The 72,089-nt window shown below is 36.4% G+C and overlaps 2 protein-coding genes and 1 long non-coding RNA gene across 3 annotated transcripts; 1 reads left to right on the top strand and 2 right to left on the bottom strand.

Moving 5' to 3' along the window:
• Window positions 1–8,250: 8,250 nt before the first annotated feature.
• LOC107952195 (uncharacterized) lies at window positions 8,251–12,263 on the bottom strand. The gene is made up of 8 exons (XM_016887474.1): window positions 11,952–12,263; window positions 11,660–11,858; window positions 11,102–11,386; window positions 10,357–10,697; window positions 10,083–10,211; window positions 8,972–9,212; window positions 8,691–8,874; window positions 8,251–8,254 (listed from the first exon to the last, which is right to left on the bottom strand). The coding sequence occupies exons 1-8, from the start codon at window positions 12,261–12,263 to the stop codon at window positions 8,251–8,253; spliced, it is 1,695 nt and encodes a 564-aa protein (XP_016742963.1).
• Window positions 12,264–38,397: 26,134 nt separating this feature from the next.
• LOC121212703 (uncharacterized) lies at window positions 38,398–39,948 on the top strand. The gene is made up of 3 exons (XR_005908008.1): window positions 38,398–38,456; window positions 38,571–38,613; window positions 39,805–39,948. It is a non-coding gene; the product is annotated as an uncharacterized lncRNA (long non-coding RNA).
• A 24,255-nt stretch (window positions 39,949–64,203) lies between these two features.
• LOC107951102 (DNA repair RAD52-like protein 1, mitochondrial) lies at window positions 64,204–68,378 on the bottom strand. The gene is made up of 4 exons (XM_016886033.2): window positions 67,957–68,378; window positions 67,101–67,138; window positions 66,905–66,999; window positions 64,204–64,597 (listed from the first exon to the last, which is right to left on the bottom strand). Exons 1-4 carry the CDS (start codon window positions 68,202–68,204, stop codon window positions 64,454–64,456), a joined length of 525 nt encoding a protein of 174 aa, XP_016741522.1. The 5' UTR covers window positions 68,205–68,378; the 3' UTR covers window positions 64,204–64,453.
• Window positions 68,379–72,089: the final 3,711 nt, after the last annotated feature.

Genomic DNA, 72,089 nt, shown 5'->3' with positions numbered 1-72,089 from the left:
GTTCAACGACGGCAGAGATCTTACTTGGATCAACTCGGATGCCATCACTCGAAACAATATGACCTAAGAACCCTACTTCTTGGAGCTAAAATTCACTATTGCTAAATTTAGCATACAATTGTTTTTCTCGTAAAGTCTGCCACACAGTTCTCAGATGCTTCGCATGCTCTATCTCATCCTTGGAATAAATCAAAATGTCGTCATTGAACACGATGACGAACTTGTCCAGGTATGGCCAAAATATCCTATTCATTAGGTCCATAAATATGGCCGGTGCATTCGTTCACCCAAATGGCATGACAAGGAATTCATAGTGACCATACCTCATTCTGAAAGATGTTTTAAGATCATCCAATTCCTTAACTCGCAACTGATAGTTGTGGGATCTCAGGTCTATCTTAGAGAATACAGTGGCTACCCTCAACTGGTCTAACAAATCATCAATCCTTGGCAAAGGATACTTATTCTTAATAGTCACCTTGTTCAGTTGCCGATAATCTATGCATAGCCTCATCGAACCATCCTTCTTTACAAACAATACGGGAGCACCCCAAGGCGAAAAGCTCGGCCTTGCAAAATATTTATCTGTCACTTCTTGCAACTGTGCTTTAAACTCTTTCAACTCGATTGGTGCCATCCTGTACGGAGCAATAGAAATAGGAGCTATTCCTGGCACTAGTTCAATACCAAACACTATCTCTCTATTAGGAGGTAGTCAGGGTAATTCTTCCGGGAACACGTCTGGATATTCACATACTATTAGTACGGACTCATTCTTCAACTCCGTTTCCTTAGTATTCAATACAAAAGCAAGGTAGGCTTCGTGCCCCTTTCTCATATGTCTTTGAGCAGCTATTGATGTAATTACAACCGGCAGAGTATCCAACTCTCTTGAATCAACCCATAGAATCTAACCATCTGGGCACTTCGGTTCAATATACTTAGTACCACAGTTTACAATTACATCATGCAGGGCTAACCAATCCATACCAAGTATTACATCAAACTCATCAAATGGCAATAACATAAGGTTAGCCGAAAAGCAATGACCCTGAATCGTCAAAGGACAATTCTTACAAACTTTATCAATCAGGACTGACTTGCCTAATGGGTTCGACACTCTGATTATAAATTTCATAGGTTCAATGTATATATTCATGCTAGACACCAATCTAATGCAAATATATGAATCCATCGACCCCGGATCAATTAAGGCAACAACACAAGTATTTAATAGAGAAAACGTACCTGTGATAACATCAAAAGGAGAGGCTTCCTCGAGCGCGTATTGCATACGTTCCTGCCAGGGCTCAAGCCTCTGATTTTGTAGTGTCTTTGGCCATAGCTCGACTGCCACTAGCACTTCCAGGATATCTCGGAGGTCTACCTCGTGAAATAGGAGCACTCGATTTAGAGGGTACTTCCACCTCTTTATCGGTTCGCTCTGGGCAGTCTTTGAGGAAGTGGTCAAGAAAACCACATCTATAGCACGCACTACTCTTCATCCGACACTCTCCAAAGTGAAATTTATTGTAGCTTTTACACTTCGGCTTTTGGTCATCTACACTCCCCACACTAGTCACCATCGGGGAGGAAGACTTCTGATTACATCTTTTGGAGCCTCTCGCTCTACCCGAATATCGTACCGATAAAGTGGAGCGTTCATGTTGGCTCCTTGATTTCTTTGTGAGAAATGAGAGCGTCTTACCGCTGGACCTCTTGCTCGCAACTCAAGCTTCTCTCTTAGCTTACCTCCTTTCATTATCGAGTTCCTCGGCCTTCTTGGCCCAATCAGCTAATGCAGCAAACTCTCGTATCTCAAGAATCCCAATCAATAGCTTAATTTCCTCATTCTGACCTTCCTCGAAGCGTTTACACATTTCTGACTCTGTTTGAACCCATTTAGTTGCATACTGACTTAGCCTTACAAACTCCCTTTCGTATTCCGCTACAGTATTATTTCCTTGTTTGAGTTCCAGGAACTCCTTTCGCTTTAAGTCTAAGAACCTTTAACTGATGTATTTCTTCTTAAACTCCACTTGAAAAAATTCCCAAGTAATGTTTTCCTTTGGTACCACTGAAGATACGGTCTTCCACCAGTGGCATGCAGTATCCTTTAGGAGAGATACATCACACTTTAAACACTCCTCAGGTGTGCACGATAATTCATCAATGCTCGTGTAGTATTCTCGAGCCAGAACTCGGCTCGTTCAGCACCATCATCAATCTTAGCTCTAAATTCTTCAGCAGCATACTTTCTAAGCTTGTCCACCGAGGCTTTACCAACTCTTACAGGTACCATACCTCATGGCACTTCCTCATCAGGTCGGTTAAGGGGCGGGGAAGGTCGTGGTATATTAGGGCGATTCCTCAAATAATCCCCAAACCATTCATCCATCATGTCAAAGAAAGCGGCTCTGGCCTCTTCCCGGCCTTCAGACATAGGCCTTCTACTACTACTAGAAACAGGTCGTTGTACGGAAGCTAGAGCATGGCTCTCGACTCCCTCAGACTCATCTTGCGCTTGATTGGAAGATATTTACTATATCCAAAGACAATTAAATAGTTAGAAGATATCACACTATCAACGTTCGTATAATGGCATGTATAACTAAACTCGATACACTCTATGGTAGTCCTAGAACCGACTAAATCGTAGTGCTGATACCACTAAATGTAACACCCCTTAACCATACCTAAGACCGGGTCCAAGTACGAGGCGTTACCAGACATGTACTCGAACATTTTTGAGAAATACAGGTTATAAAATTTCGTTCCAATTTGAACCCTATCAAACAACATCATAGTGTCCCTATTATGGGCCTACGGGGCCCAAAACATACATTGAGAATTGTCCAAGACTAAACCGACGACCTGAGAAAGTTCTTGAAAAATTTTCTAAGTTAAGCCTCACATGCCCGTGTAAAGGCAATTCACACGCTCGTGTGCTTTCAGACACGCCCGTATCCCCGAGCCGTGTGGAAGTAATTGAATTTATTTTCTATTTTGAACCTATAGGGGTTTTCACACGCCCGTGTCCCTAGCCCGTGTCCTTTACACGGCCTAGACACGCCCGTGTGGTTGCTCGTGTCCAAAAAATTGAGCATTTTGTTTATGACATCAGCATGCATTTAGGGGCACACGGCCAAAACACACGACCGTGTGCTAGGCTGTACCCTCCACACAGTTGAGACACACGATCGTGTCTCTACCCATATGTTTACTACCATGCATTATGACTTAATATTTTTAGATGCAGGGGACATACGGACATTTCACACGCCCATGGGGTGGTCCGTGTGTCACACACAGCCTAGACACACGCCCGTGTGTCCACCCGTGTGGACCTTGTTAGGCTATTTTCCAAGCTTTTGGTCACCCTCTAATATGCATATCCACTTATAGTTTTCAATAACACTTGACATGGTCTAATTATACTCTTAAATGACTTTAATATGCTTCATTGCATGTAAACCTCATCTCATCAGTTTTTATACATACTAGGTTATCACCTTTATATTAAGGATTTCCAGGACTTGTAACTCAATTAACCTTTGCTCGTTATCTTAACTCATTGCCAAACTGTGGCCTAACCATCCTATGTGATTTGGTCATATTATATATGACTAATTGTATCACACCATATTTAATCATCACAAGAACATTGGAACATAACATGCACAATTTGGTAGGTCATAACCTACACCAAAATGAGCCAATTTCCATGGCCATATACAAGTGAATATGTATACTTTTATAAGCCTTCATATTGGCTAATCAATTGACATATATAACAAAATAACAAAAGCCCTATACATGCTATTGAACAAAATAAGAGTATCTATATACCAAAGCTAGACAAGATGATAGTGTGTTGACTTTCCAACCGTCTCCCAAACTTCGCGACTCCATGAGCTCTGTAAGACAGAGAAAAGAGAGGGGTAAGCATTTACATGCTTAGTAAGTCCGAATAATTGGAAAGTAAACTTATCGATTAATTACATTGTATCCATATTAGGCAATAAAACCAACAAGCATTAAATAGTTTCCCTATCACATGCACTCAAACCGACAAGTTAGTTCCATAACAATACACCATGTAATTTGTCTTAGATGATCTCATCATTCAACATTTTCATTTTCATATCTCATGTTGATCCCGTTCAGTTTCTCAGAAATCTCGATGGATTATCCATTTACTGTCAAGTCATAAGAGCGACCATCTCAAGTGCACACTCCCGCGAACCTCACATCATAAGGCGGGATTACCAGTCCATGCTAAATCCCCCGTAGTGTAAACTCATAGGGTGATGTCGGGATTACCAGTCCAGACTAAATCCCTTGTAGCGACAAACACCAGTAATGAGCTTGAATCTGAATTACCAGTCCAGGCTAAATTTAGACCCTAGTCGGATTACCCGTCCGGGCTAAAGCCACAATGCACACATATTCTTCGGGAGGCTCGATCACTCAAGGAACACCAGCCGGGGCTAGATCCTTCCTATATTCGAGATCAACAGATTACCCGCTTGGGCTAAATCCTTTTCTGCAACACATGCAGGATCTCAAGTCATGTAAGCCATGGATTATCCATCGAATTTCCCTTTTTGACTTCAACCGGGACATTTATTACCATTTCATTATTATTAACACATTTCATAGATTTTCATGCCATCATTATAACCAATTATCATACATTCATAATACATGTAATTAGGCATATTAATAGTTTACTTAAAGTTATTCAAACTTACCTGGTATCCATTTCGATTTTGTGTCTCGGTTATTCTGAAACCTTTCATTTTTCTCGATCGACCTCCAGAATTTGTTCCTCGGGGTCTATAATAATAAAATGAATCATTAATATCTCACATTATTCTTTTCGAGTCTAAATTTCACCCCCGAACAAAATGATCGTTTTGCCCCTAACCTTTCACATTATTTACGATTTAGTCCCTAAGCTCGTATGATGAAATGCATGAATTTTCTATATTACCCAAGCCTAGCCGAATGTTCTTTTCTCTTATGGCAGCCCACATTTTTCCATTTTTTCACATTTCTACCACATATTTTACACCTTTTGCAAAATGGTCCTTTTATGGGTTTTTCATGAAAATCACCTAGAAAAAATGTTTAACACACATCCAAATTTCGTATTCCTCCATAAATCATCAAAGAATAAACATGTCACACATAGGTCACTTTACAGACATGAACCCTAAATCAAAATATGGGTAGAAATGGAGAGAGTAAGTTACCGGGATTTCAAAAATACGAAGAACATTAAAAACGGGGCTTGGGAGCACTTACTATTGAGCTTGAAAAGTGAAGAAACCCTAGCTATGGTGGCTCTCAAATTTTGGTAGCAAGGTGGAGAAGATGAGCTGATTTTTGGCTTATTTTCACATTTTATTTCGTTAATTAGCCAAATGACCAACATGCCCTTAAGCCCTTTCTTTCGAATTTTATCCATACACGCCCATTTTTGTCCAAAAACTCAAGAATTGAGCAAATTGCTTCTAGAATCCAAGTTTTTCACTTTATTCAATTTGGTCCTCATTTTCCAATTAGACACCTTACTCATAGAATTTCTTCATGAAACTTTAACACATGCATATCTCATATTCTAGACCTCATAATAATCATAAAATAAATATTTCAACATCGAATTTGTGGTCCCTAAACCACTGTTTCGACTAGGCCCTATTTCGGGATGTTACAAAGTCCCATGCAAATAGTGAGTAACTATAGGCTACCATAAGGTATCGTACTCCCAACATATCTCAATTTTCCCATGAAATAAGGATTCATAAACACTAATTTCTCATATTTGTTTCTCACGAATCATACAACATTGGTTTGAATTCACATTTCATAATTCGTGTAAAATACACAAGTAGTCATATGCATAACTTACTCACTTTCCTCATTTACTAAACATACAACGTAAATGAAGCTCGTATGTCGTAATTCTCATTTAGGTACCTATACCACTCAACACATGGTCATAAGTTCTCTCATTTTGATAAATACGATAAATCTCCCTTTGAACCATTTGGAATACTATAGGATATTCAATAGCCCCAAACATGGGACAAGGTGCCGACGCCATGTCCCAGACATGGTCTTGCCATGTCCTAGACATGGTCTTGCCATGTCCCAAACGTGGTCTTACACTGGCTAACACATCAAAATCGATGCCACGTCCCAGATAGGTCTTACACTGACTTTTGTATATCGAGGCTGATGTCGTGTCCCAGACAGGTCTTACAATGGCTCTCATCTATCGGTGTCAATGCCATGTCCCAGACAGGTCTTACACTGGCACACAACAAGCTGACACCATGTCCTAGACAGGTCTTACACCAGCTTATATATCTCGAGGCTGATGCATGTCCCAGACATGTCTTACACTAGCTCTCGTCTTAATGCCGACACATGTCCCAGACATGTCTTACACTGGCTTGTATATCTCGAGGCCGTTGCATGTCCCAGACATGTCTTACACTGGCTCTCATAATGTGGCTGATGCATGTGCCAGACATGTCTTACACTAGCACACATATCACCCAATGTCATGGCATGAATATCCAATTCTATTCCTAATGTTCAACCGGGAGTCTTTATTACATTAATCTCTTAACATGCATACTCATATTCACAATCAAAACAATTTATGCAATATCAATTCAATCATAAATCATAAAAATATAGTTGCATTATTAACATACAACTTACCTCGAATTACAAAATGTAGGTGACTAGTCGATTTAATCTATTTGTTTGGCTTTCCCCCGGTTCAGGTTTGGATTTTGTATTTCTTGATCTAATATAATACAAATTCACTCATTTAATCACTAAATAAATTTAGACAATCAAAATTCATATTTTTGGCAAAATGACCATTTTGCTCCTAGACTTTGACAAAATCACCATTTTACCCCTAGGCTCAAAAATCGATTTTTATTGAATTTCTTCATGCCTTAAACCTAGTCGAACCCTTTTAATCATATAGCAACCCAAAATTTTCATTATTTCACCACATTACTATCCATTTTACAATCTTTACAAAATGGTCCTATTAAGGTTTTCATGAGAAGTTCTTTCACAAAAGTTGTTTATTTCACAACTATAACTCACATTCTTCCATAAAATTTCGGTTAACAACATATATGCTTTCATGGAAAAACCCTAGACTCTCAACCATTTTGGAAAATAGTCCCCTCATTAGTTAGGCTACAAGGGTTCCAAAAGTACCAAAATCATCAAAAATAACTATCTAAATCACTTACTTGAGAGAGGAATAAGTGGCTGAAAGTTTCAAGCTTCCAAAAGCCTTAATTTGTTGGTATTTTCGGTGGAGAAAAAGGTGATAAAAAAATATGATAGCTTTTCTCTTTATTTTGTTTATTTTATCAATTAAGTCACCAACACCCACCTAACCTTGACAATTTGGTCAAATCTTGTCCCTATGGCCGACCAAGCTTCTTTTAAGGGTCTAATTGCACTTTAAAGACCTCCAACTATGGCTCTCTAGCTATTTAACACATTTTTCTAGAAAATCACAACTTTTTCCCTTTATGCAATTTAGTCCTTTTTCGCAATTAAGCTCACAACGCTAAAATTAATTCACCAAAATTTTCATACACTCATATAATCATACTATGACACCAAAATCATAATAAAAATAATTTCTTGACTTCAGATTTATGGTCTCAAAACCACTATTCTGCCTAAGCCCAAAATCGGGCTGTTACAATTCTCCCCCTTAGGGATTTTTATCCCCGAAAATCTTACTTCGGGTATTGATCTCTCATGGTCTCCTCGGGTGCCCATGTGGCTTCCTCGACTCCATGTCTATGCCACAAAACTTTCACAAGTGCTATACTCTTATTCCTCAATTGTTTAATCTCTCGAGCCAAAATCTTAACCGGCACTTCGCCATAAGTCATGTTCGGCTGAATCTCAACCGTAGTTGGCGCGATCACATGTGAAGGATCCGATCTATATCGACGTAACATTGACACATGAAACACGTCATGAATCTTTTCCAACTCTGAGGACAAGGCCAATCGGTAGGCAACAGGCCCTACTCTCTCTGTAATCTCATAAGGTCCTATAAAACGAGGGCTCAGGTTGCCTTTTCTACCGAATCTAAGGATTTTCCTCCACGAGGATACTTTCAAAAACACCCTATCACTGACTTGAAACTCAATTTCATTTCATTTCAAATCTGCATAGGATTTTTGTCTATCTGAAGCGACCATTAAACAGTCACAGATCACCTTAACTTTCTCTTCAGTTTCTTTGACTAAATCAACCCCGTGAATCTAATTTTCTCTAAGTTCGGTCCAATATAAGGGCGTCCGACACTTTCGTCCATATAAACCTCATAAGGCGCCATTTTCAAACTTCACTGATAACTATTATTGTAGGCAAACTCTACCAACAGTAAGTACTTTTCCCAACTGCCTTGAAACTCGAGAACACAACATCGCAACATGTCTTCTAATGTCTAAATCACTCTTTCTGATTGACCATTAGATTGAGGGTGAAATACCGTGCTAAAATTCAATTTTGTTCTCAATACCTCTTGTAGCTTTTTACAAAATTGCGAGGTAAATCTCAGATCTCTATCCGAAATAATCGAAAAGGGTACTCCATGAAGTCTCACGACCTCAGAAACATACAATTTAGCCAAATTTTCAACGGAAAAGTCAGTACGCACTGGTATAAAATGTGCCGACTTGGTAAGCCTATCATTAACAACCAAAACGGAATCCTTTTTCCTTGGTGTCAAAGGCAACCCTGACACAAAATCCACAGTTACACGATCCCATTTCCAGTCGGGAACTATTACGGGTTGAAGTAAACCTGAAGGTACTTGGTGTTCAGCCTTCATTTGTTGACAAATTAGACACTTAGAAACAAATTATACATTTCACACTATTCGAATGGATAGACAAGCAACCACTATGTGCTTCTCGTAGAATCCTCTGAATAAGTTCATCGTCCTTGGGTACACAAACCCTATCTTTGAACATTATACACCCATCAGTACCAATCTGAAAGTCTAATTCACAATCTCTCTTGATCTGAGTCACCTTGCCTTGCAATTCCTTATGACCCTTTTGAGCTTCATAGATCTCTTGAGAGAACATCGGTCTAACTCTTAGTTCTGCTAGAACCGAACCATCATTGGCCATATACAACTGAGTGTTCATGGCCTCAAGGCGAATAATGACTTTCTACTCAGTGTGTCGGTGACTACATTTTCCTTTCCTGGGTGGTAGTTGATTATCAACTCATAGTCTTTGATCAACTCCAACCATCTCTGTTGTCATAGGTTCAACTCCTTCTGAGTCATCCAATACTCGAGGCTTTTATGGTCGGAGAACACTTGGCATTTCTCGCCATACAAATGATGCCTCCAACTTTTCAACGTGAACACGATGGCAGCCAACTCTAAATCATGCGCCGGGTAGTTTTTCTCATGTGGCTTCAGTTGTCTCGAAGCATAAGCTATGACCTTACCTTCTTGCATGAGTATGCACCCCAATCCATTCAAGGAAGTGTCGATATACACTACAAACTCTTTTCCCGGTTCTGACTGCACTAAAACTGGGGCTTCAATCAATAAAGCCTTTAATGTCTCAAAACTCTGTTAGCACTCATCATTCCACTCGAACTTGACCTCTTTTTCTAACTGCCTAGTCATCGGAGTAGCTATCATGGAGAACCCTTTAACAAACCGTCTGTAGTAGCCTGCTAGGCCCAAAACACTTCTAATCCCTGACACATTTCTCGACAATTTCCACTCAAGAATGGTCAATGTCCTACTAGGGTCAACTCTAATTCCATCACCTAACACGAAGTGTCCTAAGAATCTGACCTCTCGGAGCCAAAACTCACTTTTACTAAACTTGGCATACAACTGCTTATCCCTCAAGGTTTGCAAAATAGTTCTCAAGTGCTCCGCGTGTTCACTCGCATCTCGATAATAAATCAATATATCATTGATAAATACCACCACAAACTTATCCAAATACAGCTAAAAATGCAGTTCATCAAATCCATAATACCGCAGGGGCACTTGTGAAACTGAAGGGCATGACAAGGAACTCATAGTACCCATATCTTGTCCTAAATGCGGTTTTCAGTACATCTTGTTCCTTTACTCTGAGCTGGTAATAACCAGACCTCAAGTCTACCTTGGAAAACATGGTGGCTCCTTTCAATTGGTCAAACAGATTGTCTATCCTTGGAAAGGGATACTTGTTTTTTACAGTCACCTTGTTAAGTTGTTTAATCTATACATAACCTCATCAACTCGTCTTTCTTTTTCACAAAAAGTACCGAAGCACCCCGTGGAGAAAATCTCGGTCTCGCAAAGCCTTTATCCGTTAACTTTTGTAGTTGGACTTTCAACTCCTTTAACTCCGTCGGAGCCATCCTATACAGAGCAGTCAAGATGGGTGCTGTGCCAGAGACTAATTCAATTCCAAATTCAACTTTCCTCACCGGAGGCAATCTGGGTAATTCCTTCAGAAACACATCTGAGAACTCACATACCACTAGTACTGACTCGATCTTCAATTCAGATGTTTGAGTATTCAACACAAAGGCGAGGAAAGCTTCGCACCCTTTTCTCAAATATCTCTCCGCAGTCACAGACGATATTACTACAGGTGAATTGTCTAATTCATCGTTTCAAACCGAAAAACATCCTCGCTCCCACATTTCGACTCGATAAATTTTCCTCCACAGTCCACTACAACACCATGAGAAGTTAATGAATTCATCCCAAGGATTACATCAAATTCATTAAACGGCAATAACATTAAGTTAGCCGGAAAACAATGACCCCTAATCATCAAGAGACAATTTTTATACACTCGGTCAACCAACACATATTTGCCTAAAAGGTTGGACACTTTTACCACAAATTCAGTGGACTCGACTATCACATTCATACGGGGTATCAATTTCATACAAATATAGGAATGGGCAGGCCCCGAGTCAATCAAGGCAACGACAGATATATCATGGATAGAAAAGGTACCCGTAATCACATCGGGAGACTCTGCCTCATCGCGAGCACGTATAGCATAAGTCCTTGTAGGCGCTCTACCCTCAGACCTCACAACAGCATCTCTAGGCACACCTCTACTGCTAACCCCACTTTTTAGATTCTTATGTGATCTACCCCTTGAAGGAGCGTTACTCGATCTCACACTTTGATCCTTATCTTTCTCGACCATCTCGGGACAGCTACGAATAAAATGGTCCAACGACCCATATTTAAAGCAGCCTCTTTCATTACCTCGGCACTCATTGAAATCACGCCTACCGTACTGATGAACATTCTGTCCTATTTGGTTGGGCACTACCAACACATGCAATAGAGGTGGTTTAAGCTTTAGACACTACATGTTGTTTGCTCTTTTTTTGCTCGACAATCGTACTGACGCATGTGATCGAGCAGGAAAATCTATCGATCTCTTAGATGAAGTCTGGGGTGATTTCCCCATCTGTCTTTTCTTTGAGTCACGAGACTGGATGTCAGGTTTTCTCTTCTCTTTGGCCAATTCGTCAGCCTTGCAAGCTCTCTCAACAAGTACTACAAACTCCTTCAACTCTAAAATGCCAACCAATAGACGGATGTCTTCGTTCAACCTATCTTTAAACCTTTTACACATCGTGGCATCTGTGGATGCGCACTCCCGTGCATACTTGCTAAGTCTCACAAACTCGCTTTCATACTCCGTCACAGTCATACGGCCTTGCTTCAGTTCGAGCAATTCTTTCCTCTTTTGGTCGATGAACCATTGGCTAATGTACTTCTTTCGAAACTCTACCTGAAAGAATTCTCACGTTATCTGCTCTCTCGGTATGACCGACATAAAAGTATTCCACCATTGGTAGGCCGAGTCTCGCAAGAGTGACACTACATACTTCATGCACTCCTCAGGTGTGCATGATAGCTCATTAAAGACCCTAATGGTATTCTCCAACGAAAACTCTGCTATCTCTGGGTCATCATCTATGTTTGCCCGAAATTCCTTGGCCCCGTGCTTTCTAATTTTATCCACTAGAGGTTTGTCTCTTCTATCCATTTCTGCTCCTTGAAGAGCTATATGAATGGGTTGAGGAATTGGGGGAGGTGGGGGAGGTGGAGTATTCAGATTCTCACGAATAAACTCTGAGTACCATGCATCCATCATGTAGAGGTAAGCTTCTCTAGCCCCTTCGCCCTGACTCATTTTTAGGGCCCACTGTCTACCGGCACGGTCCCTTCAGCGGGAGCCAGCGCATTACTTTCCATATCATCCGTCGTAGCCACATCAAGATCCATCTACTATATATAAAAACACAATTTATTTCATCATGAGTCGTCACACTATCAATATACAATTATGGCATGTATAGCTAGACTCGTACTCACACTAGGTTAGTCCTAGAATCGACTAAATCATAGCTCTGATACCACTAAATTTAACACCCCTTATTAGAGTCTGAGGCCGGGACTGGGCACGAGGCATTACCTGACCTAAACGTATGCATACGATCATTTTCAAGTTATAAAACTAGATCAAATTTAAAACTTCTCGCTCTTAATCTAAAAATTCTCAATAAGGGCCTACAACGACCAAATCATCCTTGGGAAACCATCCGGGATTAAACCAAACATCTTTAAAGAAATTGAAAAGAATGTAACTTAAGATAGGGGCACACGCCCATGTGGAAAGATGACATGCTCGTGTGGCCATTTTGACCTGGCCGTGGTAAAGGCCCATGTGGTTCACACAGCCTAAGCATACGGGGACACGCCCGTACCCCGAGCCTTGTGAATTAAATACCAAATTTTAACCAACAAGGGTTTTCACACAGCCGAGCACACGCTCGTGTCTACAGCCCGTGTTCCCCACACAGCCATGACACGCTTGTGTTGAAACCAGTATGTAAAAACCTTGACATTTTGTTTTTTGACGTTAGTAACAAATTAAAGGCACACGGCCAAGGCACACACCCGTGGCCAAAGGCTGTGACCTCCACACGGCCGTGTCTCTGCTCGTGTGTTTACTACCATGCATGCTGACTAGAAAATTTGAGGAGCAGGGGACACACGGTCGAACAACACGCCCATGAGGCTGATTGTGTGTCACACATAGCCTCGGCACACGCCCATATGTCTAGCCGTGTGGACAAAAATAGGCTATCTACCAAGCCTTTTTGTGACTCTTACTTACACCTACCTATAAAACAATACATACCACTAATTCACAGGGCAACACAAAGCCAATTCAACCACAACAAGATATCTAATACAACCACATTACACTTTAACAATCTAATAAGAACTTGATTAGTCATGCGATTTACTCATCTATGAGATCATCATCATTTGCATTTATCAATAACACATATTAGCCACCATCCATGGCATTATACAAAATGACTGAAGAGCTATGACAAGCCATTTGTTTAGCCCAAAACAATGCGACCATTACATAAACTCTAGTTCCTATACATGCCATAATCAAAATGATAAAACTAGCTACACCAAATGCTTCAAGGATAGTGTGACTGGCTTTTCCGATGTAAGGCGATGATCCACGAGCTACTTTGGCGGCACTATATGTAACACCCCTCACCTGTACCCAATGCCGGGACAAGGTTAGAAGCATTACCGGGCTTACACATTCACAAACACACTAAATCGGGTCACCTAATTGCACCCAAAATTAAAACTTCTCAAACACATGCATATCGTCCCTTATATAGGCCTTCGAGACCTAAAACATACATCGAGGCTGTTCGGGACAAAACCAAGAACATTCGATAAACTTTGGGCAACTTGTTAAATTTCCTTGCTTTTGTGAGTCACGCGCCCGTATGGATGGGGCCGTGTGGTTGCACACGCCCATGTGGCTTGGGACACGCCCGTGCCCTCAGCCCATGTAACTCTTTGTTTATGACGTCATCATACATGTAGGGGCACATGGCCAAGACACACGCCCGTGCTCGACACTGACTTAAAATTTTAGGTGCAGAGGAAGCACGGCCATACCACACGCCCTTAAGGGCAATCTGTGTGTCACACACGGCCTAGACACACGCCCGTGTGTCTACCTATGTAGACCTTGTTAGGCTGTTTTTTAGGCCTTTGGTCACCCTCTATCAAGCTGTCACACTTATAGGTTACCTTAATACATAATAAGGCCAGATTATATACTTACATATATCCTTGATAAACCTCATTACATGTAAACCTCATATCATCGGTTTTATACATGCTAGGTTATTTCCTTTGTATTAAGGATTTTCCATGCCTCATTAACACCTTTAGGATTGGCTCATTATTGTAACTCATTGCCAATTATGGGCAAGCCACTACTTGTAAACATAAACATGCATCGATTTTTAGGTCATCGCGTACTTCAAAATAAGCCAATTTGCATGGCCAAATACAAGAAGATATGTAAACTTTTACAAGCTTTCATATGGGCAATTCAAATGAACATATCACAAAATGAACCAAAGCCCTATACATGCCATTGAACAAAATAAGAGTATCTATATACCAAATTTGGACTAATTGATAGTGTGATGATTCTCCAACCGTCTTCCAATCTTTACGAGTCCTCGAGCTCAGTAAGACAAGGAAAAGAGAGGGGTAAGCATTTACATGCTTAGTAAGCCCGAATAACTAGAAACTAAACTTACCAAGTAATTAGCATACAACCATATTTAGTAAATATACCAATTAGAATGAAATGGTTTCCCTATCACATGCACTCAATCAACAAGTTAGTCACAATAACAATAGACCATGTAATTTGTCTTAGATGAGCTCATCATCCAATATTTTCTTTTTTGGATCTCATGTTAATCCCGTTGAGTTTCTTGGAAACCTCAATGGATTATCCATTTACCGTCAAGTTATAAGAGCGATCATCTCATGTATGCACTCCTACAAACCTTACATCTTACGGCGGGATTACCAGTCCAGGCTAAATCCCCCGTATTTAAACTCATAAGGTGATGTTGGGATTACCATTCCAGGCTAAATTCATTATAGCGACAAACACCCTTAATGAACTTGGATCTGAAATACCAGTCCAGGCTAAATTCAGACCTTAATCGGATTACCCGTCCAGGCTAAATCCAAAATGCACACATATTCTTCGAGAGGCTCGATCACTCAAGGAACACGCGTCCGAGCTAGATCCTTTTTATATTTGAGATCAACAGATTACCTGCCCGAGCTAAATCCTTTCTGCAACACATGTAGGATCTCAAGTCATGTAAGCCATGGTTTATCCATCAGATTCCCTTTCCAACCTCAACCGGGACATTTATCAACATGTCATTATTAAGGATGTAATTCGTAGATTTTCATGCCATCAAAAAATGCAATTACCATACATTCATAGATCATGCAATTAAGCATATTATGTGTTTACTTTAAGTTATCCGAACTTACCTGGTATCCGTCTCGGAATCGTGTTTCGGTTATTCTGAAAATTTTCGTTTTCCTCGATCGACCTCCGAAATTTGTTCCTCAGGGTCTATAATAATAAAATTAAATTATTAACACCTCACATTATACCTTTTCAAGTCTAAATTTCACCCCCGATCCAAATGACCGTTTTGCCCCTAACCTTTCACATTTTTACGTTTTAGTCCCTAGGCTCGTATAATGAAATGCATGCTACTTCTACCTTACCCAAGCCTAGCCGAACACTTTTCCCTCTTATGGAAGCTCGCATTTTTCAATTATTTCACATTTCTACTTCATACTTTACACCTTTTGCAAAAAGGTCCTTTTAGGAGTTTTTCATGAAAATTACCTAGGAAAAGATGTTTAACACACATCCAACTTTCATATTCCTCCATAAAACATCAAAATAAAAGTAACTCATGCATGGGTAAATTTCTAAACATGAACCCTAGCATGAAATATGGGTAGAAATAGAGAGAGTAAATTACTGGGATTTTAAAAATACGAAGAACATTAAAAACGGGGCTTGGGAGCACTTACTATTGAGCTTGAAAAGCTTGAAAACCCTAGCTATGGAGAACCCAAAATTTTCGATAGCAACTTGAAAAAAATGAGCTGATTTTTGGCTTATTTTCCCATTATTTCATTAAAATGCCAAATGACCAAAATGCCCTTAAGCCCTTTCTTTAAAATTTCATCAATAAAAGCCCATTTTTGTCCAAAAACTTAGAAATTGGGTAAACTACACTCTAAGGACCTCTAATTAATAATCTAAAGCAATTTCATACAACTTGCTTCTAGAATCCAAGTTTTGCAATTTATTCAATTTAGTCCCTAATTTCCAATTGGACACTTTACTCAAAGAATTTCTTCATGAAACTTTAACACATGCATATTCTCATATTCTAGACCTCATAATAATCATAAAATAAATATTTTAATGTCGGATTTGTGGTCCCAAAACCACTATTTCGACTAGGCTCTATTTCGGGATGTTACATTTCTCCCCCTTAGGGACTTTCGTCCTCGAAAGTCTTACCAGTAAACAGGTTTGGATATTGACTTCTCATGATTTCATCCAGCTCCCATGTAGCCTCTTCCACACCATGTCGATGCCATAAAACCTTTACCAAATCCACGTCTTTATTTATCAACTGTTTAATCTCACGGGCCAAAATCTTGACCGGTTCCTCACCATAAGTTATGTCCGGTTGAATTTCAATCTCAGTCGGTGAAATCACATGAGAGGGGTCTGATCGATATCGTCTTAACATAGATACATGGAACATGTCATGAATCTTTTCCAATTCGGGTGGCAATGCCAAACGATAGGCTAATGGTCCAACTCTTTCGATGATCTCATACGGTCAAAAAAATCACGGATTCAGTTTGCCTTTCCGACCAAACCTCAATACCTTTTCCCATGGAGATACTTTCAAGAATACTCTATCTCTAACTTGGAACTCGATTTCTTTTCTTATTAGATTAGCATTTGACTTTTTCCTATCCGATGCCGCTTTTAAATAATCTCGTATCACTTTAACTTTTTCTTCAGTTTGCTTGATCAGATCAACTTCGTGAATCTAACTTTCCTTGAGTTCTATCCAGTACAATGAAATTCAACACTTTCTGCCATACAAGGCCTCATAAAGTTCCATCTTCAAACTTGTTTGAGAACTGTTGTTGTAGGTAAATTTTACCAAAGGCAAGTATTTTTCCTAGCTACCCTAAAATTTGAGGATGTAACATCGCAACATATCTTCAAGAATCTGAATCATCCACTCAGACTGACCATCAGTTTGAAGATGAAAAGCCGTACTAAAACCCAATTTTGTACCCAAAGCTTCTTGTAACTTCTTTCAGAACCTCGAAGTGAACCTCGGATCTCTGTCTGGAATAATCAACAATGGTACCCCGTGTAATCTTACAATTTTAGATATATACAAGTCGGCCAATCTATCAAAAGAGTATTCTGTTCTTACTAGAATGAAATGAGCCGACTTCTTCAACTTGTCCACCACAACCCATATAGCATCTTTCTTTTTCAGGGTTAATGGCAATCCTGTCACAAAATCCATAGTAACTCTGTCCCACTTTCATTCGGGGACCATCATAGCCTGTAACAACCCTAAAGGTACTTGATGTTCAGCTTTGACTTGCTGACATATCATGCATTTTGATACAAATTTGGAGATGTCTCTTTTCATGTCGTTCCACCAGTACTTTTTCTTCAAATCATTGTACATCTTGGTAATTCTCGGATGAATAGACAAATGGCTATCATGTGCTTCTTGAAAAATTTTCTGAATAAGCTCATCATCTTTGGTTACCCAAACCCTATCTTTGAACATCAAACATCTATCAGGACCAATCCAAAAATCTAATTTAGTCCCTGACTCACATTGAATTCTTTTAGCTTGTAAGTCATTGTCATTAGTTTGAGCATCATAAATTTCCTGCAGAAATGTTGGCCTAGCTTCTAGCTCTGCCAAAACTGAACCATCATCAAGCAACGCCATTTGAGTGTCCATGGCTCTCAGTGCAAACAAGGATTTTCTGCTTAACACATCGGCGACCACATTCATCTTTCTCGGGTGATAGTCAATGATCAGCTCATAATCTTTAATTAATTCTAACCATCTCCGCTATCTCAGATTCAATTCTTTTTGAGTCATCAAATACTTCAAACTCTTGTGGTTGGTAAATATACGACAAGTCTCACCATATAAATAATGCCTCCAAATTTTCAAGGTAAAAACAATGGCGACAAGCTCTAGATCGTGCGTCGGACAGTTCTTCTTGTGTGGCTTCAACTGTCGTGAAGCATAGGCTATCACCTTTCCATCTTGCATAAGTACACAACCTAATCCATTTAAGGATCCATCACTATAGACCACAAACTCTTTTCCCGACTTAGGTAATACTAAAACAGGAGCTTCAGTCAGCAATGTCTTTAACCTCTCGAAACTCTGCTAACACTTTTCTGTCCTTCAAACTTAATGTCTTTTTGTAGTAACCTCGTCATTGGAGTTGCTATCATGGAGAATCCTTTTACAAATCTTCGGTAGTAACTGGCTAAACCCAAAAAGCTTCTAACCTTGGTTACGTTTTTAGGTGATTTTCATTCAACAATGGCAGAGATCTTACTTGGATCAACTCGGATGCCTTCACCCAAAACAATATGACCCAAAAACCCAACTTCTTGGAGCCAAAACTCACTTTTGTCAAACTTACCATACAGTTTTTTTCCCATAAGGTCTACAACACAGTTCTCATATGCTTCGCATGCTCTGTCTCATCTTTGGAATAAATCAAAATGTCATCAATGAACACAATGACGAACTTATCCAAATATGGCTAAAAGATTCTATTCATTAGCTCCATGAATACGGCCGGTGCATTCGTTAACACAAATGGCATAACAAGGAATTCATAGTGGACATACCTCGTTCTGAAAGCTGTCTTAGGCACGTCCGATTCCTTAACTCACAACTGATAGTAGCCAGACCTCAAGTCTATCATAGAAAACACAGTGGCTCCTCTCAACTGGTCGAACAAGTCATCGATCATTTTCAAATAATGAGTAACTATAGGCTACCATAAGGGATCATACTCCCAACATATCTCAATTTTCCCATGAAAGGATTCATAAACACTACTTGCTCATATTTGTTTCTCACAAATCATAGAACATTGGTTTGAATTCACATTTTATAATTTGTGTAAAATACGCAAGTTGTCATATGCATAACTTACTCACTTTTCTCCTTTACTAAACATGCAATGTAAATGAAGCTTGTATGTCGTAATTCTCATTTAGGTACCTATACCACTCACCACATGGTCATAAGTTCTCTCATTTCGATATAAACCATAAATCTTCCATTGATCCATTTAGAATACTAAAGGATATTCAATAGCCCAAAACATGGGATAAGGTGCTGACGCCATGTCCCAGACATGGTCTTATACTGGCTAGCACATCAAAGTCGATGCCACGTCCCAGATAGGTCTTACACTAACTTTCGTATATCGAGATCGATGCCATGTCCCAGATAGGTCTTACACTGGCTCTCATCTATTGGTGTCGATGCCATGTCCCAGACAGGTCTTACACTGGCACACAACAAGCTGAAGCCATGTCCTAGACAGGTCTTACACTAGCTTGTATATCTCAAGGCTGATGCATGTCCCAGACATGTCTTACACTAGCTCTCGTCTCAATGCCGACGCATGTCTCAGACATATCTTACGCTGGCTTGTATATCTCGAGGCTGTTGCATGTCCCAGACATGTCTTACACTGGCTCTCATAATGTGGCCGATGCATGTCCCAGACATGTTTTACACTAGCAAACATATCACCAAATGTCATGGCATGAATATGCAATTATATTCCTAATGTTCAACCGAGAGTCTTTATTACATTAATCTCTTAACATGCATACTCATATTCAAAATCAAAACAATTTATGCAATATCAATTCAATCATAAATCATAGTAATATAGTTGCATTATTAACATACAACTTACCTCGGATTACAAAATGTAGGTGACTAGTCGATTTGATCTACTTGCTTGGCTTTCCCCCAATTTAGGTTCGGATTTTGTATTTCTTGATCTAATTGATCTAAAATAATACAAATTCACTCATTTAATCACTAAATAAAGTTAGACAATCAAAATTCACATTTTTGGCAAAACGACCATTTTGCCTCTAGACCATTTTGCCTCTAGACTTTGATAAAATGACCATTTTACCCCTAGGCTCAAAAATTGATTTTTATCAAATTTCTTCATGCCTTAAGCCTAGCATAACCCTTTTTAATCTTATAGCAACCCAAAATTTCCATTATTTCACCACATTACTATCTATTTTACATTCTTTACAAAATGGTCCTATTAGGGTTTTCATGAGAAGTTCTTTCACAAAAGTTGTTTATTTCACAACCATAATCATATTCTTCCATAAAATTTTAGTTAACAACATATATGTTTTCATGGAAAAATCCTAGACTCTCAACCATTTTGCAAAATAGTCCCCTCATTAGTTAGCTCACGCTACAAGGGTTCCAAAAGTACCAAAATCATCAAAAATAACTATCTAAATCACTTACTTGAGAAAGGAATAAACGGCTGAAAGTTTCAAGCTTCCAAAACCCTTAATTTTCTGGTATTTTTGGTGGATAAGAAGGTGATAAAAAAATATGATAGGTTTTCTCTTTATTTTATTTATTTTATCAATTAAGTCACCAACACCCATCTAACCTTGACAATTTGGTCAAATCTTGTCCCTATAGCCGGCCAAGCTTCTTTTAAGGGTCTAATTGCACTTCAAAGGCCTCTAATTATGGCTCTCTATCTATTTAACACCTTTGGCTAGCAAATCACAACTTTTTCCCTTTTGCGATTTAGTCCTTTTTCGCAATTAGGCTTACAACGCTAAAATTAATTCACCATAATTTTCATATACTCATATAATCATACTATGACACCAAAATAATAATAAAAATAATTTTTTGACTTCGTATTTTTGGTCCCAAAACCACTGTTCCAACTAAGCCCAAAATCGGGCTGTTACAGATAGTGTGATATAGCTCCGACAAGCTTCCAACCCCAAGAAGCTTCCTAAACACTATAAAACACGGAAAATAACACAGAGTAAGCATTTAATCTTAGTAAGTTCGTATAATTTAGAATTAAGCATTTAATCTTCGTAAGTTCGTATAATTTAGAATTTAACTTACCATTTTAAATCACAATTAAGGTAAGCTAACATAGAATATCCAAACCAATTCGGCCAATACCTTTAGCTAATAGAACATCACTTTTGCACTTTACGCGATTTAGTCCTTTTTATCAAATTAAGCATTCAAACAATAAAATTTCTTAACGAAAATTTCACCCAAACATACTATCATGTTGTAGACATTAAAATAATAATAGAATAATTATTCTAACCTTGAATTTGTGGTCCCAAAACCACTGTTCCAATTTGACTAAAAACGAGCTGTTACAACTCTCCCCCTTTAGGAACTTTAGTCCCCGAAAATCTTACCAAAAAAGAGGTTAGGGTACTTTTTTCTCATAGCTTCCTCAAGTTTGGCTTCTTCAACCCCGTGAAGTTGCCACAACACTTTCACCAAAGCTATGCATTTATTTCTCAGTTCTTTAACCTCTTGAGCTAAAATTCTAATCAGTTTTTCGCTATGCGCCATATCAGGTTGAATTTCTATCTCAGTCGAAGAAATGATATGCGACGGGTTTGATCGATACCTTCGTAACATCAACACATGAAATACATTGTGGATCTTTTCTAACTCTGATGATAACGCTAGCCGATATGCCACTGGCCCTATTTTTTTCAATAATCTCATATGGCCCAATAAATCATGGACTCAATTTGCCTTTACAACCAAATCGAAGAAGTTTCTTCCACAGAGATACTTTCAGAAATACTCTTGTCCCCGATTTGAAATTCAATGTCTTTACGTTTCAAATCCGCATGCGATTTCTATCGATCTAAAGTTACTTTTAAACTATCACAAATTACTTTCACTTTCTCTTATCAAATCAACCCTATGAATCTTTTTCTCACTAAGCTCAGTCCAATACAATAGAGTTTTCCATTTGTGACCATACAATGCTTCATACAGTGGCATTTTTATGCTCGATTGAAAGCTGTTATTATACACGAATTCAACCAATGGCAAATTAGTTACCTTCAAACTCTAAACACAACAACGAAGTATATCTTTGAGAATCTGAATTACTCTCTCAGACTGACCGTCGGTTTGTAGATGAAATGCGGTACTAAAGCTCAACCTCATACCCTGAGCTTATTGCAATTTCTTCCAAAATCGTGACATAAACCTCGGATCTCTATCTAAAATAATAGAAACTGGTCCTCCGTGCAATCTACTAATCCTTAAAATGTACAACTCAGCCAATTTATCAAGTGAATAGTCGTATGTACTCGAATAAAATATGTTGATTTCGTCAGTAGATTAACGATAACCCAAATAGCATCTTTCTTTTTTAGAGACAGAGGGAAACCCAATACGAAATCCATTGTAACTCTATCCCATTTCCACTCCGATTCATCACTGGTTGTAGCAAACCCGAAGGTAGCTGATATTCAGCTTTAACTTGTTGACAAACCAAACATCTCGACACAAATTCTGAAATGTCTCATTTCATTCCTGACCACCAGTATAATTGTTTCAAGTCATTATACATTTTTGTACTCCTCGAATGTACGGATAAACAACCATTATGTGCTTCATGTAGAATTTTCTAAATAAGCTCAGAATTCTTTGGTATACAAATTCTATCTCAGAACATTAAACAATCATTGGATCTGATTTGATAGTCTGAATTACTAGTCGACTTACATTACACTCTTTTAGCTTGCAATTCATTATCACACCTCTGAGCTTCACAAATTTGTTGAAGAATTACCTGTTTAACTTTTAATTCAACCAAAATTGAGCCATCAGTAGACAAGGTTAGCTGTACGTTCATCTCTCGCAAAGCAAATAAAGATTTTCTACTCAAAGCATCCGCGATTATGTTCGCTTTTCCAGGATAATAATCAATCACTAACTCATAATTTTTCAGCAACTCTATCCATATTCGTTGTCACAAATTCAAATCTTTCTGAGTCATGATATACTTCAAGCTTTTATGATCAGTAAAGATATAACACTTTTCACCATATAAATGATGTCGCCAAATTTTCAATGCAAATACAATAGCGGCCAACTCTAAATTGTGCATCAGATAATTCTTTTCATGTGGTTTCAATTGTCTGGAGGCATAGGCTATCACTTTACCCTCTTGCATCAGTACACAACCCCAACCATTCAATGACGCGTCGCTAAAAATCACAAACTCTTTACCCGACTTAAGTTGAACCAAAACTGGTGCCTCAGTTAATAATGTTTTCAACTGATCAAAACTCTGTTGACATTTTTCGTACAACTCGAATTTTATATCTTTTTGTAACAATCTAGTCATCGGTATAGCAATCATCGAGAATCCTTTAAAAATGCCAATAATAACAACCTAACCTCAGAAAGCTTCTGACTTTGGATACATTTCTTGGTGGTTTCCAATCAAAAATGGTTGAAATCTTGCTCAGATCAACTCGTATACCTTCCACTGAAACAATATGTCCCAAAAATTTGACTTCTCAGAGCCAAAACTCGCATTTCCTAAATTTAGCGAACAGTTTCTTATCTCTCGAAGTTTGAAGCACAATCCTTAAATGCCCAGAATGCTTAAACTCATATCGTGAATAGATTAGGATGTCGTCAATAAATACAACAATAAATTTATATAAATACTGTCTAAAAATTTGATTCTTTAAGTCCATAAAAACTATAGGAGCATTGTTAATCCAAAAGGCATAACAAGAAATTCATAATGCCCATACCTTATTCTGAATGCAGTTTTCGGTACGTCCAAATCTTTACCTCACAACTGATACTAACCAAATCTTAGATCAATCTTCGAAAACACGGTTGCACCCTTCAACTGATTGAACAAATCATCGATTCATGGTAAAGGATACTTGTTCTTTATCGTAACCTTGTTGAGCTGACGATAATCAATACAAAATCTCATTGATCTGTCTTTCTTCTTTACGAATAACACTAGTGCACCCTATGGTGAAACACTAGGTTGTACAAAACCTTTATCTGTTAACTCTTGCAACTGAGCTTTCAAGTCTTTCAATTCTGTCAGAGCCATTTTATACAGAGCTATCAATATCAGTGATGTTCCCGGTACTAACTCAATAGAAAACTCGACCTTTCTGATCTGTGGCAAACCTGGTAACTCTTTTGGAAACATATTCAGATACTCATAGACTATTGGTACTAATTCAATCTTCGATTCAGACACTTTTGTATCTAATACATAAGAAAAATAAGCTTCGCAACTTTTCCTCACATATTTCTGAGCTGACATAGATGAAATCGCAACAGGCAATCCAATCAATTTATCTGATTCAATTCAAAGGATTTCACTATTCTAACATTTCAATTCAATATCCTTTCGTCTACAATTTATAATAGCATCATGCAGAAATAACCAATCCATACCCAATATCACACCGAATTCATCAAATGGCAAAAGCATCAAATCAACCAGAAAATAGTAACCCCGAATCATTAAAGGACAGTTCTTGCAAACTTTATCAACTAGAACATATTTGCCTAAGGGGTTCGACACTTTAACCACAAACTTGGAACACTCAACAGGAAAACTCTTACTAGACACTAAATTCATACATATATATGAATGGGTCGATCCAAGATCAATCAAAGTAATTACACTAGTGTCATAGAGAGAAAATGTACTGGTGATGACACATCTTCGCGAACGCGAATAGCGTAAGCTTTGGTAGGTACTCTAGCCTCTGATCTCACAGCTAAATCTTTTGTCACACCTTTATTACTAGTTACATGCCCCATATTTCTAAGTGGCCTCCCTTTAGTAGCTATGTTGATCGGTCTTGCATTCTGGAATTTATCTTTCTTAGCTAATTCCGGGCAATCTCAAATGAAATGATCTTGCAAGCCACATTTAAAACAACCCCTATTATTCATCTAGCACTCACCATAATGTCGTCTACCACACTGTTGACACTCGGGTTTATTATTTCTTACACTGCCAACATCGATACTAATGTAGCTTGAGTTTTAGAACTTAAGTTTTGCTTTCCTCGATCTCTGTTTGGATATCCAATTGAAGCATTTGGACGAGTGTACGAATCCTGTGATTTCTTTGACGCTGACTGATACGATTTATTCATCGATATTTTTCTCGAACCTCTAGCCTCGAAATCCACCTTTCCCTTTTCTTTTCCAAGTTCTTCAGCTTTACAAGCTCTGTCAACTAGCACCACGAATTCTTTCTGCTCTAGAATCCCAACTAGCAATCTGATGCCTTCATTCAATCCATCTTCAAATCATTTACACATAATTGTTTTGGTTGAAACATACTCCCGAGCATACTTTCTGAGTCTCACAAACTCTCGCTCATACACAGTCACAGACATACGGCCCTATTTTAGCTCCAAAAACTCTTTGTGTTTTTGATCGATAAACTGTTGACTGATGTATTTCTTTCTTAACTCAGCTTGAAAGAATTCCCAGGTGACCCTTTCTCTCGGAACCACTGATACTAGAGTATTCCACCACTAATAAGTTGTGTCCCTCAGAAGTGATACGGCACATTTTAAACACTCAGCTAGTGTGCAAGAAAGCTCATTAAATACTCGAATCGTATTTTCAAGCCAAAACTCAGCTCTTTCAGGATCGTCGTCAATAGTAGCTCTAAACTCTTCAGCCCCATATTTTCGAATCTTATCAACTGCCAGCTTATTTAATCTTAAAATTCCACACCTTGAGGAGCTATGAGACCTGGTTAGGGATTAGGTGGGGCTGGAGGTTGCTGAGCAGCTGGATTAGTTCAGACGTACTTAGTAAACCACTCATTCATCATCTGGAAGAAGGCTTCCTTAGCCTCTCCTACCTGAGTACCCAATACGAGTCTCGATTCTAATTACGCTACTCCATGAACGGAGGCTGGCACATTACTTTTAACATCAACAGCTATAGCTCGATTGGGAACCATTTAATATATGAAAACATGATTGAAACTGTTAGGAGATATCACACTATTGTAACAGCCCGATTTTGATCTAATCGAAATAGTGGTTTTGGGACCACAAATTCGACGTGATAAATGCTATATTATTGAAAATGAAATGTGAATGCTATTGAGTACGATACTACGGAAATGACCGACAGAGATTCGATACAACGAAAGTCCCGGTTGAACCTTAGGAATAGATAGGATACAAATGTCATGACATTAGGATTACCGAGATTACGTATAAGACCATATCTGGCATATGGCATCGATATGAGACTTCGTGTAAGACCATAGTTGGGCTATTGGCATCGATACGAGATTACATGTAAGACCATATCTGGGATATGGCATTGGTACTGTATTGTGTGTACGAGATTTCTGAGTATCCTTTAGTATTCCAAGTGGTTCAACAGGAAATTCAATGGGTATGTCAAAAAAGAGAAAGAGCATGTAAGTATTGCGAATTAGTACAGGTATGTACATGAAGTTTATAAGCATTGAATTTATGATATTGTGAATTCATGGTTTCCATAAGAATGTTTTTGTGAAAGCCTTGTGATTATTGGTCTATACTTGTGATGTATGAAATACATGGTAAATTCGGTTGGCGATTGTGTAATTGGTTTTCAGGCCAAATTGAGTTATGATATAGCATGTTTTATTCACACGAATTGTGATCTGTCAGGTATGAGAAAAAGGAGCGTTTGGTATAGTTGCCTATTAAAATGTTTATGGAATTATGAGAAGATATGAACTTGGAATAATTGAAAGATGTTAAAATATATGCTTGAAATGTGAATATTCATAATTAATGGGCATGTTATTATGAGATTTGAAATCATTGGTTGATTTTGGTAATCGATTATAATGAAGAGATTACGGTTGTTAGGCTAAAGTCAAGTCATGTTAAATTATGCTTGCAAATCAATATACAAACAATGTGACTGAATAAGTTATAACTATGAGGTTTATTGGAAATTATATTATATTATTTTTTGTTTATATTGTTGGACTTGGTAAATGATTGGTAAGAGTTGCTTATTATGTTCATACGGACTTACTAAGCTATATAGCTTACCCCCTTCCTTTCCCATGTTTTATAGTGTCGTTAAGCCGAAGATCCTATCACACTATCAAGTTATCATTTGGGTATTAATGAATTCAAGTATTTTGAGTTTATGGCATGTATAGGGACTTGGTCATTTTGTTATATACGTCATATGATTTTAGCCAATGTAATGGCTTGTAATCGTCAAAGGCTCATTTTAGGAATGATGTGCTTGATTATTAAAAAGTTTTAAATTTGGATGGAAGTTTACGTCTCAGTTTTGTATGATTGCTCGTATATAAGTCCGGTCATGTCTCCTACCATATTCCGGCGTTGGATACGGGTAAGGGGTGTTACAACTATCCTAGGTTATATATGTCATGTATAGCTAGACTCTCACATACGCTATGTTAGTCTGAGAATCGACTAAACTATAGCCCTGATACTAATAAATGTAACACCCCTCACCCGTATTCAACGCCGAAATAGGGTTACAGAGCATTTCCAGACTTATAAAACAATTAAACATTTATTTCACATACATTTTCAAATTTCAAGTAATCATCATTCAATATCATCCACCACGTCTCTAATATGAGCTTACGAGGCCTAAAACATGCTTAAGGTGTGGTTAGGGACTAAATTGGTAACTCAAGAAATTTATACAAAACTTAGACAATTTTCCAAATTATAGGGGACACACGCCCATGTGCCAAGCTGTGTGCTAGGTCGTATCAAACCTATAGGGTATACTGACTTAAGCCACACAGCCAAGTCACACGCCCGTATGCTAAGCCTGTGGAGTATACTGACTTGATTTTTAATTCAACACCAGAGGAAACACAGCCGTGTAACCTGATCGTGTGTCACACACGGCTAAGGCACACGCCCGTGTCTCTGCCCATGTGGAAAAAAAAAGCTATTTACCAAGCCATTTTGCCACCCTAACTTTCTTACACCGACATTAACCCAATTGGCACAAAAACATGGCAAAATTAGGCATTCAACCAACCTCAATCAAGCATAATTCATACCATTTCAATACAAACCAATACAAAACACATCAATACCACAATGTGCCATTCAATTTCATACCAAAACTCATAATCTCAAATCAACAATATAATCACTTTCAAACATGCATCATTTAGCCTAATCTCACAACATACCAAATTCAATTCTCAAACATTTAGTACCTCTAATAACCAATTACCAACTAGTATCACATATCCATCAATGAACTCACAACACAAGCCATATGCACATATATATATACACAACCAAACCAACCAAATTGAGCCAACTCTCATGGCTATATACAAAACCAAACTCTTAATATTTACAAGTCATTTCAAATGACCAAATTCATTAACAACATATATACCAACATGACCAAAGTCCCTATACATGATGTATACTCAAAATACTTAAATTCAAAAGTACCAAAATGATAGTTGGATAATGTGATGCAGTATCCGATGATTCTCGAATCCAAGCTAGCTTTGATTTCACTATAAAACACGAAAAATAAACACAGTAAGCTATAAAGCTTAGTAAGTTCGTATAACCATAAACTTAACTTATCAAATAAGCACAACATAAGCAATTTAAACATATCAAAACATTCTCATTTTAAACCATCAATCTACCACAATTTTTATTCTCAAGGTTAGATTATATATTTCACAAGTTTCTTTGATTCAATACTTGTACAGTTTATATATATACATGTGCCATATAGAATCAAATACATACTCATCCACATCATTCATTTACCCATTGAACCATTCGGAATACTATTGGATACCTGGGAATCTCACTCCCTAAGTGCCACATATATATATAGCCAAAGCTATCTCAATCTCGTATCACATATGATGCTCACTCTCGAGCTATCAACGGGTCTGCTCACACAAGCTGACGGTCATCACGAAGCTACCTGGTGCTGCTCATTCAAGCTGACGAGTATCTGCAACATATGCCAGACGACTCAGCCACCGGTAGAACATGTCCGTAGAGTCGTATTCACAATTTATGCAATATTATAGCATTTAAAATACAATTATAACAAAGCTTATTACATACGAACTTACCTCGAATGCAAAAACAAAAAAATAAGTCAATTAGTCCGATATTTTGTTCTTTCCCTGATCTAAATCTGAATTTCACTTTTCTTGATCTAATCGTAAACAAAATTAACTTATTTAATAATCTCTCTATTCAATTTAATCCAAACCACACATTAAGGCAATTTTATATTTTTTCCCCTAACATTTCAACATTTTTACAATTTAGTCATTATTTCATAAAATTACAAATTCATGCAATTCAACCAAAACCCATGCTAGCCGAATTTCAATTAGGTCCCTATCAGTCCATATTTTTTTATTTATTTCACAACTTACCCACAAAATTTACACATTTCACAATTTAATCCCTAATTGGACATTTTACTAAAAATCACTTAACAAATGTTAATGACATGTCATTCGTATCCTAATCTATTCCTAAGGTTCAACCGAGATTTCACACTTGCCGAATTGTCGTAGAACATGCCCATAGAGTCATATTCACAATTTATGCAATATTATTGCATTTAAAATACAATTATAACAAAGCTTATTACATACGAATTTACCTCGAATGCAAAAACAACAAAATAAGTCGATTAGTCTGATATTTTGTTATTTCCTTTATCTAAATCTGAATTTCACTTTTCTAGATCTAACCGTAATCAAAATTAACTTATTTAATAATCTCTCTATTCAATTTAATCCAAACCACACATTAAGGTAATTTTATATTTTTTCCCCTAACATTTCAACATTTTTACAATTTAGTCATTATTTCATAAAATTACAAATTCATGCAATTCAACCAAAACCCATGCTAGCCGAATTTCAATTAGGTCCCTATCAGTCCATATTTTTTATTTATTTTACAATTTACCCACAAAATTTACACATTTCACAATTTAATCCCTAATTGGACATTTTACTAAAAATCACTTAAAAATGTTAATGACATGTCATTCGTATCCTAATCTATTCCTAAGGTTCAACTGAGATTTCACACTTGTCGAATTGTCATAGAACATGTCCGTAGAGTCGTATTCATAATTTATACAATATTATAACATTTAAAATACAATTATAACAAAGCTTATTACATACGAACTTACCTCGAATGCAAAAACAACAAAATAAGTCGATTAGTCCGATATTTTGTTCTTTCCCTGATCTAAATCTGAATTTCACTTTTCTTGATCTAACCGTAATCAAAATTAACTTATTTAATAATCTCTCTATTCAATTTAATCCAAACCACACATTAAGGCAATTTTATATTTTTGCCCCTAACATTTCAACATTTTTACAATTTAGTCATTATTTCATAAAATTACAAATCCATGCAATTCAACCAAAACCCATGCTAGCCGAATTTCAATTAGGTCTCTATTAGTCCATATTTTTATTTATTTCACAATTTACCCACAAAATTTACACATTTCACAATTTAATCCCTAATTGGACATTTTACTAAAAATCACTTAACAAATGTTGTTTATCTAACAACAAGCATGCATTTTCTACTATTAAACTATAACACCCCACACCCGTATCCCACGCTGGGACGGAATACGAGGTGTTACCCACCTTGAACACATGCATTCCTACTTTTTTGAATCATCAAGACCTGGTTAAATTTAAAACTTTGTCTAAACTTCTTCAATATGGCCTACGAGACTCCAAACATTCATTTAAAAACTAATCGGGGCCAATTCGGGTCCTTCATCGAACTCTGAAAAATAACACTAGACACAGGGGCACATGCCCGTGTGGGAGAGGCAACATGCCCATATGACTATTTCAACATGGTCAAGTTGTTGGCCCGTATGGCTCACACGGCCTAAGCATACAGGGACACACACGTGTCCCTTACCCGTGTAGAATTAATTTCAATTTTGAACCTATAGGGATTTTCACACGGCTTGGCACACGCCCGTGTCCATAGCTCGTGTCCCTCACATGGCCATGGCACGCCTGTGCTTTAGCCCGTGTGCAAAAACCTAGACATTATGTTTTTGACGTCAGCAGTTCTCAGGGGCCACACGGCCAAGGCACACGCCCGTGTACTAGGCCGTGTCCTTCATACGTCTGAGACACACGGCCGTGTCTCTGCCCATGTGTTTACTACCATGCATACTGACTTGCAATTTTTACGTTCAGGGGACACATGGCCGGATCGCACGCCCGTGGGGCATACCGTGTGTCACACACAGTCTAGACACACACTCGTGTGTCTACTCGTGTGGGCAAAAATAAGGCTATCTACCAAGCCTCTTTGTCACCCTTACTCACATAACCTTCATAAAATCAATCAACACCAATACAAGAATGATCCACATAACTAAAATAGCCACACTAGACAGCATTCCACATATGCAATATACTCATCCATGAAAATAACATTTTTTATGTATATATAACAAAATGAATATTAGCCCTCATTCAAGGCTTTATACAAAATAAAGGTTTTTAGCCCAAGCCTACACATTTGGCCAATTCTCAATTACACAAAACATTAAAGCCTAAGCCCTATACATGCCATACTCAAAACAAGTAATCTAACTATACCGAGTGCTTCGGCTGATAGTGTGATCATTGGCTCTGACGTTCGTTGGTCCTCGAGCTATTTAGGCGGCACTAAAAGAAAATGGAAAGGAGAGGAAGTAAGCACAAAGCTTAGTAAGTGGCATGCAAATAAATATAACAATTCTACCATTCATCAATATGCTCATAACACAAGAGAAGGCATAAGCACAACTTACTCATCACTATCTATTACAAATCATATAGCATATTTTGAGCTCACATCTCATACATACTAAATCGATACCTGTACCACTCACAGCAAGGTTATACTTCTCTTATTAACTTAAACCATAACTCTCACAGTTGAACCATTTGGAACACTATCGGATAATCAATAAGCCTCAAACCTGGGGTAGAATGCCGATGCCATGTCCCAAACATGGTCTTATACTCGCTCATATCTCAAGTCAATGCCATGTCCCAAACATGGTCTTACACTGACTAACGTCATCGAGGCTGACACCATGTCCCAGACATGGTTTTACACTAGCTCTCACATATTTGTGCCGAAGCCATGTCCCAGACATGGTCTTACACTGACACATCTCATAGCCGATGCATGTCTCAGACATGTCTTACACTGGCTTACGTCTCGAGGCCGATACATTTCCCAGACATGTCTCACACTAGCTCTCATCTCAATTCCGATGTCATGTCTTAGACATGGTCTTACACTGGCTCATAATAACCCACACGTCATGGCATGAATATCTGATTTATTTCCTATGGTTCAAAGGGGAGATTCTACTATCTCAATTATCATTATGCATTCTCAATTCCACAATCAAGCAATTCATGCTATAGCAATCCAAAAACATATAATAACAATGTAGTTGTATTATTTACATACAACTTACCTCAGATTACAAAATATGGAGATTAGTCGGTCTAATCTACTTGTTTGGCCTTCGCCTGGTCTAGGTTTGGATTTTGAATTTCTTGATCTATAATAATAAAATTCACTCATTTTATCAGCACCTTAATCTAGACACTCAAAAATTCAATATTAGGCAAAATAACCAGTAGCACCCCAAACCCGGCCTAGAAGTTAGACCCGAATCTGGTGTGTCACATTGAAGTGTTTTTCGAAAACCATTTTCTCATTGAAAACCCTTCTTACTACTCAAAACCTCTGGCCATTTTAAAATTTTTGAAACGTTAATTCCCTTAAAACCTTACTTTCTGCTGAAGCTTACTTTTAAACAGCTGCAAAATGAGATATTTTGAATACCAGTTATTTTGGAAAACCGTGCCCTCCTTCTAACAGATATTAAGCATACTAAATAAATTTCCCAAATAAAAGGTTAAGAAAATAAAGAGGCCTTAATACAACCCAAATCAAAAACCAAAGTGTTTAACTAAATAAAAGAAATAGAAAAACATGTGCAGTTGTGTGGTCGTCTCCGAGTCCCTATGCGACACCAATCTACCTAACACTGGGGATTACCTGCACAGTTAATAAACGGGGTGAGTTTACAAAAACTCAGTGTGTAATCCCTTTCTAGGGTAACAGCCAGTAAACACACAGAATTCAAAATCAGTCTGGGCCGGAGCCCATTACAGTAACAGTACAGTCCAGTTCAAAGCATACGTGGGACAAAGCCCGTTACAATATCATTTGGGTCACAGCCTATAACAGAATCAATTGGGCCTAGCCCATCTTAGCCTCAGTTGGGTTGAAGCCCACATCGCAATAATATCACAATAATATCATACATGTAATGTTGTGCAACCCACCCCAATAATCCAACCGCTACACACCAACTCCGTCCCCCAGTACACATCATATGGGGATATAAATATCGACCCACCCATCTGATATACATCAATGGTAGCCCGGTTGGGTACTAGCTTCATTGCAGCAAGTTGCTAATCAAATATTAAGCTTAATAGCCATCGGTGGATCCACAGTCGTCAAGCAACCATACGATCCTCATATACTTCTTTCGTTCCATAATTCCCAACTCATGCAATATGTCGTGTATGTCATGCTCAATCATCACACGTGTATGTAGAATGGCCATACTCAGTAACAGTCTTTTAAACATATATTAAGAGCATATTAGTCATACAACAACAGTCAAGTCAATTAAAATGCAGCTATACATTCATAATCAAATCAGTCAAATTCAAAGTCTAAGTCGGTCATTTACCCTCAAGGGGAAAATAGTCATTTTACCTTATAGGGGTATGTCGATCATTTTACACTACAAGGGTATTTCGGTAATTTTACACTACAAGGGTATTTCAATAATTTTACAAATCGAGGGTGTTTCGATAATTTCACAAATTAGGGGTATTTTGGTAATTTTACAAATCGAGGGTATTTCGATAATTTCACAATCAAGGGTATTTTTGATAATTTTACAAATTGAGGGTCTTTCAGTAATTTCACAATCGAGGGTATTTCGATAATTTCACAAATCGAGGGTATTTCGATAATTTTACAAATCGAGGGTATTTCAATAATTTCTCTTATTATGAGTTTATTACTTACCTTGGCCCGTTAACAAGTCCTCGTCGGCTAAAGTGAACAGATACTAAGCACCAAGTAGGATTCTAGAGAAGAGGAGTTGAGTCATTAAGACTGCTTAAGTACCAAGCTTTCCCTAGTTCCAATCCTAGACATACATATACCCATTGCCACACATTAACCTTATGACTCGTCCACGGTCGTGATTAATTAATTATTTAAGTTTTATGTCTGCTTAAGTAGTTACCCAAAAACTAGGTCCATAACTTCTTTATTAAACACTAACAGATCCATACTTATTCATATGGCCCATCAGGCCCAATCTCGTTCATATGGCCCATCAAGCCCAATCATATTCATATGGCCCTCAGGCCCAACTACTTTCCACCTAACAGTTAGATTTACACAAGCGGGCCTACGGGCCCATTAGGCCCATTCAGCCCATCAAGGCCCAAAATAGCCCCAGCACACGAGAACGCTTGTGGCGGCTTTCAGCTTTTACCGATTTCTAACAAAGAAGGGCGTGACTACACACCTGTTTATGAGAACATGCTGAAGCCCATGATCACCAACCTTGGCACATCCTAGATTGGGTCTTAATCATCTTTTTCTTTTTCACCAACTCATCCGGTTCATTCTATCTAAAGCCAACTTCTCACCAATTCCCATGTTAGCTTCCCGATGTGGGATTACTTTCAACCATTAGGAAAATTCCTTATTTTCTTATGACCACCTAAACCACAGAGTTCCAGTCCAACTCTACCTCCTACACAGCTCAAACAGCAAAATAAATACTCCATTGCGCATCCCAAGACTTGAACCTTAGACCTCACAATTACACAACACGCCAGCTTGCCAGTCCACCACAAGCTCTTTCTGTGTCATATTTTATCCTCAATTAAATATAAGGTCTATAGGCCAAAGTCCAGGTTCCTTTAAAAGAAAAACCAAAATAAATTGCAAGAGCCAAGACTTGAACCCAGGCTCCCTTGCAACCTTAATGACGCCACAACCACTAGACCACATCTTTCTTATGTCATTTATTTACCACAATAATTTAGAAGGCCTTCATCCAAGCACCCAGGGTTTTATTCACTTATTACCAAAATTTTTGCTAAAGCCCAAGTTTGAACCCAAGATTTCTCCAACACTTCTCAGGGTCATTAACGACTAAAGCAGACATTTAATTGTGTCATTTCCTTATACAATTAAATGCTTATATACAACCTCCTTATGGACCCATACTAAAGGCCCAATACTTCTAGGTCCAAATTCGGGGCGTTATATGACCACTTTGCCCCTAGACTGTCACAAAATGACCATTTTACCCCTATCCTCGAAAATTAATTTTTATCAAATTTCTTCATATTATAAGCCTAGCCGAACATTTTTACTCTTATAGAAATCCAAAATTTCCACTATTTCACACATTTATCACTTATTATACAACTTATGCAAAATAGTCCTTAGTTAGGGTTTTCGCGAATACTTCTTTACAAAAGTTGTTTATTACACATCTAATACTCATATTCCTTATAAAATTTCTGAAAACTACATGAACACTCTCATGGTAAAACCCTATACTTTCAACCATTTTGCAAACTGGTCCCCTCATTTGAAAGCTCATGCTTTAAAGGGTCCAAAAATGTGAAAATCATCAAGAAAACTATCAAAATCAATTACTTGAGAGAGGGATAAGTTGCTGAAACTTTCAAGCTTCCCAAGCCCCTCTAATGGCTGATATTTCAGTGGGAATAAACAAAAAGTAAAGAAGATGAAGGTAAATTTTTATTTTATTTATTCACTTAAGTCTCCAACCCACCTAATTTCTTTGACTTTTCTATTTCCTTGTCCCTATGGCCGGTCATGCTATTCTAAAGGGTCTAATGTAAGAGTATGTCCAAAGATCAATCATGAGATGGTTGTAATAACATACTTGATTTATCATGTTTTAATATAAGGCGTTTCCATTATTATTTCAATTTTTCTTTCTGTAACACCCCGAATTTGGGCCTAGAAGTATTGGGCCTTGAATGGGGGTCCGTAAGGAGGTTGTATATAGGTATTTAATTGTGCAATGAAATGAAACAATTAAATGTTTGCTTTAGTGGTTAATGACTTTGAGAAGTGTTGGAGAAATCTTGGATTCAAACTTGGGCTTTAGCAAAAATTTTGGTATTAAGTGAAAAAACCTGGATTCTTGGATGAGGGTTTTTAAATTATTGTGTTAAATAAATGACACAAGGAAGCTTGTAGTCTAGTGGTTGTGGCGTCATTAAGGTTGTATGGGAGCCTGGGTTCAAGCCTTGGCTCTTGCAATTTATTTTGGGTTTTTTAAAAGGAACCTGGACTTTGGCCTTTAGACCTTATAATTAATTGGGGATAAAATATGACACAAAAAGCCTTGTGGCTTAGTGGCAAGTAGCGTGTGGAGCATTTAAGGGGAGGCATAGGTTCGAATCCCATGGCAAGCAAAGAGCATTTATTTTGCTAACAGGGGGCGGCAAGAGTTGGTGTTGAATTTAAACTCTAATGTTGGAGGGATCCCACATCAGGAAGCTAATATAAGAGTGGTTGTGAAGCTGGCTTTAAATAGGGGGAACCATGAGGAGAGTAAATGTACCTTTCTTGGCTGATCCCTTTCGCTGTATGGCGTGCTCGTTTGGGTTGGGCGTCGGCTAAGAGTGCTCGGAGCGTGGATTAACTCCAGTCTCCTATCAGGTGTGTATTTCTTACTACTCTAGCTGTAGGATGGCTACTTCGGGCCCCGATGGGCCGAAAGGGGTATGTGGGCCTACGGGCCCAATTGGATAAGTTGTTTGATTGTGTAGTAAATATTGGGCTACACTAGGTGAATCTAATATTTGTGGCTAGATTTGGGCTAAAAGGGCCACACGAGCGTGTGGGCCCATTTGGGCTGAGAATAGGCTTTAGGCCCATTCGTATTGTTATCCCTGTTTAGAATACTTTAGTTTACTAAAATTACTGAAATACGCTTAGTTTGTAAAAATACTGAAATACCCTCGATTTGTAAAATTACTGAAATACCTTCGACTTGTAAAATTACCAAAGTACCCCCGATTTACAGAATTACCATTTTACCCCCGATTTACATAATTACCATTTTACCCCTGTTTTACCCTCGACTTATAGAATTACCGTTTTACCCTCGATTTACAGAATTATCATTTTACCGTCGATTTATAGAATTACTATTTTACCCTTGATTTACAGAATTACTATTTTACCCTGAATTTACAAAATTACTAAAATACCCTTGGTTTGTAAAATTACCAAAATACCCCTAGTTTGTAAAATTACCAAAATATCCTTGGTTTGTGAAATTACCGAAATACCCTCAATTTGTAAAATTACCAAAATACCCCTGATTTACAAAGTTACAAAAATACCCTTGACTTTCTAAAAATTATAGAAATACCATTGGTTTACAAAATTACTGAAATACCTTTGGTTTGTTGATTTACCAAAACACCCTTGTAGGATGAAATGACTAAAATGCCCCTATTAGGGTAAAGTGACTGTAAAGCGCCTGTAGGGTAAAATGACCGTAATACCCCTGTATGGTAAAATGACGAATATGCCCTTATGTTCCGTATGACTGATGTGCTTAGGATTTACATATATTGATATTGGATTAGTTAAGTTTAAGTGACAGGTGGTGGTTATCGTAGGCGATTGATTTTGGAAACGTTTCAACTTCAACCCGTAATAGGTGTGTACTAACCCTCGTAATAGCTTAGATTAATATTTGCTGAAAAGCCGAAAGCTTCATATTTTAGTGATTCGGGAATTAATATTTAGATCTATTTTCTACGCACGTTTAAGTTGGATTCACAACGGATATGGGGTAGGAAGGTATTTGGAACGTTCTTCAACGAGTAGATCTCTTGGTAAGTATTCGAACCTTCTTTCCATTTGTATCTTGTGGTTTAAGAAAAGCTGAAAACCCCTCTGTCGACTAAGTCTAAAAGGGTTTTTGGTGTTATTTGGTTTGTTGGTGCTAGTGAGGATTAAAGGCTACCGATCGAGGAGTGTGTGAAAAGCTTGGATCATCGGAGTGACTAAATCTAGTCATCAACTTCGGCAAAGGTATGAACCCAAGGGCCATTGTGGATGGTGGCCGAATGTGTAAGTGATAATAATAGGTAGTTTTCGATTTGGTTTAATATTAACATGGTCTAATCTATTAACGGTTGATTATAGGAGAAATCACATAGGAGATCTCGACGAGGAATATCGCAAACAGGTGTGTAACGAACCCTTTTTCATAGCTTCAAGCGATAAATATCGAAAAGCCGAAATGCCAAAACTCTGGCATTTCGAGGACTTGTGAGCAAGCGAACGCTCATTAGTCAGTTAGATTCATTGAGATGATGATCGGGAAGGTTGGAAAAGGTAAGAGCGTGATTTTTGGCATTCACGGTAAGTTGGGCCTCGAGGGGCTAAAACAGGGCCCAATGGGCATTCGGGCCCATTTGAGTAAAATTGGTAGAATATGGAAACTTGTTAAATTGCGCATAGAGACTGATAAAACCGTTATGGAATATAGGCTGAATAGGCCTAGATGACAAAATCGGCTAAGTAGGGCCATTAGGGATTTTAGGCCCAATAACTCGATTTCGCTAAAAAATGGGCCAGAATCACTGTTTGCACCCATGAATTGTTAGTAACCGTTAATGAACATGGAAACCCTAATTTTTGGTAAAATTATAATATTACCCTTATAACATGAAAATAACAGTTTTGCCCCTAGGTAAAAATGACCATTATACCCCTAGGGTTTATGTATGATTTTAATACATGGGATTTTGATAAACATGGTATGTATGATATGCACATGACATGTATGATATGCACATGATATGTATGATATGCACATGATGTAATCATAAATGCATTAGGTTGGGTTTTTATATGAATGGAGGAAGTGAAAAAGGGCTTATGCCCCAGTTATTAAAGGGCTTATGCCCCAGTTATCAAAGGGCTTACGCCCCAGTTATTAAAGGGCTTATGTCCCAGTTATAAAAAGGACTTTTACCCTAGTTATTAAAAGAGGCTAGGCCTCCAGTTATATGATAAAGCAGCTAAGCTGGCAGTGGAGAGTTATGGCGGGGTGGGTCGAGTTAATCCCCACATGGTGTGTTGCTTGGTACGGGTGGAGAGTAGCGGATGGTGGGTTGAGTAGTCTCCCCAATTGGGCTTGCATTATTTCATTGACATTATATGTGATATTGAAATGGGCCTATGGGCCATACCGTTTACAGTAAAGGCTTCGGCCCAGTGTTATGAAAAATGAAATATGAAAAGGGCTACGGCCCAGTACATGTTGAGATTGGATTTGGGCTTAGGCCCAACAGGCTGTTATTGTTTTGGGCTCTAAAAGGGGCTTGTTGCAAACTGAGTTTCCAAACTCACCCCCCTTTCCTTAATCTTGCAGGTGAGCTTAGATGTGGGGACTTGGCCGGAGGGGATTCAGAGTAGCCACGGTGATCGTCTTTGGGCTTTTAAATAAGCGTTGGTTTTCATTAATTTTCCTTTATTATTTATTTTTGGGTTGTAATAAGGCCATTTTTAACTTTTCTTTTATTTCTTTTCGGGATTATTTTATTTTAATAACTTTAAAATTGGTTGATAATTATTCAAAAGGGGCTAGACTTAGGACGTGATTTCAAACAATATTTGATTTCAAAATATCACAACACCACGATTAATCGATTTATCAAAGACGTCCACTTAAACAAACTTAAACTCGATATAACAAAGTGTGGCTATGGTTGTGGGCATGTCTAGGATTGGATCCAATCAAAGAGCTTGGTACTTAAACAACCTTCATGGCTCACCTCCTCTGTTACGGATTCCTACCTGGTGCCCAGCTCCCATTCACTTTGTTAGCTTAACAAAAGTCAATTTTTAAAGCACTAAAACGAAACATGGGTTTTTAACTTCAATGTGGCACATCAGATTCGGCCATAACGTCTGGGCCGAGTTTGGGGTGTTACACTTTCTGTGTGTATAAATAAACTATTTTATAATAATGTCCTGAGAATAATATGATTGTTCTTAAAAGATCCTTAGTCAAGTATTATTGTTGACTAGGATAACAATAATGCATTGAGACTAACATATAGTTGATTGATGATAAAGAGTTGTCATTGATATGGAGCATCAAAATCAATGCATGAATATGTGTGTTAGAGAACAACATATTGGACTGACCCGCTATGAGTATGTTTCTTGGATTATTATGTAATTGTCACAACATTACTCATAGTTATTAATATGTATATGATCCACAGACTTGAGATAATCATTATCCCAACATAATGAGTTGTATATTTTGATACTGTCAAATGTAAACCATAATTGGTTGTTCTATAAAGGCTGATGTTGGATAGACCACAATCTATGTAGAGGGATATGGTTGATCAATATAGAATAGGTCCCTCCTACATAATGGGAGTAATATCTTAGGCCACTTGATTGAGTGAGACTAGAAATGCATGGCCATGATCAAATAAGTTGATATGAGATGTCATACTTATTTGTATATCATAGTCTACTCAAGATATCAAGAAACATGGATGGACTATGCAAGGGTGACTATTCCATGACTTGTGTTCATTCCAGAGATAAAGGACTTAAGGATTAATACATGAAAGATAAATCACAAAAGGTTATGTCGAATCATGACTTCTTGTAACTTAGGTAGCAATGATGCATTGCTAGATGCCACTCATTGTATGTAACATTAGAATAGTTCTAGTATTACTGCTAACGTTACAAAAGCCTACAGGGTCACACCATATGGTTGAGATGACCAGAATAAAACATAGTTGGTATTATTTTTTGTTGTCACATGAATTAAATTAATTACAGAATTAATTTAATTAGGCAATCAAATATAGAACATATTATATGTACAAGAATGTTGTACACATAATGAGAACATAATTCTATTAATATATGAAGTTAGTTCGTATATAAATTTAAATAAATATAGTTTACCAAAATCTTTGTTATCATTAATGTAATTATAATTTTCGGTTAAAACATCAATATATTTATTTATTTTAAAATATTCGATATAAATATACTAAATTTAAAAGGGGAGTTATATATATAGATAATAACCCTAAAAAGAAAACCTAGTTTTTTTTTTGAGTGGTCTAGCAGCCGTCAAAACAAAGAAATCTCTAAAACTGTTTTGGGGACTTCTTCCATTCATTGTCAACTAGGTGGACTACGTAGAGATCGGCATCTGAAAAGTTGCCACTTGGTTCGATAGTGTTTCGAAATTCTCGTTACTGAGGCATCGCTGTCTACTCAAATTGAAGTTTTGGTAATTTCGAAACCATTCTCATTATTTCGGTTTTCCCGATTCGTTCCTCGCACATGGATCCATGGTTGGATTGCTAGAATTTTATTTTTCCGCTATGCCTTGGGGGCACCTGCATTCCAGCATCTAATTGCCCTTTAAAAGCCTCCAATTTAGGTTCTCTAACTATTTGACACCCTTAGCTATCAAAATAGGACTTTTTCACTTTATGCGATTTAGTCCTTTTTCGTAATTAAGCTCATAAACGCTAAAATTTCTTCACCAAAATTTTTATGCACTAATATAAACATGTTATAATCTTAAAATAATAATAAAATACTTTTTTTTACCTTGGATTAGTGGTCTTGAAACCACTGTTCTGACTAGACCCAAAATCGGGTTGTTACATAAACATTAAAACATATCAACATTCATTAATGCCAAAACCCTAAACCTTTAACAGTTTTGTAAAATAGTCCCTGGGCCAGCTAGACTAAGCTACAATGATCTCAAAAATATAGAAATCATTAAAAACGGGACAAAAATGAACTTACAATTAAGCTAGCAAGTGACCGAAGCTTTAACCCTAAAAATATGGCTTTTCTTCTCTTCAATTTCGGCAATGAAGAAGATGGAAGCATTAAAATTTTGTTTGTTTTATTTATTTAATCCTTAATAACTAAATTACAAATTTATCTTTAATAATAAAACATTAAATCACCTAATTAATGGCCATACTTGTCCACTCATAAAAAAATGGATTGATTGCAACATAAATCTCTTAACTATTTAATTTTATAGTCATTTAATGCCTTTAGCTAATATAACATCACTTTTTCACTTTACGGGATATAGTCCTTTTTATCGAATTAAACATTCAAACAATAAAATTGCTTAATGAAAATTTCACCCAAACATACTATCATGCTGTAGACATTAAAATAATAATAAAATAATTATTTCAACCTCGAATTTGTGGTCCCGAAGCCACTATTCTTATTTGACTAAAAGCGGGCTGTTACAGATACGGAGGCAACTAATCCGAGATTTTCTCTTTGCCCCGATCTAACTCCGTATGAGGTCTAACTGGATCTAATTGAAGGATTAAATATGGTCGAATGTTAAGGATGAAAATGGTTTCCTTTCCTCTAGAAAATTGGTGGAAGAAGATGGAGAAAGATGATAGCAAATTTTATTTTATTTTAACTTATCATTTATTAATTAATTACTTAATTAACCTTTAAAATTAATTCAAATTACAAAATTGCCAAGCCATTATCATCCACTAACATACTATTGGGCTAATTACCATATAAAGACCTCCACATTAATGTTCTATAGCTATTTAATACCTTAAGCAATTAGAACTCAACTTTTGCACTTTATGCGATTTAGTCCTTTTTATCAAGTTGAACATGTAAACTGTAAAATTTCTTAATGAAATTTTCATAAGGTATTTCTATCATGCTATATACCATAAAATAATAATAAAATAAAATTTTTGACCTCAAATTTGTGGTCACTATTTCGATTTCACTAAAAACGGGTTGTTACAACTCTCCCCCTAAAGGAATTTTTGTCACCAAAAATCTCACCAGAAAAGAGGTTCGAATATTGCTTATAAAATGGTTTTTGTAGCCTACTAACATTGACCTAACATTGACCATTTTTCCCTTAAGTGAAAAATAGATTTAAGCTTGTTGGACATAAAATTGCCCCTAAAGTTTTTTCACCCATCAGGCAGCGGTATCATGATATCCCTCACCCTATTACTCAGCGTATAGTTGTTTTATTTCCATGCACAAGTATCGTAGATCCTGAAGTCTCAAAATGATCGATAGCATCCAAAATCAACTCTTAATGTAGCAAGTTTGTATAGTTTTATTCTATTTTGTATAGTTTTATTCTATTAATAGAATGTGGCATGTACCTAAGGTCTTCAGTTGGTCTTTAGGTTGGAGTTGTCAATCTGGTACATATGACAGAAAATGTTTATATTTTGAGCATGACCATATGTGTTTGATGATAAGTATATGTATTCATCTAGTAAGTTAATGTTTACTTGCCTAATTAGCCATGTTATATTTATGATTGAGTTGTTTCTTGCTTCCTAAGTAAATAAAGGTGTTTCGTACTTGTGATCATGTATTGATAGATGCTTGATATGTCAAAGTATAGTGGTTTGGCATTTGAATTAATGCCTAATATGTTGAGTTTTTTTTTGTGTGCACACTTTGACCATTTTGAATTGGTACTTAGTAGTTTGTGGAGATTGATATAAAATTTGATGGGAAATTGTCTTTATAGTTGCAACATCAACCTATTAGAGTCACGACATTAAGAATTTGTCTTCAGAGTCACAACTTTCCCCTATTGAAATCACAACAACAAGCCACAGCCTTCATATTCGTGACTCATGTAACATCTCTAAAACCCCTGAGTCAGGATTAGTGCAAGTACAAGTTGACATGTGTTATAATTTTCAAAGGAAACCAAATAAGAACTATTAGTGTTAGTAAAGAAAGCAATTGGATACCAGGAGAAATTGAAAAGAATTGGGTATTAAGAGAAATAAATTCAAAGTATTAATTAAATTGTAAAGATGTGAAAAGTTTTGAGGTGAAAGTGTAAATATTCAAAAGTTAAAGGATTGAAAAGTAAATATGAGAAAGTTGAACGACCAAAAGTGTAACACCCTATACTCGTAACTCACACCGGAGCAGAATACGAGCCATTACCTAACTCGGTCTCGTGCACATAAACGTTCCTCAAGTCGCCAAGACTTGGTCCATTTTAGAACTTTTTCAATTTCTATTTTAAACTTCTTATTATGGGCCTATAAGCCCCAAATCGACCATTGAAACCTATTCGGGATCAACCCAGGTTCTTAAACTAAATATAGAAAATTTGACTTTGAAACAGGGCACTCACCGTGTAAAAGAGCAACACGCTTGTGTAGAAGGGCAACACGCCCGTGTGCCTTTTCAACATCGTTGTGTTGATGGCCCGTGTGGCTCACACGGCCTAAGCAATACAAGGACATGCCCGTGTCCTTCACCCGTATGGAATTAATTCTAAATACACACCTACAAGGGTTTTCACACAGCCTAGCACACGCTCATGTCCCTGGCCCGTGTCTTTTACACAGCCATGACATGCCCGTGTCCTAGCCCGTGTGCAAAAACATGGAAATTATGTTTCTAACGTCAGCATATCCAAAATGTCACACGGCCAAGGCACACGCCCGTGTGCTAGGCCGTGTCCCTCACACGGTTGAGACACACAGCCGTGTCTCTGCCTCTGTGTTTACTAGCACGCATACTGACTTGAAATTTTTACGTGCAAGGGACACACGGCTGGACAACATGCCCATGGGGCTGGCCGTGTGGACAATATAAGGCTATTTACCAAGCCTCTTTGCCACCCTTACTTACACAACCTGCACAATTACAACCAAATCCAATATAAGACTATCCCAAGCAACCAAATCATCCACAATAGACAACAATCCATACAAATAAAAATGAACACTAGCCATCATTTGAGGCTTAACACAAAATGAGGGATTTATCCCAAGCCAACACATTTGGCCAAGTTAATATTAACACAAAACATAAGTCTAGTTCCCTATACATGCCATATTCAAAAATATAAATCAAACTATACCAAATGCTTCGATTAATAGTGTGATCGATATCTTTGACTTTCGCTGATCCTTGATATAGATAGTCGGCACTATAAGAAAAAGGAAAGGAGAGGGAGTAAGCATAAAGCTTAGTAAGTTGCATATAAATAAATATACAACAACAAATTTACCATTCATTAACATGCTCATAACACAAAAGTAGGCGCAAGCATAACTTACTCATCACTATCCATATAAATCTCATAGCATGTATTGAGCTTATATCTCATACATTTCAAATAGTTACCTGTACCACTCACAACACGGTTATACCATGTTCATTAACTTAAAGTCATAATACTCACCGTTAAACCATTCAGAACACTACCGGATATGCATTAAGCCTCAAACGTGGGTAAAATGCTGATGCCGTGTCCCAGACACTGTCTTACACTAGCTCATATCTCATGTCAATGCCATGTCCCAGACATGGTCTTACACTGACTATCATCTCGTAGCCGATGCATGTCCCAGACATGTCTTACACTGGCTTAAGTCTCAAGGCCAATGCATGTCCCAAACATGTCTTACACTAGCACTCGTCTTGATGCCGATGCCATGTCCCAAACATGGTCTTACACTGGCTCTCATAATGCGATTGATGCATGTCCCTGACATGTCTTACACTAGCCCACAATAACCCATATGTCATGGCATGAATATACGATATATTTCCTAGGTTCGAACGGGAACTCTACTATCTCTATTATCATCATACTTTCTCAATTTCAAAATCATGAAACTCATGCTATATTAATTCAAATACAATTCAACACGTATACATTACTAATGTAGTTGTATTATTTACATACAACTTACCTTAGATTACAAAATGTGGTGACTAGCCAATTTTGTCGATTTGATTGGCTTTTCCCCGGTCTAGGTTCGGATTCGATATTTCTTGATCTATAATAGAAAAATGCACTTATTTAGTCACTTTATAAATCTAGGAACTCTAAAATTCTTAATTGGGAAAAAAGACCAATTTGCCCCTAGACTCTTACAAAATGACCATTTTACCCCTAAGACTGAAATTGATTTTTATCAAATTTCTTCACATCTTAAGTCTAGCCAAACCCTTTTAGCTCTTATAGCAAATCTAAATTCCCACTATGTCACACATTTAACATCTATTTTACAACTTATGCAATGTAGTCCTTTTAGGTGTTTTCATGCTAACACTTTTCACAAAAGTTGTTTATAAGACACCCAAGACTCGTTTTCTTCCATAAAAACTCAGAAAACATCACAAATCCTTTCATGGCAAAACCCTAGACTCTTAATCATTTTGCAAAATAATACCCTCATTAGAAAGCTTATGCTTCAAGGGTCTCAAAAGTAAAAAAAATATTCAAGAAAAGCCATAAAAATCACTTACTTGAAGGAGGAATGAGTTGCTGAAATTTTTCAAGCTTTCAAACCCTTAATTTTCTAAAAATTTGGTGGAGAAGAAGGTGGAAAAAAAATGATATCATTTCCCTTTATTTTATTTTTAATCTAGTCAAAATTGGTCACCAACTCACCTAATTTTGACAAATTTTGTCTCCTCTTTGACTTTATGGTCGGCTATGCCTTCTTCCAATGGTCTATTTGGTTTTAAAGACCCCTAAATTTGGTTCTCAAACTATTTAACACCTTTAGCTATCAATTCAAGACTTTTGCACTTTATGCGATTTAGTCCTTTTTCACAATTGGGCTCATAAACACTAAAATTAATCCATCAAATTTTTCATGAACTCTTATAAACATTCCATAACATCAATTTCATAATAAAATAATTTATTAAAATCTAGATTTATGGTCCTGAGACACTATTCTGACTAGCTCCGAATTTGGGCTGTTACAATTCTCCCTCCTTAGGGATTTTCGTCCCCGAAAATCTTACCGGCAAATAAATTTGGGTACTGATCTCTCATAGTCTCCTCGGGTTCCCATGGGCTTCCTTGACTCCATGTCTATGCCACAAAACTTTCACAAGTACAATACTCTTATTTCTCAATTGTTTGACTTCCTGAGCCAAAATCTTGACCAACTCTTCACCATAAGTCATGTCCGGAAGAATTTCAAGTTTGCGCAATCACATGCGAAGGGCCTGATCTATACTGACGTAGCATGGATACATGAAATACGTTGTAAATCTTCTCCAACTCTTGTGGCAAATCCAATCGATAGGTAGCCGGTCCTATTCTCTCAATAACCTCATAAGGTCCTATGAAACGAGGACTCAACTTGCCTCTTCTACCAAATCTGAGGACTTTCCTCCACAGGGGTACTTTCAAAAATACCTTATCGCCGTCTTAAAACTCAGTTTCCTTTCATTTTAAATCCAAGTAGGATTTTTATCTATCCGAGGCGGCCTTCAAGCAGTCATGAATCACTTTAACTTTCTCTTCAGTCTTTTTGCTTAATTCTACCCCGTGAATCTGACCCTCTCTGAGGTCGATCCAATATAAGGGCGCTCGAACACTTTCGCCCATACAAATCCTCATAAGGCGCCATTTTCAGACTTGTCTGATAACTGTTGTTGTAGGCGAATTCAACCAATGGCAAGTACCTTTCCCAACTACCTTGAAATTCAAGAACACAACACCGCAACATGTCTTCTAAAATTAGAATCACTCTTTCCTACTAGCCATCAGTTTGTGGGTGAAATGCTGTGCTAAAACTCAACTTTGTTCCCAATGGTTCTTGTAACTTTTTCCAAAACCTCGAGGTAAATCTCGAGTCTGATCCGAAATAATCGATAATGGCACTCCATGAAGCCTCACGATCTCTGATATGTATAAGTCAACCAATGTTTCAAGGGAGTAGTCGGTACGCATTGGTATAAAATGTGTCGACTTTGTTAGCCTATACACTACTACCCAAACAGCATCATTTTTCCTTGGGGTTATCGGCAAACCCGTCACAAAATCCATAGTAATCCAATCCCACTTCCACTCGAGACCATGGGCTGAAGTAGACCCGAAGGTACCTGGTGTTCATCCTTCACTTGCTGACACACTAGACACATAGAAATAAACTCTGAAATGTCCCTTTTCATTCCCGACCACAAGTACATTTTCTTAAGGTCGTTCTACATTTTCACACTACCCGGGTGGACGAAAAAACAACCACTATGCATTTCTTGTAGAATCCTCCGAATAAGCTCGTTGTCCTTGGTTACACAAACTCTATCTTTAAACATTATACATCCATCAGTACCAATACGAAAATCTGACTCGACACTCGACTCACACTGAGTTCTCTTGGCTTGCAAATCACTGTCGTTATTCTGAGCTTCCCGAATCTCTTGCAGAAATATCTGTCTAGCTCTCAACTCTGCTAGAACTGAACCATCTTCGGACAAGGCCAAATTGGCATTCATTGCTCTCAATGCAAATAACGATTTTCTACTCAATGCATCAGCAACCACATTCGCCTTTCTCGGGTGGTAGTCGATAATCAACTCATAATCCTTTATTAGCTCTAACCATCGTTGTTTCCTTAGGTTCAACTTTGTTTGAGTCATCAAGTACATAAGGCTCTTGTGATCGGTGAACACCCGACACTTCTCACTATACAGATGGTGTCTCCAAATTTTCAATGCTAATACGATGGCCACCAACTCTAAATCATGCATTGGGTAATTTTTCTCAAGTGGTTTTAATTGTCTCGAAATGTAAGCTATGACCTTACCCTCTTGCATAAGCACGTACCCTAAACCATTCAAGGAGGCGTCGCTATAAATCACTAACTCCTTGCCCAATTCCGGTTGCACTAACACTGCGGCTTCGGTCAACAAAACCTTTAATTTCTCGAAACTCTATTGGCACTTTTCTGTCCATTCAAACTTGACATCCTGTTGTAGTAGCCTTGTCATCGGCATAGCTATCATAAAGAATCCATTTACAAATCGTCTATAATATTCGGCCAAACCCAAAAAGCTTCGAACCTCAGTTACATTCCTCGATGGTTTCCACTCAAAAATAGCCAAAATCTTGCTTGGGTCAACTCTGATCGTGTCACCCAACACAATGTGCCCTAGAAATCTGACCTCTTTAAGCCAAAATTCACTCTTACTGAACTTAGCGTAAATCTGCTTATCTCTCAAAGTTTGTAGAACTGTTCTCAAATGCTCTGCGTGCTCACCTTCATCACGTGAGTAAATCAGTATGTCGTCAATAAAGAGCACTATGAACTTATCCAAATACAGCCAAAAAATACGGTTCATCAAGTCCATAAACACTGTCGGGGTATTAGTCAAACCAAAGGGCATGACGAGGAACTAATAATGCCCGTATCTCGTCCGAAACACAGTCTTCGGTACATCTTGCTCTTTCACTCTTAACTGGTAGTATCTGGACCTCAACTCAATCTTGGAAGATACAGTGGCTCCCTTTAACTAATCAAATAGGTCATCGATCCTTGGCAAAGGATACTTATTCTTCACTACTACTTTATTGAGTTGTCTATAATCGATACATAACCTCATCGACCCATCTTTCTTTTTCACAAAAAGTACTCGAGCACCCCACGGTGAAAAACTCAGTCTCGGAAAGCCCTTATCCGTTAATTCTTGCAACTAAGCCTTCAATTCTTTCAATTATGTAAGAACCATCCTATACGAAGCAATTGAGATGGGTGTCGTATCGGGGACCAACTCGATTCCAAATTCAACTTCCCTCACCGGAGGTAATTCGGGTAATTCTTCTAAAAACACATCTGTAACCTCACAAACCACTGGTACTGATTCTATCTTCAATTCAGATACTTGAGTATTAAGCACAAAAACTAGGTAAACCTCATATCCTTTTCTCAAATATTTCTTAGCAGTCAAAGACGATATCATTACAGGCAAATTATCCAATTCATTTGGTCCAACCCAAAGGGTATTCCCGTCTTCACATTTCAGTTCGGTAACTTTTCTGCCACAATCCACTACAACACTATGAGAAGTCAACCAATCCATCCCAAGGATTACATCAAATTTATTAAACGGCAACAACATCAGGTTGGCCGGAAAACTATGACCCCTAATTGTCAAGGGACAATTTCGACACACTTGATCCACTAGTACATGTCTGCCTAAAGGGTTGGACACTTTTATCACAAACTTAGTGGACTCTACTTTCATGTTCATACTAGATATCAAATCCATGCAAATTTAAGAGTGGGTAGACCCCGGATCAATTAAAGCAACGACAACTATATCATAGATAGAAAAGGTACCCGTAACCAAGTCAGGAGACACTGCCTCTTCACGGGCACGAATAGCGTAAGTCCTTACAGGCACTCTGCCCTCGGACCTCACTACAGTATCTCTGGGCGTACCCCTACTAGTAGCCCCACTTCTAAAGCTCTTTTGTGGTCTACCCCTCGAAGGAGCACTACTTGCCTTCGCTTCTTGTTTTTTTTCTCTCTTCCATTTCAAGACCGTCACGGATGAAATGTTCTAATGATCCACATTTGAAACAATCCTTTTCATTCCCTTGGCACTTGCCAAAATGACGCCTACCACATTGTGAACATTCAGGCCTATTTGGCCGAGCACTACCAACACTCGCTACAGAAACGGTCTGGGCTCTAGATGCCATGTTCTGTTTGTTTTTGTTTCTATTCGAGAACCCTACCGAAGCATTTGATCGGGTTGTGAACTCTCTTGATCTTTTTTATGAGGACTGATATGACTTACCCATCTATCTTTTCTTTATATCCTGTGACTCAAAAGCCGCTTTCCTCATTTCTTTAATCAGCTCTTCTGCCTTGCAGGCTCTTTCAACAAGTGCTACAAATTCCCGCAGCTCTACGATACCAACAAACACTTGGATATCTTCATTGAGGCTGTCCTCAAACCTCTTACACATGGTGGCTTCTGTAGATACGCACTCCCGCACATACTTGCTAATCCTTACAAACTCACGTTCATATTCTGCTACCATCATATGGCCTTATTTTAACTTTAGAAATTCCTTCCTCTTTTGGTTTATAAACCTCTGACTAATATACTTCTTTCGGAACTCTTCCTAGAAGAATTCTTAAGTTACTCTCTCTATCGGTACCATAGACACGAGAGTGCTCCACCACTGGTAGGCTAAATCTCGTAAGAGCAGTACTACACACTTCACGCACTCCTCAAGCGTGCACGACAGCTCATCAAACACTCTGATGGTATTTTCTAAAGAAAACTCTGCTTTCTCGCGGTCATCATCTATGTTAGCCCAGAATTCCTTGGCCCTTTATTTTCGAATCTTGTCTACCAGAGGTTTTCTTTCCTAAACACGTCCACACCTTGCGGAGCTACCAGGGCATATTAAGGAATCGAAGGAGATGAGGGAGGTAGAGAGTTCGAATTGGCACAAACGAACTCCGTGTACCAAGCGTCCATCATTCAGAGATAGGATTCTCTAGCCCCTCCGTATTTGCCCATAGTCACGGGCTCACTCTCAACTAGCACGGCCCCCTCAGTGGGAGCCAGCGCGTTACTCTCCATGTCATCCTTCGTGGCTCTATCAAGATCCATTTACTATATAGAAAACACAATTAATAATCATCAGAAGTCGTCACACTATCAATATACCGTTATGGAATGTATAGCTAGACCCGTACTCTCGCTTGGTTAGTCCTAGAACAGACTAAATCATAGCTCAGATACCACTAAATGTAACACCCCATACTCGTAACTCACACCAAAGCAAAATACGAGGCATTACCTAACTTGGTCTCATGCACACAAATGTTCCTCAAGTCGCCAAGACTTGGTCCATTTTAGAACTTTTTCAATTTCTACTTTAAACTTCTTATTATGGGCCTATAAGCCCCAAATCGACCATCGAAAAATATTCAGGATCAACCCGAGTTCTTAAATCGACTATAGAAAATTTGACTTTGAAGCAGGGCACATGCCCATGCAGAAGGGCAACACGCCCGTGTGCCTTTTCAGCATGGTCGTGTTGATGGCTCGTGTGGCTCACACGGCCTAAGCAATACAAGGACACGCACGTGTCCTTCACCCGTATGGAATTAATTCTAAATACACACCTACAGGGTTTTTCACACGGCTTGGCACATACTCGTGTCCCTGGCCCTGTCCTTCACATAGCCATGACACGCCCGTGTCCTTACCCGTGTGCAAAAACATGGACATTTTGTTTCTAACGTTAGCATATCCAAAATGTCACACGGCCAAGGCACATGCCCGTGCACTAGGCCGTGTCCCTCACACGGCTGAGACACACAACCGTGTCTCTACCCGTGTGTTTACTACCATGCATACTGACTTGAAATTTTTACGTACAGCGGACACACGGCTGGACAACACACCCATGGGGCTGGTCGTGTGGACAATATAAGGCTATTTACCAAGCCTCTTTGCCGCCTTTACTTACACAACCTACACAATAACCACCAAATCCAATATAAGACTATCTCAAGCAACCAAATCATCCACAATAGACAACAATCCATACAAATAAAATGAACACTAGCGATCATTTGAGGCTTAATACAAAATGAGTGATTTATCCCAAGCTAACACATTTGGCCAAGTTAGTATTCACACAAAACATAAGTCTAGTTCCCTATACATGCCATATTCAAAAATATAAACCAAACTATACCGAATGCTTCGATTGATAGTGTGATCGATATCCCTGACTTCCATTGATCCTTTAGATAGATAGCTGGCACTATAAGAAAAAGGAAAGGAGAGGGAGTAAGCATAAAGCTTAGCAAGTTGCATATAAATAAATATACAACAATAAATTTACCACTCATTAACATGCTCATAACACAAAAGTAGGCGCAAGCATAACTTACTCATCACTATCCATATAAATCTCATAGCATATATCGAGCTTATACCTCATACATTTCGAATAGGTACCTGTACCACTCACAATATGGTTATACCATGCTCATTAACTTAAAGTTATAATACTCACTGTTGAACCATTCAGAACACTATCGGATATGCATTAAGCCTCAAACGTGGGTAAGGTGTCGGTGCCATGTCCCAGACACGGTCTTAAACTAGCTCAGATCTCATGGCGATGCCATGTCCCAAACATGTCTTACACTAGCACTCGTCTCGATGTCGATGCCATGTCCCAGACATGGTCTTACACTGGCTCTTATAATGTGGTTGATGCATGTCCCTGACATGTCTTACACTAGCCCATAATAACCCATATGTCATGGCATGAATATCCGATATATTTCCTAGGTTCGAACGGGAACTCTACTATCTCTATTGTCATCATACTTTCTCAATTTCAAAATCAAGAAATTCATGCTATATTAATTCAAATACAATTCAACACATATACATTACCGATGTAGTTGTATTATTTACATACAACTTACCTCGGATTGCAAAATGTGGCGACTAGCCAATTTAGTCGATTTGCTTGGGTTTTCCCCAATCTAGGTTCGAATTCGGTATTTCTTGATCTATAATATAAAAATGCACTTATTTAGTCACTTTATAAATCCAAGCACTCTAAAATTCTTAATTGGAAAAAATGACCAATTTGCCCCAAAACTCTTGCAAAATGACCATTTTACCCCTAAGACCGAAAATTGATTTTTATCGAATTTCTTCACATCTTAAGTCTAGCCGAACCCTTTTTTTCTCTTATTTCAACTCTAAATTCCCACTATTTCACCTATTTAATGTCTATTTTACAACTTATACAATGTTGTCATTTTAGGTGTTTTCATGCTAACACCTTTCACAAAAGTTGTTTATAAGACACCCAAGACTCATTTTCTTCCATAAAAACTCAGAAAACATTACAAATCCTTTCATGGTGAAACCCTAGACTCTTAATCATCTTGCAAAATAGTACCCTCATTAGAAAGCTTATGCTCCAAGGGTCTCAAAAGTACAAAAATATTCAAGAAAAGTCATAAAAATCACTTACTTGCAAGAGGAATGAGTTGCTGAAATTTTTCAAGCTTTCAAACCCTTAATTTTTTGAAAATTTAGTGGAGAATAAGGTGGAAAAAAATGATATCATTTCCCTTTATTTTATTTTTAATCTAGTCAAAATTGGTCACCAACTCACCTAATTTTGACAAATTTGTCTCCTCTTTGACTCTATGGCTGGCTATGCCTTTTTCCAAGGGTCTGTTTGCCTTTTAAAGACCCCTAATTTTGGTTTTCTAACTATTTAATACATTTAGCTATCAATTTAAGACTTTTGCACTTTATGCGATTTAGTCCTTTTTCACAATTGGGCTCATAAACGCTAAAATTAATCTATCAAATTTTTCATACACTCTTATAAGCATGCCATAACATCAATTTAATAATAAAATAAGTTATTAAACTCTAGATTTGTGGTCTTGAGACCACTATTTCGACTAGCCCCAAATTCGGGCTGTTACAAAAAGTGAAAATAAAACAATGTTTTGTGACATGATATTCAAAAACAGGGACCAAATTGAATAAGTGGAGAAATATGAGAGACTAAATCAAAATTTTACCAAAAAAAGTGGTGATTCAATGGAGGAATTGTTGAAAATGATGAGGGGTAAAATATTCATTTCTCAAATATGATATTTATCATGAAATATCATGGTAATTATGGGTTGCATGTTAAGTTTTGATTAGATAAAATTATTTAATATTATTTTAGTAATATTTTATTAAATATATTTTATTAATATTTTAATTAATTAAAGTAAATATAAAAAGATGAATAAAATTCTTCATCTTTCCCATTTTTTTCCAACGACCATAAGAAATGAAGAAGAGAGAAACTTTCTTTTTTTTCTACAATTTAGTCCTTTTCCATAAAATTCACCTTTTTCTCTCAAAAATCTTGAGAATTTTCATAGCCACCAAAAATAAAAAGTGAAGTAGAAACCCTAGAGAGTTAGAATATCATCTTGAAAGAAAGAAATTGGAAACAGAACTGGAGAAAGTTGCAGAAAAGTGAAAAGATTAAAGAGACAAAGTAAGAAATTTAAATATTTTTTTATAGAATTTATGTTTAATTAAAGTAGAGACATAAGAGAGTAATTTTAGTGTGAGTTTTGATTATGTATTTGATGTACTCGTGAAATAGAAAAAGAGAAGAAATAGTGGAAGTGTTGGAAACAAAGTGAATATGATGACAAAAGTGAGGAAGGAAGAGAATTAAAGGCAAAATAGTGAAGTCCTATTAAAATCTAAGTATAAAATATGTGAAATTGTTATTTTAATAATTGTGTGGTTAATTTAAAAATGTTTTTGTTATTATTTAATTTGAAAGTAATTAAAATATAATAAAAATATCTATATAATTTAAATTTCAAAGTGAATTGATGTTGTGTAATGAAAGAATGGAACAAGGGGCTAAATTGAAAAGTTTATATGTAGAACAAAATAATAGGATAAATAGTTTAAATGAAATGTTAGAGGTGTTGGTAACTTAAATACAAAGTGATATTGAAGATATATATTATAGTGATTATGGAATTTCATACTGTTAAGGACTAAATTGTAAAATACATACAAAAGTGACTAAGTGTACTAAGACTTTGAAATAACACGCTCGAGTGATATGTATAGAAGTGAAGTGAATACCAAGTGAGAGTATGGTAATTAATGAACATATATGCTTGGTGATTAATGAACATATATGCTAGTAGGGATTAAATAGAGAAGATTGTAAAGTAAGTGAAGTGAAAATTATATAAAGAAGATTAGATAGCAAAGTGATCTACCACATTTTATTATAGCAAATTAAGATCTTTTCGACACTTCATGAGCTTGTTTTAGAGTGTTTTTATATGTTTTTATATAGTTTTTATTATCTTAAGTTCAAATTATGAAAAAATAAGTGTTTTTACACAATTTTGAGTAATGTCATGACCTAATGGGCCACTACGGGTCTAGGGATGATTTAACAGCTTAATTTAGTGTGTAGGACATTATTTCAAGGCTTAGAAGATGGAGGAAGATTGTAGAGTCGTGACACCAAGGACTGCTGTAGCGACACCATACTTCAAAGCCATATTATTCCCATTCAAAAGGCAGTGTCACGACACCCGTCCTGTGGTGTCGCGACTCTATGCAACGATTATAAATTTTAATTATGGGTATTTTAGTCCATACAATGTAATGTAATTAGATTTTTGGACTGCTAATTAACCCTAATTAGGTCAGAGCATAAACTCTATAAACAAGCATCTTTAGCCTCATTTTGGGGGCTTGGCCAAGTGAGGCACTTTGTTAATTTTAGATTTTTATTTCAATTTTTATTTTCTTTCAATTTAGTCCTTAAATAGTTTTTGTTCTTGTTTAACTTGGATTAGATTTCAATCCAAGCTTTTAGCTTAATAGTTTTTTGTTTATTTCTTTTTTGTTTCCAATCGCAACTAGAATTATCTTCCCAATTGTTAGAGAAAATTCTGATTTCGTGCACAAATTGACATCGAAACAGATTTATTTTCTTATTCCCTTCTTTTATTTAGTTTTTTTTTTGTATGTTGAAAATGAGTTTAGGGATTATTGCATCTAGATCCATGAGTGGCTAGTTTTCTTAGGGATATTAACGAACAAATGTGTGACTAATTAACGGATGACTTATGGTTTAAATCTGAGTTAATTGGTTTAAATTATGTGCGATTAAACTGTAGGAAGTCACGACCCTAGGCAATAATTTAGGATAAACGAGATTGAGAGATAAGTTCACCGAGTAAATCATAATTTATCCCGGTCAAGAAATTGAGGTCGAGAGATAAATGTATATTGGTTGATTAGTTAGTTAGTTAATTAATTAAAGGTTTAAAGGTAATAACTGGTTAATTAATAGCTATAACACACCTAACCTGTATCCGACACTGGAATAGGATTACAAGCATTACCAGAGTGTACATTTCAGAACTATCAAAAATTTTAAAACATTTCATTCATATCATCAATCATAGCAAAACCAATCAATAGGATACATATTGTCCCTTATACAAGCCCTTGAGGCCCTAAAAACACATTAGAAACAAATTGGGACTAAATTAGAAACATATAGAAAGTTTAGAGAAAAGATGAAAATTTACCAACTGCAGAGGTCACACGACCGTGTGTCCATGCCGTATGACTCACACGGCCAAGAGACATGCCCATGTCTTAGGTTGTGTAGGCATTCGAAATAGGGGTACACGGCCATGTACCAGTCCATGTCCATGCCCATGTAACTCACTGACTTGGGTCACACGGCCAAGCCACACACCCGTGTACCCTTCGAAATAACCTTACACGCCCATGTAAAACCTGACTTGCAACCCTTTGAAAACCATAAGGGACACACGGCCGTGTTATCTAGCTGTGTGTCACACACGGCTAAGACACACGCCCGTGTCTCTACCCGCGTGGACAAAAATAGGCTATTTTACAAACCATTTTTCTTACCCTTTTCAACATGTACCTATAATCCCTTTTGCACATATACATAAGCCCTCAAAAGGCACCAAAATCATGCTTAATCAAGCCAAACACATATGTTATAATAACATCTAACCAAGATGCCCAAAGGCACCTTAAATGACAACATTTAAAACATGTATAACCATGTACTCAATTTAGCCAAAATAATTGATTAAATTCTAACTAAGTTTGCAACATTACACAACATGTAAATCACTTACCAAAACATACCAGTTGGTACCAACTGTACCACATAATCATTAGCATCAAAATACATATATGTTTACTATGGCAAAACACCAATTCACAACAAGTTATATGTCATATCTAATATGCACATTCAACTACTTTTCTATCTACCATCATTCAACCATAACAAGTCATAAATCAACCATTTCAAGGCTACTTATATACACCTTATAATATATATCATTTTACCAATACAAGGCTCAAATGCAAACTAACCAAATATTCATTTCCACAACCAAAACACATGGGCTAACATTAGCCAAAATACCTATACATGCCATTATAACCTTAACCAAGATATCAAAATCTACCGATATAATCGTCGAATAGTGTGATAAATCTCCAACGAGCTTCCAACCTGATCGAGCTTCCGATAGTCTGTAAGTAAAGAAAAATAACTATATAAGCAATGAATGCTTAGTAAGCTCGTATAAACTTTAATCATATCTATCCATTTCATATATGAAATTTATATATATCAAGAATAATCATATACCGATACCACACGATTCATGAAACCAAATTCAACAACTCACAAATTGAATAATTCCACAGCATCACTTATACCTTCATCCCTAACAAAGTATGATTTTATAAAAACTTTAAATCTTTTTCAATTTTCTTCCTTTCGTTTGCATGTCATTACTTTCCATTACATTTACTTTCTTCAACTTAAATAATATCATCAATTTAATTCATCATTCTCTTTTCCATCACTCATTTCACACACATAATACACAAAACACAAGCATATCATTAACCATAGCCACAAGCTAGTGCATTTAAACATAGTTCTTTTAGAACTAATCACATTATAAATCATTTCATAAGAATTTGCATAATTTAAACCTTACCACTTTTTCGTGAGTACAAGCATATTTTCATTTGAGTACTTACCATTTCAATACAACTTATAAGTAAACATGATACCATTCGACCAACATCTTAGCACTTGCCTAAGCATCAAATAGCAACACACATTAGCGTACTTGAACATATTTCATATAAATTCAACATTGATAACCTTATTTTCTCAACATGTCACACTTGAGTTCATTACTCGTCTCAACTTATATAATTACCATGTATCAACATATCAAAGATATTCATATATATACATGTCATGATACATATCATTATCTTACCGTTTCATCATATACATATACCATCCAGTTCAATTTATCAATATATCATGTATCATCATTTCCATGTATTTCATGTATATACCTGTATTAGTTCGTATCGAACTCATATCGTCTCGTAATAGTACATTTCCCGTTGAACCACTTAAAATAATATCGGATACGAGGGAATCTCGCCCACTATATGCCAACACATGGTCGAAACCATCTGTATCTCATATCTCATATAGATGCTCACTCTCGAGCTATCACTAGGTCTGCTCACACAAGCTGACGGTTAAGACGTAACTGCACGGTACTGCTCACACAAGCTGACGAGAATTCGCAACACATGCCGAAAAACTTAACCACCAGTAGAACGTACGGACTAGCATCCAAAACACAATAACCCCTAATCACACGTCATTTGTATCCTTTCTAAGGTTCAAACGGGACTCGATAGCCGTCGTGCGCCGTTGAATTTCCCTCGTTTCATTATAAGTCAAATTGTATAATAATATATATACCAATTCATTTTCAATAAAATTTCATATAATAACATTCAATTTAATCAACAATATACATAGTATAATTCATACGAACTTACTTGGCTAAATTGCAGAAATACCAATGTTTAGGGGCATTTTGGTAATTTTTCATTTTCCTCAATTTTTCACCCGATCTTGATATGCAAGGAAATTAACTAGCTGAAATTTTCCAGCATCCACGGCTTCATTTTCTTTGCAAAATCGGTTGGATAAAGAAACAGGAAAAAAAATATGCGTCTTTTGTTTTATTTATTTTATCATTTATTATTTATTTACTAATTTAACCTTTAAACATTTAATAATTACACTAATGTCAAGCCATGCACATCCACTATCACCTTTAATGGTTTATTTACCATCTATGGACTTCCACTTTAAATTTATACAGCTATTTAATACCTTTAACTTATAGAACACAACTTTTGCACTTTACGCGATTCAGTCTTTTTTAATTAATTAACTATCGAAACGATAAAATTTTTCAATGAAACTTTAATACCACCTTAATTACATTCTATAAATATTTATAAAAATATTTACGACTCGGTTTATAGAAAATAAGGTCTCGATACCTCAATTTCTAAAACCACTTGACCTTAGGGTCATACCACTTGAACTTAATAAATCACTTATAAAACAAAAAATCACAATATAAAAAACCTTTTTAAAATCACAATTAACTCGTAAATATTAAATATAATATTTAAAAACTTACTTGTCAAATTTGGTGGCCCCGAAACCACTGTTTCTGATACCACTGAAAAATAGGCTGTTACGATAGCTAATTAGATAAAACACAATTCAGAAGTTAATTAGGAACACTGAAGTGAGTTAAACACTGAAGTGAGTTAATCTTATATTTTTTTAATTGGAATTAATTTCGATTCTTATTTGGTTGTCTTTCATTTTAGATAATTTATGTTATTTTGATTAATCACTTTTAATTTGGTTATTCGTAATATAATTTTAGATTAGTACTATTTAGCCCAATTAGTGTAGAAAATTATTTTAAGTTTAATTCAACCTCCATTGGGTACAATCCTCAGAATGCTTTCCGGATTATTTCATTGTAACATTCTTTCCTATATTACAATTTGACATGTATACTTGCGGACACCGCTGTTTCATTTTCATATCTTTTGCTGACATATTTTCTGCCCAGGCATCCGCACGTCTAGCAGCGGTCACAAAGTGACCAAAATTTGATTTGTGTAATAAAGAATTAACGAAGAGTTTTAATGAAGTGTTGATGGCAGTAAATTTCAATGCCAAGTGAAATTAAAGTGACATCTTAGTGGAGATTGAATTTTAGGAAATTAAGGACTAAGTTACATATGTGTAAAAGTGATAAGAGAAATATAACAATACTCTGATAGTGAATATGGAATATTATGAGTCAATGTGTTATATACTTTATGCGTCAAAGAAACACTACTATAGTGTTTATTGAAATTTTATAATAATGACTGAATTAAAAAGAATGAAAAAGTATATAAGTTTTGTTCTGAAATGTAAAAATGAAGCTAAATTTGATATATTTGCCCAAGTAGATAAGATGTGAATTAATGGGATATAGTTGGCATGCCATCATGAATCTTTCAACGCGTAAATTGAAAGTGGCATTTCGGTGCAATTGAAAGTGGCACTCCAGTGCAATTGACCGTGGCACTTTGGTGCAAATGAGTGATTGTTCCACATAGGAGAGTCTACTATGGGCAGAACAAAAAGTGTTAAGTGAATCATTAATGGATCAGTAAGTAAAATATGGTGAGATTATGAGTGAAAATATATGTTTAATGATTATTAAGATAAATTCATTATGTTATATTTAAATTATTGATAAGTTAAATTTAATTAAGGTAATGGTAAGTTTGATTCTTGATGTATTTACTAAGCTTTTATAAGCTTAACGTGTTATTTTTCAACGTGTAGGTGGTAGAGGCTCGAACTGAAGCTTTAGAGTGAAGATACAATCTCATCTCATCACATCACATCTCAAAACTTAGAAGAGGATATGGTTTTGATCTGTTGGTAACAAATTATGGTATGTACTTGGGTTTAAACAAAGTGTGTAAGATTTATAGTGGAAATACCTAATGAATTTTGATTGAGTTATATGTTCAATTATATAACGTTAAAAGTTGAAAATAAGCATATTAGAATACTTTATTGGGTAAATTGGTTGAAATGTGGTAGATCAGCATTGTTTAGGGTGTTAAGAATCGAAGCATAGAAATTTCATGAAAACAGAATGCACGTCGCGATGACGGACTTCTCATGTCGCAACAAGATCAAGTTAGTCAGTAACACCGCGGCGTGGAGCTCCCAACATTGCAACGTCAATTTGATAGTTTGAAACATTGTAAATTAGTCCTTGATTGACTGTAGACTATTAAATGAACTGTCGTAAGCTCATACATAATTTAGATATGAATTTAATTTTTTATAAGTGCAAAATGATTCTAACAACTTAAATCATATGATAAGTTGAATTGTGATTAATTTCCGTTGCTCCGACAACGAACGTGGCATCTCGATGCGTTGACCCGATGATCGGGTTGGGTATGTAGGTGTACAAATTGCCTCAGTTTAAGTTGCGATATCATGCTACTGCATTCGAGGTCGCAACATACATCACTTGGTGTCACGAGAATATTCCTTGTTTTGACTATTTTTACGTTTTACTCCCTAATTCATCATCAGATTGGTATGAGAGCTTTGTAAGCCGACTCTTGATGCGGATTTGAATAAATAATGTTCTAAAAAGTCTTTAACTTTTAATTATATGTATGATTTTCCTAGTTGAATATTGAAATGAAATCGTAGTTGCTTCGGTAACAAATGTGGCATCTCACATCTCAGATTCGACACGCAGGTCGGGAGTGGAGTGTTACAACTGCGTTGGCATTCCATTTGTTAAGATACTACGAGGTTGTTACGCTCGGTGATCCTTTAATAGTCTCATCTTTGAAGGTGAGTGTGCACCTGCTAAAAGCAGGTGACCAAGAGGATGAGGTGCCTGGGTGGTTAGTCACTGAGTGACCAATCAAGCAATAGAGGGTCATTTGAGCACTTGGGTAGGGAGAATATGCAAGTGTTGTAGGTCGGGAGGTAAACAAAAAATCATCTAAAGAAGTTTTCCTAATGTCTTCTCGTGACGTCACGTGTCGCACCTAGTGGGTGGTATAGCATAAATCAATTATATACCAATATAAATATTATGTTGAATTAAAATTTTAATCTGATATCAACCAAGGTTGTAGTGTAATAGAAAAAAACTCTAATGAAATGAAGTACAAAAATTCTGATTGGTTGTAGTGTAATAGAAAAAAACTCTAATGAAATGAAGTACAAAAATTCTGATTTTATGTAGCATAACGAGGAGACATATTCTAACACATAAAACTTCAGATTTGTTCTCTTATAACTACACATCTCCATTGGAAGGTTAACTCTCCTAAACATTTACAATTAGATACTCAACTAATTAATCTATTAACCAACTGTTAATCAACGGTAAAAAATAGCCAATTAAAAAGTATACATGTTTTAATGAGGTATTATCATTTTGCAAAATTTAAATAATCAATCGAAGTTACTTTATTTAATTTAGTATTTATAATGATTCAACAACTGATATAATTTATTATAACTTAAAAATAGACAACCTTGTTTCACCAAATAAAAAATAAAAAATAAAAAAATAGACAACCTTGCATGTCCAATTAGTTTTGTTTTGGTTTCTAAAAATAAATTTAGAAAACGAAAGTAAAAAGAAAAAAAAGAAAACCACTTTTAAAATTAAAGATAAACTAGAAAAGATAAAATTTTCATAAATTAAGTTTAAAATAAAATAAGAAATTTGAAGAAACAGGCAAAGAGATGCAAGTGATGAAAAAGAAAACAAAGCTTAATTGAAAATTTGCACTTTAAACAATTTTTTTTCTCAATTTGATACATAAACCTTTTTTCTTAAAACTAATTTTAGTGCCACATCAGCACTCATATGTTATTTTCTGTTTTTATAATTTTAATATTAATATTAATTTAAATTAATTATATTAATATTAAAAAAATTTACCACCCCTAGCCCCAACCCTCTCTGCTCATCAATAGCTTCACCTACTACTAGAGCTAAGCATGATGGCCACCCTCTAGAAACTAACCCCCCTTGAATCACAAATTTCTTTGCACTTTTAGCAACTGAAACATCACCCTTGTCGAGGTTGCCGAGAGGGAATAGGGTGGTGGAGATGAGGGAGTGGAAATATATATATTTTAATATTACTATAATTATTTTTAAATATAAAATTAAAAAATAACACAAGTGCTGATGTGACACGATCTAAATGGTCAATGGTTTTTTTTTAACGGTCTTAGATTTGAAGGTGATTAGGATGAGGGATGGTTTAAGTACCATTTCTAATAAAAAAACATTAGGTACCAAGTTAGGAAAAGAGGTATAAATTAGGATGCAATTTGTCATTTAAGCCAAAAAAAAAAAAGAAGAAAAGAAAGAATAATGGATTTAACCACAAGCCTCTAATCAATAGGCTTAAATTATATCAAAATTACCTACCAAGCAAAACAATGTTTGTTCATCGCCAAAATATGTTTCAACTTACCTCTCAGACAGAGACTCACTACTATCCAAACAAAATAATAGCAACATAATGCCATTTGAACCATACCTACCGCCAAAAGACAAATTTACCACAAGAGTCCCTTTACCCTTTCCATTTGATTGGAAAAGAAAAAGCAGCAGCCCCTTAGCTTTCTACAACAAATCCTCATGATAAAGATGAAGCCCGAGCCCAAAGCGAGCACAAGCTCGTCGAAATGCCATCGCTTCAGCCTTTTGTACAGGATCTCCATAACCAGGATCATCAACCGAAGCAGTCCCTGTAGACTCCCGATATATCTTGCACAATGATACAAGAATAAATACTTGAAGTCATCAGCTACTCTAGTCAGATATAATTATGCTAAAGAACAGAGAAGAAAATTTCATTATCAAATGCAATACATTTTAACAACTCTTCAATACTAAACGTCAAAGAACTCATGTGCATGAATATGTTCGATACTAAAAAATACCACATCCAGCAATAATGGAACTAAAAGGAAGTACGACAACAAATTAAAAATCACAATGCAAATGTAAGACATTCATATAATCTAGGATAATCTCAAAATAAGTTTACCAAGAGATTCATATTCTTTTGTTGTAAAGATGTCCAACTCTGTAAGCTTATTAGAAATACTACAGTCTAAGCATCAAACTTATCAAGTTCACATACTGCTCCCCGATTTAGGATTTTCAACTCTTAAACAAGCCAGCTGCAGGTTTTTCCCACCTACGACTAGGCAAGCCAACTACAAAATAATGTTCAAGCTAGGAACATAAATAGACTGTTTGCAAAAATAGCATCATCATAGAGATAAAACAATCCAAAGAAACATTTGTTTATGGCTTATGGAATTGAACCTGATCTTGTAAAGCACCAAAGAAAGTAAAATATGACTATAGAAGATTCAATGAACATGTCAATATGTCATTTTCAACTTGTACCACAATGAACAGTCACTAAGAGGTTTAACTTCCGTAAATTTATTCCATAACAAACGTGCCTTTGGTCTTCTTGTTCAAAAAAGGTTTACAGCTTGTCACCAAAAAAAAAAAGACGATAATCCTCTCAATATGTGAATGAGAACCAACTGTTTCTACCAATTGCATATTTAACCTGTAGTGTAGACCACACTTACCAACTTGGAAACAGGCAAGTATGGAGTGATCAATCCATTCTTTTAACTTTTAAACCTATATTGTCTTTCGATTGTGAATTTGTATTTTCGAATAAATTAAGAAGTAGAAGAAAATCAAAACTATATCACAAGAGAGAAAAGTTCAGTAAGACTGTGTAGCTCACTCTTGCAATCACAATTCCATCCTTTTTCCACTCATTGAAGAGCAAAAATCTCATCCCTCCTTTGTTTATATACAGGTAAGGCAGCCTCATCAATAATATTGTTGATTATTATATCCTCTAACAAGATGCTTTTTTTTTCAATTGTTTTTCTCTATGGTTCAATTTAAAGCTTGGTCGTTGTTAAACTAAAGTATGATATTAGGGCTTAAGTAAAATAATTGAAGAAATGAATGAATGACAGTGTCTTAAAGCATATTGGTGTGCTTGTGGTTGGTATGGTATTTTGAAGAACTATAAGAGTCAAGCTAAGAACCAGTTTTTTCTTTCCCAGATATCTAGGCATTGTCTCATTGATGGAAGGTATAGTAGAAATTGACTAATAATAATAATAATAATAATAATAATAATAATAATAGCAGTCTACAGAATAGTAGAATTATGCATTTTATTGTTTAGAAAAGAATCCCGTTTATAATTCTTCAAAGGCTTTTTTTCTTTTTTGCCTCAAAAAACATTTCCCTTTCCTTTTGCTTTTGCTTCTGAAAGCAAAAATGCAAGTGGAAAAGCAACAATCAAATGCAATGCATGCAATGATTGTGTTAGTCTTACCCATAAAAATGATACTGTTGCTCGTTTGATTTTAAAATTCCCGTTTTTAACCCTTAATAACTTTCCATTGTAAGCTAATAGAATTCATTAGTTGAAAAGTAACTACTAAGTCAATTGCTGAAAGATCCTAGGTTAGAATTTAAATGATAATTATCCAAATAATCTATAAATGAGCATTTTTTATTTTCTTTATGGTCAAGATGAGGCAGTGGTCTTAAAGCAAATAATTAGTAAGCATCCTGTCATTAATTTCTTCAATTATTTTACTTCAGTCCAAATGTCAAACTTTAGTTTAACTACAATAACCTACTTCTAAATGGTGATAGCAAAAGAGAAGTAAGGCCAAAACTCTATCATAGAGGAAAAGAATAGAAAAAAAAATAGTAAGCATCCTGTTAGAGGATAAACTAATCAACAATATTATTGATGAGGCTCCATTACTATTGGTCATAAAGCAACTTAAAATAAACGGCTGATCTTTCCATCTTTATCTACCACAAAACCAAGTAAACCATGTTCACTGAATTCAGCCAAAATGAAAAAAAAAACTTAAATAAGAAGATGACAACGTAAGAAGCATTTGGAAAGCAACTTAGTAGCAAGATTAACGAGGAAGCATGCATGTGAACTAACAAACATAAGTTCACAGGATGCATGTCATAGCATGAATCATAAAATAGATCAGATACCTCAGCATCCGTCCCATAGAGTGTTACACGATAGACGACTGATACAGACTTCCCGTCAGCAGAATAAGTAATATTGCGAACCTCACCAGACCATTCTGTACAATAGGTGGTACACTAAAGAATTTTAGTCATAAAATCTCAGTAAGCCGTAAGAAATGAAATTCCTCCAGCCAGAATAATTCCATCTTAACCATACCTGGAGCATGCAGGTTCATAATCCGATTCACAATATGCCTGAAAAGAGAAAAAAGTAATGATAAGAAACCGAGTAAACAAAAACCATTGTTACTAGAACGCCAAATGAGACCAAAAATTGACAAGAGAAAACTGATGAAAATGCCGACTTGTGAAGACCTACAATGGTAAGAAAAAAGAAGGAAAAGTTCTTTTCTCAGAGTAGTGCTAGCAGATTCCATGTATCAAATACGAAGCATGGTACAGAAGCAAAAATCATAGCCAGCAGCAGTTCTATGCTTCCAAAATCAAGTGCATAAAAAGTTAAATCCCACAGCATATGTATGCACTAAGCATCTGCATTAAATTAAGCTTACTGATTACAGTTTTTATTATAATGTTCAAGGTTTGCCACGAATTACATCTTGTCTCTAAAATAACAAAGAGCATATGTGGAACAATAATTTTGTTGGTTTCATTTGAACTCAGCAATTTGCTCAGTCAACAGGTGAACAAACAAGTGCTTCATTTTTGCTGCAAAGTTCATTATCGTTCCTTCTAGAGTCCATGCTCCAAGCACTAAACCCTAAACCTAAAACTTCCGTAGATAAATTGCAGTAATCGTTTTTATACTCCTCGTCTCGTAGCTAAATTGCAAGTAAAACTTCTCATTTTCATAGGCTTTTTGTTACAAGCACCCATTGGATTTTATTTGTTAATCACAGCCTTTCAATTATGTGTCTTTCAAACAACATTTAAATCAGAAGCAGATTTAGTAGCACTCGGTGATTTACAGGCATAAAACCACTAGATACTTAACACACATTTAAAAAAAAACACACAAATTTTAGTAAATAAAAGAGAGAAGATGATAGGACCAGGGGATATATTTGATATTGAAGCCATCTTCGGTACGGAGCCTGACAAGGGAGTCTGGGACTTTTTTATTGAGTTCTTTGAGAATGTCGGCGAGCGGCCTGCTGATTCCTGCAGTGGGGATGGCGTCGTCGTCGTCCGACTTTGTTGAGAAGGATACTAGTCGTACAAGTGAGGACAAAGATTTCGTCAAAGGAGAACGTGTCAAGGGAAACGCGGCAAGGGTTTTAATCGCCATTGAAGAAGCCATTTGCCTTTCCTTTTCCTCAAACTCCACAAACTCAGAGACAGCGCGGCAAAGTCTAAAGTCCAAAGCCGTTTCCAAATTTTGATTTTCTACTAATTCTGTCTGCTAGAGACAGAAAAAGATGAATAGGTATGGGTCCTGAATTTTGGCTCAGTGTAATTTACTTGTAGGAACTCTTCGGCTTTTAACGTAAAATTGGAAAGATGAAAATTTAAAGGTAAAAAAATGGACAGATGAAATTATAATTTTTTTCATAATTGTGCTTAATAGGAAAAAAAATCATTTCATTATTTGGTAGAATTAGGATATAAAATAAAACATCTAAAAAAAATACATACTTTTGAATTAAAGTACATATATTTTTTATTTCTCTCCTCTTTTTATTCCATTTTTATGTACTATTATAGAAAATAGTTATCTCTCTTATTTCATTCTCTCTCACTTTTCTTGATAACCAAATACCATCAAAATTTAAATTTAATGTAGGTTTGAATGGACGGTACTTTTACATGTTGTTAGTGTAAAAACAACGGTGACGATGAGATTAGATATTGTAGCGTGAGATAAAAAGTAAGTTAAACGCGTCACGCCGCCATCCAAACTCACATTTACTTTCTTTCCACATTTTCATTCTCTACTCTCTTTTTTCCTTTTCAATTTTCCACTCAACTAACCACAACCTTAATGTATTCTTATTTTTTTGTTGAAATAAAAAAATTTTCAATTTCATCACTATCATTATAGAAATTGATTTTTTTTCACTACTCTTTTAGGTATGTAAGTAAATGATTATATTGATTGATTTTTTTTGTTTGACTTGTAACACTTGTCTGGGTACCAAATGTCACAATTAACCCGAATAACTTAACAAATTTTCTAACCTGATTTACTTACAGATTTAGACAATACTAATTTTTATATATGTATCATTGTTATCATTCAAACCCTATGCAAATCCATGGATATTAGATTTTCAATTAGATTATATACATTATAGGACCAAACTTTTACAATCATTCGTCCTTTTTAAACACAAATGATTATTTACAAATTTCAACTTAAGACTTTACTACGACTAAACTAAATTAATCCTCGAGGCATGGTGTCTAAGAGTACCCTTCTATATGCACGATACAGTTATGGCACTATTCGTGTAAGTATGATGGTGTCTAACCTGGTCTCTCCATGCAAACCTTAAGTCAATCCTTAATCCTACAATACAAGCAGTGAAATCGTAAGTAAAATGAACTTTGTGAAATTCTGCACAATGTTAGTCATAAAAGACTCAATTTCTTATTTGATATCAAGAGTAAATGTTCAAAATTAAGACTCCCTGGTTGTCTTAGAGGATTTCGCAGTTTGACTGGCAAGGTTGATGCTTATGCGTCCTTTGTACTAAACAATGGTAGGCATATCAGCTGACTTCAACATCGGTGTACTCTTTTAAGAAATCTTACGCTAGGACTTAACCTCGTCCGGTTCTATCTCTGACTTCCATTTTACCTTTCCTGGATTTCCCCTTAAGGTAACCATATATGCGTGTATATGGTTCGTGACTACTTTCGCTAATGGTAGACTTACAATCGTCTTCGCCATATTAGATGATGTAACAGCCTATTTTCAGTGAAATTGGAACAGTGGTTTCAGGACCACAAATCTGACCCGGAAAGAAAATTTATTTTAATATTATTGCATGATTTGCATTATGATAGAAATGTCATATGAAAATTTGGATAAGAAATTTTTACCAATTTTGTGCTTAATTACGGAAATGACCAAATTGCATAAAATGTAAAAGTTGAATTAGAAGGATTAAATAGCTATGGAATTTAAAACTTGAGGTCCTTATATGGTAATTAGACCATTAAAGAAAAATTAGTAGATATTTTTGGTGAATCATCCATGGAAAAATTAAAAAAGGCTAAGGACTAAATTGGAAATAGAAATAATTAGAAGATGATAAATAATTAATATGAAATAAAAATTCATTTTATATCATCTTCTTCCCCAAATATTCTATGAAAACCCTAAGAAAGAGAAAACAAGCTTTCTTAGCATAATTGGGTAAGTATTCAAGCCCCATTTTTGGTAATTTTATATTTTTGAAACCGAGATAGTTTAATCTATCTATTTGGGGGATTAATTTGAAAAGTTATAAAAGTATAGTAGTTATGCCATGGATGAATATGCTGAAAATTTGAAATTTATCGTAGAAAATGAAAGGTTGTTGATAGATAAACAACTTTTACAAAGTGAATTTTGATGAAAACATGATTTAGGGACTAAATTGTAAAGTTGTGTAAATTGAAGAAAAATTCTGAATTTTATAGAATATATGTGCTGAAAATTTTATATTTAAAATTTCATTTAGGCTTGGAATAGGGAGTGAATTGCATGAATTTCATTTTCTGAGCCTAGGGACAAAATTAGAATTTATGGAAAGTTTAGGGGCAAAATGGTAATTTTACCTAGGATATAAATTGAGCTCAATAGATTGTGAACTGTGAGAAATTGATGATCAAATTCATTTATATAGATCCAGATAAAATAAATTCAAAGCTAGATCGAGGAAAAGAGAAAGTCTCGGATTAGTAGATTTCTTAAACGAACTATTATCGAGGTAAGTTCGTGTAACTTAATTGATCATGTAAATATGTTTGAAATTAAATGTTGTATTTGGATTGAATGTAGAATATGTTTATGTGAATATTACAAATGTATGAAATGATCATATGTTCGGAAATGTTAGAAAAAGGGTTAATTTCCGTTTGAATATTGAATTTCGATGGATATATGTGATTTCTCATATTAATGAGGTCATGCATTTGTTGTGGACAGGATTTAGCTCGGATGAGTAATCCTATTGACCTCATTGTAGACGGGATTTAGCTTGGACGAGTAATCATGTTATAGCCCTCTCAAGTATTCTGTTAAATAGTTTCTATGAGCATCCTAATTGGCAGTGACTTTGCATTTGTTGCACATTATTGCAGCTCTTTGTGAGCATCCTAACATACGATCGGTTGTGATCCTGCATATAATGCTGACACAAATGCAGCTCTTCATGAACGTCCTGTTAAGCTCGCTTAAACTCCTTATTACTTTATCTAGTGCTTCCTGATAGTATCTCTTCGGAGATATCTGATAAGCTCCATGAGCCCCCTGAGTAGAACTCTTCTGAGTTTTTTAATAGCCCAGATAAGTGTCCTGTTACATGATTACATGGCTCGGTTGAGTATCCTGACATATGGCTCGAGATTATGCTCCTTGAATAAGAATTAACAGTTTATCCATCAACATTTCAATAATTCAATGGACAACACTTTAACATGAGAAAAATGATGAGATAAATAGAAATATGCCTTGAATGTTTTTGAATTATTTGATAAGGGATTATATGATGAGTTCATCTATGTTTATTTAACATTTACATGTATTATATGACTAACTTGCTTGATTGAGTATATGTGTTTAGGTAAATTTGTCAAAATGATGAAAGCATGTTAATTATATGCTTAGTGTTGTTAAATGTGATTGGTAAGTTCCAATTCCAGTTATACGAACTTACTAAGCATATAATGCTTACTAGGTTTTATTTTCTCTATTTTATAGTGTTTGAAGGCTCGTGAAGGTTGGATATTGGTTGGAGCATCATCACACTATCCACTAGCTTGTTTTTGGTATAAATTAATCTCATTTTGGTATAATGGCATGTATAGATAACTTGGCCATTGTTGGTATATGAATGTGGTTTGTAAATTAGCTATTGGTATGGCTAATAATATTTTGTTTTGATATACTAAAAAGGTTATATTATGGCATATGTCTATGTGTCAAGAATATTGAATATGATGGATATATTATGCTTAACATATAAATTAAACATGG

The sequence above is a fragment of the Gossypium hirsutum genome, chromosome A02, assembly GCF_007990345.1.
Source record: "Gossypium hirsutum isolate 1008001.06 chromosome A02, Gossypium_hirsutum_v2.1, whole genome shotgun sequence".
Taxonomy (NCBI): Eukaryota; Viridiplantae; Streptophyta; class Magnoliopsida; order Malvales; family Malvaceae; genus Gossypium; species Gossypium hirsutum.
The sequence above is the reverse complement of the archived record's forward strand: the minus strand, read 5'-3'. Positions and strand labels throughout refer to the sequence as shown.

Bases quoted from the DNA above. Each gene is read 5' to 3' on its own strand.
- LOC107952195 (XM_016887474.1), bottom strand. From the start codon at position 12,263: ATGAGTCAGGGCGAAGGGGCTAGAGAAGCTTACCTCTACATGATGGAT. The intron at 9,213-10,082 runs GTATTATGGATT...ATGAACACTCAG, and splicing joins GTTTCACAAGTGCCCCTGCG to TTGTATATGGCCAATGATGG. The intron at 8,875-8,971 runs GTTGCTTGTCTA...AAGTACCTTCAG, and splicing joins TCTACGAGAAGCACATAGTG to GTTTACTTCAACCCGTAATA.
- LOC107951102 (XM_016886033.2), bottom strand. From the start codon at position 68,204: ATGGCTTCTTCAATGGCGATTAAAACCCTTGCCGCGTTTCCCTTGACA. The intron at 67,000-67,100 runs GTATGGTTAAGA...CCTATTGTACAG, and splicing joins TATGAACCTGCATGCTCCAG to AATGGTCTGGTGAGGTTCGC. The intron at 64,598-66,904 runs GTATCTGATCTA...TCATTGTGCAAG, and splicing joins TCTATGGGACGGATGCTGAG to ATATATCGGGAGTCTACAGG.